General features: G+C 38.1%; 2 protein-coding genes across 2 annotated transcripts; one reads left to right on the top strand and one right to left on the bottom strand.

Moving 5' to 3' along the window:
- Positions 1-44,795: 44,795 nt before the first annotated feature.
- Positions 44,796-61,867, bottom strand: rassf9 (Ras association domain family member 9). Its single transcript, XM_079255156.1, has 2 exons — positions 61,796-61,867; positions 44,796-46,934 (listed from the first exon to the last, which is right to left on the bottom strand). Exons 1-2 carry the CDS (start codon positions 61,840-61,842, stop codon positions 45,668-45,670), a joined length of 1,314 nt encoding a protein of 437 aa, XP_079111282.1. The 5' UTR covers positions 61,843-61,867; the 3' UTR covers positions 44,796-45,667.
- Positions 61,868-64,442: 2,575 nt separating this feature from the next.
- On the top strand, positions 64,443-68,817 carry nts (neurotensin; the record flags this gene model as incomplete). The annotated part of the gene is made up of 4 exons (XM_079248930.1): positions 64,443-64,503; positions 65,159-65,220; positions 67,346-67,549; positions 68,674-68,817. 4 exons carry the CDS (start codon positions 64,443-64,445, stop codon positions 68,815-68,817), a joined length of 471 nt encoding a protein of 156 aa, XP_079105056.1.
- Positions 68,818-72,089: the final 3,272 nt, after the last annotated feature.

Raw genomic sequence — 72,089 nt, 5'->3', positions numbered from 1 at the left:
GTCCTCTCCACCCCAACCAGTCGAGGCAGATGGCTGCCCTCCCTGAGTCGGCTTCTGATGGAGGTTTTCTTCCTGTTAAGGAGTTTTTTCCTTCCCACTGTCACCTCGTGCATGGTCAGGATGGGGATTGGATCGAAGTCATGATTTGATGCAATCAGTTGGTTTCTATTATGGCCTAAAATGATGTGTATGTAAAGTGCCCTGTGACAACATTGTTGTGAAGGGGCGCTATACAAATAAAGCTGAATTGAATTGAATGGAATTGAAATGAGCCTAAAAAAAATTTGTATGTGTATGGCGTTGAACAGCAGATGCTAGCATGCTAACTGAGTAAAATAATATAAATAAGATATGTAGTTCAGCTGTTGAATGTGTGCTAAAAATGTTGTTGCTTAAAAAAATTAGGGAAAACTCTTGCTAACTTAAATCTCCACATTGGCATTTATGCATCATCATTATGGGTTTAAATAGACCACATAATCACTATACCCATTCATGAACAGCATGAAACAGTTACATTTTCCAGATTTCCAACATTCAAGCAGTACAGAAACTTACTGTAACGAGTTATTATATCAAGTAAAAGATTTAGACAATTGATGATGGCTGTGTAAACTGATTTTTTATGGTGTGACTTATTTGACTGAGTCACTGTGGAATCTTTTTATTTCTTCTTCTGAACTCTAGCAGAATATTGCTTTCATGCATGTGGCTACAATGTACAGCAAAAAAGGTTTAGATGAATCATCAATGTAAGTTTCTCGGATCAGCGATTCCTTTGTGATGCATCTTCAGCTCAGATGAATAAAGTGGGAGCAAAACATTTCTGAGCATTCAAAAAGTATAAAATGAACATGAAGCAAAATGATGTGCTGAAGATGACATCTAAATGGGCACTCAAAAGTTAGGAAGTAAAATAATGTAATTATGGAGTGGTTTGGTGATGGATTTGTTTGTTAAGTTATTCATTCATTTTACATTCCAGTTAGTCCAGTTAAGATCTCAGCAATCATCAGGTGAGAGGCAGGTTGCACCCTGGACAGGTTGCCTGTGATTTGGCAACTCTTTGGGACACGCACTTGTCGTTCGAAATTAAATAATCCACATTTATGACTTGTCAGACTGTTTCTATGGTTCTTTAGCAAGATGCAGAACCTTAATCCTAAATCAAATCAAATCAAATCAAATCAAATCAAATCAAATCAAACTTTATTTACAGAGCACCTTAAAGTGCTTAACATTAAAAACAGTATGAAATGAAATGAGCTGTTGCTTGTTTCATCATCTTTACCAGAAAGGAACTGGTCGCATGACCCCGCTACGTCAGGTCCAGGAACACATATATGCAAAAAAGGGTTTGTTACACTTTTGCAATATACTTCAACATCAAAACATCTGAAAAAACACATGAGAGTGTAAAAGCCTTTTCGAGATATTTGAAACGTTTCTTAAAATGTAAGTGTTTCCATTAGCATTTTTTCATTGTGATATTTAGCTTTTGCATAATTCTAGGTGTATTGGAAACATAGCTATGTCTCAGAGTGCTGTGCTAACTCCAACCATACGCATCTAAAAAACTAATACACATTTTATATCAGAGTGCATTCACATCATGACAATCTAAGGGACTCGGTTCGATTAGGCAGGGGATCGCAAAAAAACAAAACAAAACAAAAATAAACAAAACTAAACTGAAAAACAAAAGTCATCAGGGACCATGGTGATGTGAATCATTCGCATAGCTGTAAAAGTCAATGCCGTGCTTTATGATAACATCCCAATGAGGCAGCATTTACAGATTAACAAATATTGAGCCTAAACATGTAAGGAGTATGGAGCAGCAAAACAATTAGGCTACTGACTCAGTACACAGGTCTGTATAATATTATTGGTTTTTCTAACACAGACATTACAGGATGTTCCATTGTCAAGCTTTTCATGTAATGCAGCTGTGCTCTGGATGGACTCTTCTGACAACAAACAAATACAATTGTTTATTTGTACTCAGTGAGCTGGCCTGCACTTGTTGGCACAGATAAAGGCAGGGGTGCGCAATGCCATTGCTTCGGAAAATTTAGAGCTGGCTCCTGAACTGGTTTTCTATTCCTGTCCCTACTTTCAGACAGGTGTCTTGAGCCTGTTCCTCCAGGAGAAGGCCTTAAAGAATACCAATACCGAGGGGAGGAATTACATCTTTTGTAAATTCAGAGTTGCTTTCAGAGGAACTGAAGGAGGTAGGAAAAGAAGCAGCAAAAACACAGACAGATTGATGACTTTTTGTGGAGGACAGGACCAATACCTGTGGGAGGAGCAACCTTAAGTATATTGTGCAACAATGTGAACACTCCCTGCAGCTCTGTAGTGTCAGAGTATCACCACATCAGTCCATATGTTTGCTTACATCTATGTTATGATAATGAACTCTGTGTTTACAAGAGGAAGGTTGTATTTCATGTCACACAACAATTACCAACATTCTTTATGTATCTAACAAGGGCTCCTCATTTGCAACTTATGGCCTGTATCAGCTTTCTCTCTTGTTAGAGGACAAATGTTGAGATCAGATTTCTTTCGGCACTGGTGGTTATTTTTTTATATTACTATTGACGCTTTATGCGTGATGTGTAATCTTAAACCGGATGTCCACCTTAAACAAGATGACCCAGTACATAACATTACAATGTTATTCAGTAACAAGGAGACTGGTGACCTATACATTACAACAAATCACATTTTGAGGCAACGTCCCACTCCCCAAATAATAATTTGAAAATGACTGCAGTCTGCTCATGCTGAAGATTAATTTGAACTTGTCAACTGCTATGTCAGCACTTTGATTCAATATAAGTTGTCAACATAGCAAATGACAGACATGACAGGTATGCATGACAGGTATGACATACTGCTTGTAACTTATTACACTATAGTAGAAAAAATATTGCTTAGAGTTCAGTTTTATTCAAAAGTCCAAGTTATTTCATTTTGTAATCTTTATCTGCCTTTGACGTTGGAATGATCAAGTGTTTTGCCAACATCCTTGTTATAGATTTGAAGGTGTAGAGAATAAGTCATCTTCTGTACCACTGGTGTGAGACGCACTACAGTGAGTGATAACATGGTAAGTGGTGGAGTTCATGTTAGTTTGACAAATTCACAAATTATAGAAATATGAACAAAAGTCTTATGACTTTGACTTCATATGCCTGACAGGATTAGTTTTAAAACATTAGTGCCACAATATGGTGACTTTGTCCAGCTCAGAGTTGGTAAAAAAAAAAAAAAAAGGTTAATGACTTTAAATTACAAAAGAGTGAAAATACAGGACAAACTTTAATTATATGTATAATAAAAGCATGTAGCATTTCTTTGGCATAAGGTCCATAGGGTCAAATTTCCCTTTGTGCCATGAGATAGTTGAGTAGGGCATAACACAGTTTTTTAAAAATCTCTTCACTCATTTAAAATGAGCTTTTCCGCCAAATGTTTCTAGGGAATTAATAACTATAATTAAGCTAACATAGCAACACTCTAATGCTCAACATATTTAATTTAAAGGAACTCGTAGATTGGCTGTTATTTTTTCTTTATAGCCCCGCAACTGAAATTTGGCAAAATTCCCTACTCTGGCACCCCTTGATAACAGTTAATTTGCAATTCGTCTTGCATCCTGTGTCTTGCCTAAAATCTCTAACAAGTAAAAGTCAGTCCGATATTGGTGCTTGTCTTCACTCTTGCCGCATCCCTTTCTCTCTTTCTTTTCATCACTTCCTCAGTTAATGTTGATATCCTAGTGTGTAACGAGGTGCTGTAAAGCAAAATCGTCCAGGCTGGAATTCAAAGTTATGAAATTCACTTTCTGAAGCTTGGGACGCTGTAGGGCAGCAATGACTCCAGGAATGTACATAATTTAGTCAGGAGCACAGAGTTTAAAAGTAAAAAAGTTATGTAAGTATTGCTTTAAGGGTAACTTTCGACATTTAAACATTTAAGAAGTTCAGAGCATCTCTTGATCTGATATGTTATCCAACACAAAAATATTACAAACAAATCCAACGTAAAAGGAAAATTATATACATAAAAGATAGTCTGTGTGGAAAGAGGGAATACTGGTCACTATGGAGTTACATTTATGATTAGCAATAATTGGCCCTCTCCTGTGTTATTGTAAAACATACTTGGGGTGGTGGGTTTGGCTTGGGTCAGATTAGGCTGCAGTTCAGGAAGCAGTGGCAGGTGAGACAGACCGGCACAGCTATACTGCATGTGTGATCTGTCCTTGTCTGCAGTATTGTGTTGAAGCCCAGGGAGAAGAAAACCGAGATGAGAACAGACAGCAAGGTTTGGCTGTCCTGTTCATACAAACCAACCAATTTATTGGTCAAATTGGAACTGTGTGTGTGTGTGTGTGTTGTTGTTCCGCTGGGAAGAACCTTAAAAGTGGCGACACCGCTACAGTATTCTCACTGTTTGCTATTATAAATTTCCCATTTCTCATTTGATTTTCTGTCTCTTTCTCTCTGCTGAAGGTGATGTATTTGAAATGAACATTTTCAGTATGATAAATTCTCACTTAAAATGTCTCTGTTCACATGCATTATTCCTTGTCAGGCTTGCAGGGCCTCAGCTGCAGCACTGGTCTCAGAGGGCCCTCTTCTGCAAAAAGAAAAACCGCCCATTAAGATTCAGCAGGAGTTTCAGGAGACAACCTGTCAGCTCTTCCAATAACATTCAAGCATTATTGATCTATTAGCAATGCAGTAGTTTAATGCATTTCTGTGAAATAAGCATGTAAATGGAAATGATGCGTGATTAATTAATGTCTTAATATGGCAAAGACAGTGATAACCTCTTCAGTTTAATATTCCTTTCCCGATTTCATCTGTTAGTTTGATAACATAAGTGGGTTAATTGTAACAAGAAAAACAAATTTCCAAAGTCAAAATTGTCTTAATCTGTATGTAAAGTAAACAAGACATTTTAAACATGTTTAATTACCTCCTAATGAAAGTCAATGTGTCTTGTGACACATTCTCTCTTTTTTTTTCTTTAGAAAGAGTAGTTTCCGAAGTTTATGAAAGCAAAATTTGTTTTATTTTATCAGCTTTTTCTGTTGGATTAAAAAATAATTTGAGTGAGGTGCTGAGATGGATTTTTTAAGGGCTTACTAGCTGCAATAACATGAAAACAAGCAAGGACATTTTGGCTCCTTTACATATGTCTAGATACAAGCAAAACAGCTTCATGGCTAAATATTTGAAATGTAAGGTTTGATTGGATTTGAGAAGATGTTTGCATAATGCAAATGTTGTCTGAGAAATTACTTTAGCAATGATTGTTTGAATAATACAGGTAGTTGATGGGCATTTCTGGCTGAATAATAACAGTATAATTCCATTAAAATTCTATAGCAAAGAAGGAGAAAGAGAAAATAATTTCTGAATAGATATAGTGAAATTAGTCTGTAATTTCATTACTGACCACTAATCTAACATGATTTCTTCTGCTTTTCTGTCTGTTAAAGAAATGTAACTAATTAAAGTATTGCTTTAAGTTTGTGCAGCATTTAGGAAGACTTTCTAATTTCTCTGGAAGCGGTATTAGCAAAATAGCAGACGAGGAAATTTTAAATAGTTTATCAATGTTTGCTAATGTTGTAAACACGGCCTGTTGCAGTAGTTTGTTAGGTCCATACTAATCATTGAAAGATGAAGACAGATTGACTGGAATTAACCACAATTAGCTGTTGTCATTGTGAAATAAAGTTCTATTGATGGTCTTGGCACACTCAAGACAGACAGATGGTTTATGAAGTAAGACGTATTTTTTAAACATTTTTAAACAAAGTAAAACTTTGACAAATTTAAAGCTACTTTTGGAACAACAGAGAGATGATACTCCTGGTTTCATGAATTATATAGTTATATTAAGTTTTACAGTAATGGTGACATGTTGTCCAGTTCATGAATAATGGATAAAATAGGGAAATGAATCATTGTCCAAATTCCACTTGTTGCTCTACAAGTTAGATATAAATATATTTGAAATATTTAACATAGCAGACAACAGCTATTTGCTATATAATAATGGAGTATGTTACTGATTTCTGGCAGCTACTGCTCTGTGTCTTTTGTAATATAAGATGACAGATTTGTGGCTGTTAGTCCACATGCACCTGCATGTTAATACATCAGGCTCATGAATTCTACCAAGGAGAGCAACCCAAAGATTGAGTTTCAGTTGCAGGGATAAAATCTTCATTTAAGAAATGTAAATTCATAATTTACCTTCATCTGTGATGTTGGTATTGACTCTCTTGCCCACTAAAGGAATAAGTTTGCAACTTTATGTTGACACTATAAATTGTGCATAAAAAGACAGACGGAGTCACTGTGACTGTAAGAGCTGAATTTAAGCTCAGCGGGCAGTTCCCATGTCACCATCTTGGCAGCATGAAGCACATTGTCTCTTCAAATACAAATATGGGTAAAGAGGTGAACATGAGAGAGGGGCTGTGAGCATGGGGGCGGATGATTGTCATCTATCAAACTCTGACCTGCCTGTAGCTAAGAGCTAACCAAGCTAACAGAGGCTAACTAGCTAATGGAGGTAGGTGTCTCCACATATCGTTGCGTTTTCTACCTACATCAAAATACAGGAGATTTACAGAAATAAGTACCAATCCAGGAAAGGAGCAGGCAAGATGGGTAAAAAAACGGGAGTTTCCCGCCCAAAATGGGATACCAACTATGGAGGGGGGCTAAAGCTAAGGTGTGCCGTTAGCCATCTAAAAACCAGTGTTGTGCTACCTTCTGCCTTCTTGCCACTGAATATTGGATAGCATTAAACTTTGAGCTAAAGGATAGGTATGTGCAGCAGTCGATACACTATTATGCGACTCCAAGATAAGGTTAATGCACCAGAGAGCTCAGTAGACAGGCTCACTGCTTACCTTGCAAAAGGTCAGACGTATTCACTGTCTCCTTTTTGAAATCTCATTCAAACCCCAGGTACCCCCACAGGTTCGATGCAACTTGGCACTGTGGCTACGGCTTGGCTTATGTAAGCTGTAGAAATAGATTTAGCTGCCACAAAAGTAAGCAGGCCCAAGGGAGAATGTGTGGGTTGGAATACTTGAACATGCTCCCACCACATCCAGTGCTTCTTGTCACTTTTTAAGCAATGAACTTTGTCGCCAAAGGGAGTGATGAATAGGCTTTTTTAAAACCCCACTAAATGCTCTCACACCCTAGAAGAGAGTATAAAAGAAAAAAAAAAATAGATGTGCTGAATGGGTCAGCAGTACGTACAAGGACAGGTTGTCCTTGCCATCAAAACAAGTGTCCATGTGCACCTAACCCCAACGTTCCATTACAGCGGAGATCTTAACCACTAACTGCAACTGGAAATGAATATATACATTTTTCTTATCTGAAACTGCAGTTGAGATAACAAAGTAAGGTACAAATTTAGCCAGGAAAGACGTTTGAGTTAAATACTTGAAAGGCTTTTGAGGTCTGTGGAATGTGAGCTATGCTGAAACCTGCAGTGTGTGTGTTACCAGAAACCAAGAGAGAGGTGAGAGATTAGATGTCTGTTTGGAGTGTTTCCAGAAGTGACATTTAAATGGCATGCACAGAATGTGTTAGTCAAAGCTTCAGAAAGCTTTTAATGAGAAGTTTTGGTTTTGTGGGTGTAAAAAAGAAATCCTTTTCATTTAGCTGTACGTGTGAAATACTGAAAATGTCCACACACACGTGATGCCAACGTTAAATATTAGATTACTTTAAAAGTGCTGAGTAATAGTTTGTTCTTCCTGATTTTACTTGTTAATAATATCAGAGAAGCCTCAGTCATGTTTTAAACTCTTGATTTGTTAATATACTACTGACTGTGTGACATAAATACTTCCTCAGGCAGTGATGTGTGGTCCATGGATGGCTCTGGAAGGGAAGAGACCTTACAGAGCTTAGTTTGCTGTCACTGACAGAAGCCTTTATTTGTGAAGATTTATAGTTGCGCTTTGTTTGGGATAACTATCACTGTGGACATCTGTCACTGTCCCAAGCACAAAGTCAGACAGGAATATCTAAATCTTAAAATTCAAAGCCTGTGATCCTACAGCTCAGTTGCTTGAGTCAAATGTATTTCCACTTTTCTTGAAAACCATTATTTCAGTCTTTATCTTTAACCCTGTAATGACTAATCTATCACATTTGATACATAACGTTTTTAAGATCTATTTCATCACCAAATGTATTACTTTGCTGTTATACAATCTGATGCATGTTTTTTTGCACCCTGGCGGATATACTTTGCACTGCTGAAAGAAAATATGACACCACCATTGTTTTCCAAACAAATGTATCTTTAGCTTTACCTGGCATTAAAATTAACACAGAATTTTGTTAAACAAAGTCAAGGAACGAAGTCAAACAAATAATTTTTAGCAATTTTATACATGCTGTTACCACAAGAATCCTTGTTTTCTGCCCCTTTTCCCTCTTTCACGTAATGATATGATCCTAGTGTGTCCTCGCATGTAATTGGCTACATGGTGCGTCTATTTAAAAGAGCCCAGCTCCTTCTTCAGTGTGAGTTGACTCCTCTAAATTAAATCACATAATTTTGAACTCATGTGTGAACAGCACAGAGCTAATAATGTCCTACTGGAGATTTCATAATATATAGTAATCAAATCCATCTTTTATAAATATGTTTGGGATCTTTATGAAGAATCCAGTTGCAATTGTATTTACACCTGTAGTTATAAAAAAGGCTTTGGATTTGGGCAACTATCACATTTCCTCAGGTTGACAAAATGTGGGAAAGTTATAAATGAAACTATACTGTCTTACATAGAATTTAAACCTTTGGACAATAAAAACATGCTACCGTACCAGTCTCTGTCTCTACTTGTTTTCCTCAGTCTAATAGCTTCGATCATTTAGCTTATAATAACCTCACAGAGCTCAGATGCAGACACAGATTTATTCTGTTCTCTTTCAGCCTGGAACAAACACGCTAAAGTATTTGCACAGAAAAAAAAAGAAGTACAGTGTGAATATAGCCGCTATTGCACAACTGCTTTAGTGGCTCACTTTCACATCACTCTGTGACAGATTTATGGACCTCCTCTTTAAAGCACATGGATATTATTCAGGAGGAGCTATTGAAACATGATGGCAAGGAGGGTTAAAGTGGTTTATGTAGTTTATATCTCTTCTCAGAATCCTCTGGCTGACCTCATTGTTTGCACCACATCTCAGTTGAATCTTAAAGACTCCAGGCTTGAGTCAGTAATCCCACAACACAGGCAGAGGAATTCAGAGACTGTAAAACCTGCTAGTGTTGATGTTGGAAACAACCAGTTGTTGAAGATAATAAACACTAAGATGAGTTTATTTTCAAAGCTCAATAACACTAAAGCTGCAGTTATTCTTGATGAAATACATTATTATTTCAAGTAGAGTAGATTACGGTAATGCCCTGCTCTCTGGTCTTCCCAAAAAGAGTATTTCACTCCAAAATCTAACGTAACCAAGTAAACTCACCAGTGGCTATGCCTACATAGTCTGTGGGATTGTTGCTGTGGAGATAGCACTGGTTGAGGTGGTTGGGGGGGTATTGCACTGCAGCCCCAGCTGTGGGCTACAGCTTGCCCTGATAAGTTCCTGTGGTGACACCTTTGGTCCTTACAGATTCTATGCTGGTGTTTAAAATCCTCCATTCTCCACTACAGGAATTTATGAGGAAAATTTATGAAGAAAAAGCTGTGACTGTCTTGTGCTATTTAGACAGTCAGTATATTCATACCGTGCCTTGCAAACTCTGACCACCATCCCTACTGATATTTGTGAGCTGCCTACACCTTAATCGTTTACAAAACTTCTCATATCCTTGCTCTTGGGGAATTAAAAGTGTTGACATTATCCAAGATATTTCATATATATACACACATACACATTACACATACACACACACACACATATATACATATATATATATATATATATATATACATCTTTGAAATGACAGAATAAATGTGACACAGACCCCTGCAGCAAAGATAGAACAATGATGGAACAAAGATAGAACAACTGTGCACTAACACCTTTTTAGCCATGGCGCATGCTGAAAATCACAACGTAATCACTCAAAGTGTTTCCTCTCCTGCCTTTCTACTTAGCAAATAATTAAATAAATGAGCAGAAATGATTTGCATAACGCACATCTGTGCACTTTAATGAACCTAATATCTGTCAAAACACACGACTTGATTGCTGCTGTAACTTACTCGCAGCCCTATGAGCACTGACACACACCTGGTAGCCGAAACCAGCAGATCTTTTACTGGTGCTCACAGTGAACTGGGACTAAGCCAGAAAAACAGCATAGGTTGGGAAAAATCACTAGAACTAAGTGTCTCTTAAATTGTTTTTGATCATTTGGTCTCCTTCAGTTAAATACATAAAATGCACATTTTATGTTTCTTACACTTTGTGATTGCCTCAGCATAACGGATCTAAAACACCATCAAGGCAAAAGAAAAAACTATTTACAAACACAAATATGATTAAATACAAGGTAGGCCCTGAGCATGCTTCATTACAAGTTTATACTGACACACTGAATATGAGGGACCTCTTTAAAAGCTTCTTTTAAGTGTCAGAGGGTTTTAAGGTGAATTATTGCCTAAAGTGAGCTGTGCACACAGCCACAAGAGAGACGCTCTGCCTGCAGCTAGGTTGTTTAACCTGCAATAAGCTGCCAGGAACAATTATAGCTTTAACAGAATGGTTGTGTGGTGATAAGAATGAAAGATGTTTATATATATATATATTTAAAAAAAAAAAAAAAATTAAAATCAGCATTTATAAGACAACATTTAAACCCCTCCACCCCCTGTGTGATACCTACAACAGCATACTTTCTGTTTCTTCTCATTATTGTGAGTGGAATTTGGTCTTAGGCTTATATTCAAAAGTTCAGAAAATGGAAGAAAAGCATCATAAGGAAAATTAATAGTCTTCCCTTTAACTGCTGTTGATTAGATCAACTGATCTTAATGAGTTAATTGCTTTGAATTTTTGTCACATTTACAGAGATAAATTCAACGCTGCTTTAAAATCGTAGCTCAAGATTTTCTACCATAAACTTTCAGTATAAGCACCTTAAAGTTGTATACATTTTAACATTTCCATAATCAAAAATGTATAAAGTCTACGATTCAACAAGCCTCAAATGAGCAGAAAAACATCTTCAAAATAACTCTGTTTAGAAAAGAAAGAAAGGAAAGAGAAGTCCCTGCACCTCACCCTTTCAGTGATTTACTGCATGAACAGCCTCAGGTTATCAACGACAAAAAGGTGCGGCCATGTGAACCTGAAGCTAGCAGTGAAGTTTGGATGAACGCCTGTGTTAATTAAAAACTGCATTTAATTTTGGACTGAGTCAGCTTTCCAAAGCAGTGTTTTTATTTAAAATATTTATAGCTGCTAAAGGGTTGTGAAGCTCTGTAATATGCAGAGGCCAAAAACACAAAGAAAGGAAAATTATTTGTACACTGGGGGAAAGTGTGTTTGCTTGTTTTTTAGTTGTCAAAAGTTCAGCATTTGTTCTAAGAACAGAGCTATACAGTTACAACAGTTAGGAAATGCATGTTATTACACAGCCACTTGTGCTGAATGTTCGCAGTGTTAGCGTTTGAGTTGCTGCCTTATTCAGCAACAAATTACAGACTTTCAGAGTGACCGCAAATGTGTGTACATTGATTGGAATTGGTGAAAGCTGACAAGGCGCCTGCCACTCAGGAGTCAGGTAAACTTTTTAAGAATTAAAAGCTGCTGTGAAGAAAGAGAAACAGGGAAACATTTTATTGTTGGAAAAACCGATTTGTTCATCTCCCTACAGGCAAATCACAAACTTTGAATATGTCTCAGCTTGAACACCTGCAGTCTACTTGGACCAATTCCCACCTGATGCACAAGACAAATGCAGCAGCAACACACACAAAGCTGTTCATGTGCTTCACAGGGAATTCCACACGTTCACCCAACATATTTTTTGCTTTTTCAGAGTTTATCATTTTGTAGATAATGTAGCAGAACAAAAGATGAAGCCAAACTAGTTTTGTCACGATGATGCTGAGTTAATCCCACCACTTAATATCAATTTACTCGAAGGAGAACTGCACACACTTTCTCAGGTTGCTAATAAGCTGGAAGTAATAAGCTCCTGGATACCGTTTTAGTGTGCCAGTCGTGCGTTATGAAGACACACTGCATCAAGCTTTTCTTATCCTTGAGTAGCACAGAGTCATCGCCGTTGTGAACTACTCTCACAGAGACAATTTCACAACTGAGATTGCACAGATGACTAATTAGAAAGCTGAGATGTGTATTAAAGCATGAGCAGATATATTGTGAAAAACAAAACTAAAAAAAGTGATCTTAGCACCTCTCAGCAGTGGGGATGTTCAGCAGTCACATGATGATGAAATCCCAGATGCCAAGATTTCTGCGGCATACAAGTCAAAATTGCTGCTCAAAATAACACGTGCAGCACAGATTTATTGTTATTTATGGTCCATTTAGAAGTGTCTCCAAAGCTTTTGATTGTATCACATGATGTTCATCAGCAGGCAAAATTTTTCTTCTTCTTGTAACACTTTGTGTGCAATCTAGAATTTGTGGATGGGGCTGAATGATGGTTTGTAGGAGATTTACTGAGACTAATTGCATAAATGGAAGGCAAACGTGTTAGAGACTCCATATTTACATGAGGGTTTTACTCATTTCATATTTTACAGCATGGCGAGTTTGGAGAGGAAGCACAAAAGGAAATTTGACCCCGGAATTGGAGGTGTTGGTTGATGAAACGAACAAACACCGAAATGACCCACAGCAAAGAAATCTGACTGCCAAACAAAAGAAATGCTTCATGTTAATGTTAATGTTGCGAACAGTGGGTGAGGTAAAAAGACATTAAAAAGCAGTTGGGGATCCCAGCTGCAATGATGCAAACTAAGTGCAGACTTGTAAGTAGTTTTATCATTGCATGACTCCTCCTCCTGGCTCCAAATCCATTCTTAGTTGCTCCAGCAGCTCCAAAAAGCTGGATAAGCAAAACGTTTTGACAATTATTTCCTTGTTCAGCCTCAAAATATTCGGGCAAGGGTGGAAAAATGCATTCTCTGCATCTTCTGGCCTTGTATTTGTTAGTTATAGATAAAATTACAGTTTTGGATTCTGTGAGATTTTATGATTTCAATAGAAGTGGAGTTTGTCACTGAATGATGAACAGGAGGATCCATAATTTCCATTTTTGTATTTTACATTGACCTTGTTTACCTGCTTTCAAAAAAACCTTTTTGGTGTCTAACAGCATTTGCTGGTCACAGAAAGGGTTTTAATGCACTTTTTGCAGACATTCTGGCCTGTCTGAATTCCACAAAACCAAATGTTACAACAAATAATGTTGGTTTTTAATTCCTTCATCCCCAGTAGTTTTGAGTAGTACATGTGATGCTAAAGAACACACAGAGTCAGAAATTGTCCAACACAGTCCACGAAAACTGGTCAAATGGGATGTAATGTCAGCAGGAAGCTGGGAACTGGCGCAGCAACACAGGAGACTGCACAGAAGGACCTGGCACGACCAGAAGAGAAGCTGCAAGTGCTTCAATTGCAAGAGAAGAGCAACTATGTCATAGTGGATTTCATCTCCAGAAGCGACAACAGACGGTGGCAACAGCAAACAAGCCGGGATTAGAAAGCACAAAACAAAAGCAGGCAGAATGCAGTGATCAAGGCAGCAGCAGTGGAGTGGTGGAAAGCATCTAGGGAGGAAGTGTGTAGAATAAATAGACCACCCAGATTGGATGGGTTTGATATGTAGCATGAACGTTTGTGGCAGATCACATGGAGTGCAGTACAATAGCTCAAGTTATCTGCCTAAACTAGATGTTGGGTTATTTAACAAATGCTCAGGTAGTTGCTTTTCAGTTGGTGCCAGTTACTTTTCCCGCCTTTTGTGCCCCTGTTTTGGCTCTTTGAAGAGATATTGCTGCCATCATATTTTTATTAGGGTAAGGGTAAAATGCCACGGTTTCAAGATCTCAAATGTTCCAGCCTGCTATGACTACCCTCACAGTATGTTCCAGCTGCAATCTCATCATCCTCTGTAATCACTTTAGTTTCATGCACTCGTTTGTAGCCTCTCCATTTCCTGCAGGCTCTGCAGTAGCAGATAATAGTGTCAAATTAGTGAGATAAAATATAATAAGACAGATTACCATGTTAATCAGGTTAAAATGTGCACATAAAAGAAGTGCAAAAAGTTGAGCAAACAAACATCTCTTCAGTTAGATAACAGCATATCTAAACAAAAAATAACTGAAAGTGTATGAAAGGATTAAACTTAACAGTGGTGACTCAAATCTTGCACAAGCTAACAGATCACTAAAAACGTAGATGCTAAAACTACTGGTAATCCCTTTCATAGAGCTGCCGACAGAGGCCAAACTTTCCCTTTACCTGGCAAGCAACTTTTAAAGTGTTCAGTCTAAACATTGCTACAAAATGCTAGAAATCCATTCATTCCTGTTGTGTGAGACTGGTATTTCTGAGTGGAGTGTGTAAAACAAGACCTCTGTCTTTTTATGCGCGATAGAGTTTCTCACCTCTTGCTGGCCTTCAAAAGGATTAGGAGAACCAGTAGGTGGGTACTTATTTGGCCTTCTCCCCATGGAGCCAATTCTCACTCTCTCAAGACATGTGACCACTCCAAAGCCTCAGGCTGAAATACAATCTTGAGTTAGGCAAAGTAAATCGCATGGGCTCCCTGAGAAACAAAACACCCAGGTACTGTGTGGTAGGGAGGGCACGGAGGGGGGGGACGCTCACGAGATAAAGGGAAAGGTAAGGACGGTAATGGATATGTGCAAGGTTTTGACAGTTTCAGTATTGAAATAATATGTGGCCTGTTTCACACTCACCTTGGAAAAGAAAACAAGGACTGTATACTCACAGATCCAAAGGAATGTGTTTGCTATCAAAGAAGTAAAAAAAAATTAAGAAAGGAATAAAAAAGAAATGTTTAATGCTTGTAGTTTTAGTCATGTAATAGGATTTATAATTTCCCTTAACATTTTTTTGAGTGGAAGTTACAAAAGCACATTTAGAGGCCCAGACTAAGTCATTATTGTACAGAATTGTTTTGCCAAGCTTTACTTGTGTCTGTTTACTTTGACCAATCTCTGTTGGATGGGTGTTCCAGTCCTGTCGCCAGACAGAAATGCAGCTAAATACCAAAAATGAATATATTCTCACCCTGCGATGGACTGGCGGGCTGTCCAGGGTGTACCCTGCCTTTTGCCCAAAGATAGCGAAATAGGCTCCAGCTTCCCTGCGACCCTTCATTGGACTAAGTGGTTAGAAAAATGAATGAATGAATATAATCTCATGCTCTGACTCAGAAATAGAAATAAAAATACTAATAATCTACGTTGGAAATATAAAGTGAAGTCACATTCACTGTGTATGAATCACTTCTGACTCTCAGCTGCAGCCCTCACCTGAGCTCTGGTGCTCTGCTCAGTGTCTGACGCCATATAAAGAAAACTTTTAAAAGTGTTACATTTGTCTCACAAAAATTATAAGCGGACTATATAAGAAAAAAAAAATATGTTCAGGCACTTCCTCCAGTTTATTCTGAAGATTAAAATTTGACTTCCTACTCTCTGCTGCTGTAGTTTATGTGGTGATGAATGGGCAAAATTCAGTAGAAACACTATTGAGTTCTGCCCGTTCATTACATGATTTATTGAGATTTAAAATGATATTTTTACCATATTGGGGAAAATATCAAAATGAATAAAAATAAAAGATCGATCTTTCTTTTTTTCCACAATTTCTTTGATTATTTTTATGTTTCCATCAGTTGTTTTGCGGTATGACTACCTTAGAAAGGGAAGCAGGTGAAGCTTGTGTGCACATGTAGATTTCAATGCATGCTGGGCTACTGACCCAATGGCCCAAATGACTCAAACACTCTATTTATTTTGCTGAGTTACTCAGTTAAATGCAGTTTAGTAAAAATAACCCAGTTTTCTATCAACAGAACAGTATTTTCTTCAGAACATAACCAATATGTTTGCACATTTTTCCCCTTAGTGGGAGTTTTACAGACATGACAGCTTGCTACAGTTGTGGGGCTCTAATAAAGGGAGCATTACCACACAGCTCATCTCCCCCCCCCAGACTCTAAATAATGCAGGTGCCTTCATGAAATAAATACTCTCTTCTCTGTTGTCTCACTAACTGACTGAACTGCAGATGTGCGCACATATGCATAAGCAAACTATGGCTGATCATACTTATAAAAGAAAGGTTCTGTCATTTGGATCAGCAACAGTTGTGTTTCTTAATACAATGCTGTATGTAAATAAGTGTTAATAGGTCTGAACAGCTCAGATGGAGAAATAAAACCAGGAGAAACAGGCAATCAACTTGAGTAATACACAATAACAAACCATTATAGTGTAGCACACTTCTTTTACTAACCCCCCTATTATATTATACTCTGCCACCCTTAAAATTGTGCTATACTTTTTATGGTTTAGCAAACAACAAAACAGCACAAGGTAACAGCAAGCAAGGCTAAACTTGAGATGCAAGCGATAAGTAAGAACAAAGTGAGCTATCCCACAGTGTCAAAACAAAACCCCCATTTTACCCCTATAGATGATGTGGCCTTGAAACAGATACCAGACAATTCTCAGCCTTCATGAGATTAGGAACAGAGACCTCTTTAGACAAAACTATCACCCAACCTGCTTTGGCACCAGGTGAAGCCTGAAGGTATCTGGCTGATGTGATTCTTTGGATTTTTTTTTTAATATTTGGAGGAACAACCCTGCATACCAGAGAGAGAGAGAGAGAGAGAGAGAGAGAGAAAATTGGAGAGAGAGATTTGGATGTGGATGAGTCTACAATACTTCCAAAGCAGGCACAGCAAAGAGAGCGCACATTTTTCACCCTTGTGTGAACATTTTTAGGATGAATGAGAAAACAATTATTCATTCATTTTCCCAACTGCTCAATCCAATTTGGGGTCGTGGGGAAGCTGGAGCCCATCCCAGCAGCCCTCAGGCAAAAGGCAAGGCACACCCCAGACAACTCGCCAGTCCATTGCAGGGCCATATGGAGACAGACAACCACTCACACTGTGGGGTGATTTAGAGTAACCAATCAATCTAACATGCATGTCGGAGAGAACCCACGCATACACAGGCAAAACATGCAGAAAGGCCAGTGACCAAACTTTGCCCTAGCCAAGGATCAAACCAGCGGCCTACTTGCTGTAAGGCCACAGTGCTAACCACTATTCCACCGTGCAGTAAAAAGCAATCATCAAAACATATAATTTATCAAGGATTGCCACCTTAGAGCTGTTAGAGGAACTTAGGATGACTTTGGAACCAGGAGGAGGAGTCACATAATACCTGCAATGACAGTCACAAATCTGCTCTTTTTAGCATATGAGTCATTCCAGCATACAGCAGCTGCCACAGCTGGAGCTGGGCTCTCCCAGTCCTGCTTTTCAGATGTGCTGTCCAGGTTCTACATGCCACCGCCAGATGGCCGATTGCAGGTTTCCACGCACTCTGCAGTCATCAAATAAGATTCAGTAAGTTTACTGTAGTCCAAAAAATCTTATTTTTTTTCCAGCAACTGTATTTTTCCAGTTTAATAAGGGCAGATGATGCTACCCAGTGCAAACGTCAATATCTTCCCTATCCTGTGTGACAATTTGTGATTAAAGCTTTCATCACAAATCCTATTTTTAAAAATATTGAAATTTTGATCACAGGCAAGAGAAACAGGCTGTATTTCCATTTCTTTGAGAGAATATATGCAGGCATCTGTCAACAACTATGGATATGAATGTATTGATGGCATGCTGTTTGTGATGTTTTGAGAAATGAAAGCTGTGTCATGATGGGGTGTAGAATAGTAAGCAGTGTGTAGACACCCTGAAGAACCAGTTTGTCCAAAAAATACCTTTAAGATGTTTCATTTTGCGCTTAACAATCCATATTTTGAGGGTTTATAGACACATTTTCATTTCAAACCACTCTGACTGCACAAATCTGGTTTGATATTTTCTGTAACAAACATAAAAACAACATCAGGCTTAATATAAATTTGTGCAGACTAGTTAGTTGGAAAACAAACAAAACAATCAGAAGATGAAGGCAGGTCTGTAAATTTATGACTAGGTAAGTCAGTGTGGTTACATGTACAGCTATGCCAAACTACGTTGACCATTTAACTGGACCGCCATCGTCCCGGTATACATGGGTGGGGTGCTAATAACTGAAAACTATGAGAAAACATTTAAGACTTTGTAACACTTCTGTTTTGTGGGAGTCCGTCCAATGTGTAAGCATTGCTGAATTCACGGCACAGACGTCTATAACTTACTTCACTGCAAAAAATCCAACTTGTATTGGTTGGCCTGAAACAGTCATTTAAGTAGGTAAAACTTGAAAATATGTATTAATGGCATTTAAAGCAATAATGTTTGTAATCCCAACAAAACAAGCAAGTTGTTTGCCCCAAAACAATTAGGTGAGTTGTTAAAAATGATAACTTTAAGTTGGAGTTCAATACAAGGGACAACAGTTCTGCTAACTTTAATTTCTTTGTTGTAAAATGCAGGAAAACCAACTTTTTGAGTTTGCACTTTTCACTTGAAGTCTCACTTGGCTGTGCTGCCTCGAGCTGGACTCCACGCAGGTAAGTTTTTACTTAAATTAAGTTTAAATGGTATGGGAATTGTTGATTAGTGTTGTGTAGTATGTTGTAGATTTATAGAGGAGGCAACCTACACATTTTCAACATTTAAACACAAACAGCTTTTCACTCAGCAGCGATTAGCAGAACTGCTGCATGAGTTAGCCGCTAGCTTATCTGGGCTGATACCGTTCAAACCGGACAAGACATGTTAGCTTCTGCTGGTTAGTACCGTTCAAACAGGACAAGACATGTTAGCTTCTGCTGGTTAGTACTGTTCAAACAGGACAAGACATGTTAGCTTCTGCTGGTTAGTACTGTTCAAACAGGACAAGACATGTTAGCTTCTGCTGGTTAGTACTGTTCAAACAGGACAAGACATGTTAGCTTTTTCTGGTTAGTATTCTGTTAATTCATGCTCACCTACTAGCTGCAGCTAAAGGAGTAGCCATTAGGGTATTAATGCTAACACATTAGCTGATATTTCATGTATTAAGTATCAGGACAACATGGAGCAGTTTGTGTAACACTTTTTTGTAATAACATTTACATCATGCCGCGTTCAATGAAACACTTCATGCTACTACTATTTACATATTAAAATGATAAGATGTAAGCCATGTCAGAGTTGATAAAATTATTACAGTGTAATGGTAGGAAAGGCCAATCTACCTATTTAAAATATTGTGTTGGTCAAAATATAGGCCAGCCCTGAATTTACTACATTGCTTTTGATTAAAAAAAAGGTTTAAATATTTGTATTATGACCCACTGTGGGTTCCCAGGCTTGGATATATTGTCCTTCTGTTTAAAAGCATTGAAATGCATTTAATTGACTGCCCTGTTTTATACTGAGTGCTGACTTTCTTAACCTAAACTGATGTTGGGTTTAGGTATATTATTATTAAATAATAAATAATAAATGTTATTTTAATTCATGTTTACTGCAGCAAAATGTATTAAAAATAAAAACACTGAATGTGTACTCTTTTCAGCTCAAGGGTCTAGTCTAGTCTGTGCATTGTCATTAAATTTATAAAATGTTTTGTGTAACGTATAACATTTCAGCTGACTGCCTTACTAATTCCTAGCAAATTGTCATCTTTGTTTTTCAGATTGAAATGAATGCAGTTCAAGTTCTGCAAGTTTACCAACGCCATGGAAGCTGTTCAGCTGAAACATTATCGGCCACATCACAGAGGTTCAACATGGCTTTGCAAACACAGGGACTGCTGCACTTTCAGAACCATCAGGGCTTTGAAATCACATCTTTCACAATTGCATAGGACTGTCCAACTGTCCTTTTTTTATGAGCACAAGTTGTCTTTCATTTTTCTTATATTGATAAAAGCACAAGCTGTTTTTTTTTTTTAATTTGTATTTTTATTTGATTCAATGCTGCTAGTTTAAATAAAACTAAGGTTTTGAGGATGTATGTTGCATCTGTAATTATTTATGCATTTGGTTAGAAGTGACTGAAATTAAATGATGAAGTTATGTTACATTAGCAGTGTGCAATTTTAAATTACTCTTAAATTATTCTGCTATACTAACTTAATCAAATTCAAGGGGATTTTGCGAAAGTTATTACAGTGCAAAATGATAAATTATTACAACTTATTAAAGAGTTAGAGCAAGTAAGGATTAAAAGTTATAACCATGTACATTTTTAAATGAGTACAACTTGTGGAACAGTTACCAGAACTAAAGATGAAAAGTTATTACAAAATAAAATTATAATTTACTGGAACTTACAAGTGAGTTGTAAAAAAATCCTAATTTAGAGTTGAGCAAACTCAAAAGCAAAACTTAAAATATTTAGTTTAGCTGTTCAACTTAAAATTTTATCTAAGTTCATAATTTTAAGTTCACCCAACTTTTTCTTTTTTACAGTGTAATGTCAGAAAATGTTGCAGTTATAAAATCAGGATTTTATTAGACTAGATCAACAGTGTTGAAAATAGTTTACGTGACTCCGGTTCTTATTTTATTTTCACATGTTTAATTTCTGGAAGATGAAGAAAAAGACAAAAAATGGGAACAAGAGCATCTTTTGGTGGGATTTAGTTGTAAATATTTAACTTATGAGCCTAGTTGAGTGTAAAAGCACAGAGGCAGAATTGTAAGAGGCAGAATTGAAAGGAGAAAAGGAGGAAGTACTTAACTTTAAAACTACAGTCTGAAGTTGGAATGAGAAGAATTTATGGTACTAAGAAAATCCAGACACATTACCACAATAGAATAAACAAAACATGACTGAATGACCTGTCTGACTGACAACGGTTGAGATTACTACACTCACAAAGACAAACTTGTGTAGGATAGACAACGTTGAGCAAAAGGATACATTACATACATTAGGGGGGGAAGTGATTCAAATGTGCCAGGATTTTAATCTGTTGTGTTTGCTGTGGTTGAGTTTAAGATTGAAGAAATGATTCAATGAAGAAGAAATTATTCAGAAGATTCATGATTCAGTGAAGAAATTATTCAAATGTGCCAGGATTTTAATCTGTTGTTGTGTTTGCTGTGGTTCCATTTAAGAGCAGAGTAATCCCAGCATCCAATCCAATTTCACAGAAACTGTGATAGCATTATTTGTTTACATGATGTAAAATTCCTCATACTGATTAATATTAAACCCTAAACATATATTTCATGCCTACAACTATGAAAACTGTAAATTGCTTTTGGATGGGTTTCATGAATAACAGATTTCTGTGTAACAACCCCCTCCCACCACTTTCTATCTTTCCGAGCATTTTTTGAACATGTTGCAGTTGTATAAAAGAAATGTTGTAGAGTAAGACTGTTGCTGCATGCGAAGGTGTCCTTACAAACTAAGAAACCCTACATTTCCATCAGGCTGCATATCTGTTTGAGCTGTGTAAAGAAAATAAAAAGATTAATTTATGAAAAAAAAAAGCGTTGTGTGAGTTTGAGTATGAACCATCTTTGTTGTTATTTTTGTGTCTGTGTTGTTCAACACTCCTAATTTTTACAAACTTTAAAGAAACATGTTTCATGGTGATGAATGCAGGTAAAAGGAGAGCTCCTGCCTGTGTTGTTCAACACTCCTAATTTTTACAAACTTTAAAGAAACATGTTTCATGGTGATGAATGCAGGTAAAAGGAGAGCTCCCTGACGCAGCAGTAGTAGGGTTTCTGTGAGGGTGTATAACTCTCTTTTCATACTTCTACACTTTTTACAAACTCAAAAAAAGATATAACAACCAGGAGGTAAGGGAAGAATATCAACAAAAAAAAACCAAAAAAAAAAAACCAACACGATTTCTTATGAATGATTTGGGAGAGAAATATGTGTCATTTTCATTGAGTTAACCTCATTTAACTAATCTGAAGGCGGCATAGAAGCTTTAAACTTTTCTTGAGCTAAATCCTAGCACATTAGCCCACTTAGAGTACATGCAGAGGTTTCCAGCAATACAATGGGAATGTGATTTTGTTGTGTGGGAGTAGTTCCTTGTGTGGGCACACAGTCTTCAGTACATTAGGTGAGTGAAGCTGGGGCTGTGCTGAAAGATAAGCAAGGAATTTTAAAAGGATCTGTAGTGGTTACTTGCATTTCCACTGGAAAAAAATATTCTAATACTACACAACTAAATTTAAAGCTGTCTCATCTGCTTTAACGGCTGTTGAATAATAATTCTATATGAAATACACAGTTTATTATCTCATTCAATGGATATCAAGCCCTAAATCTACATTTATCCCCCTTAAAGACTTATGCTAACAGAATTTCGAGTTGACTTTCAGTAGCTGAATTTGCCTGTAGCCTCTCAGGTTGTGGTGACTGGCAGTTTTGTCAACAAAACATGTATGGTTAAAATACTTGGAAAGAAATTTCAGAAAAGAGTATTGTTATATTTTAGACCCTTTCCGTCAAATGAACCCAAAGCTACATTTATGTTTGTAGTTTCTAAAATGGGTTTGCAAAGTCTGTATTAAATCACAGAAATCTGTCAAGGCAGTGAAGAATGTTGTAAAAAATGTCTTTTTAATTTGGGGCCAGCTTTTGGGTGTTGGTTAGCTACCATGCAAGAACAATGAAGGGTGTTTCCTGTTGGAAATAAAGCACCAGTGTTACCAGCTTCCTGTGATTACTGTGGGAGTGTGTCTGCAGCATTTGTGTGTTTGTGTGTATTAAAAGCATCTGGCATATTCCATGTTTCTCACTTAAATGATTGGAGTGTATGAGCAGAAAGATTAGACGCTGGACATTCCCTGCATGCAGATGCTTCCACAGAAGAGCTAGTGGGGGTCATGAACCTACCGACTCGCTCCCGCTTTAGTACGTAAAACAACAGGTGCTCCCTCTGTCTGCCCTGACATCATATCCTAAAGAGCTGCTGCAACAGAGTGCATTCCAGCCAAAGAAAGCAGAGCAAAAACAATGTGAGTGTAAAAGGTGAGAGCACATGGTGCCTGACTGCCTCAAAAACACTTTGATTTTGCAGGAGAGCAGCCAATACTGGAGGATGCGTGTGGCTCTTGTCAGAAGGTGTCACATTTTATAAAAGCAACACAACCAAATTTCTTGATAACATTTTATTTATGCTTTGAACAGACAGTATGAATCTCAAATGGCCTCACTTTCTGCCTTTTTTTACTTTTAGAAAATATCTGTGAAATGTCAATGCAAACACACTTGGGCTACTAAATCTAAGAAAAGTGCTATATTTGAAACTCATTCAATAATTTTCTATTTTGCTTGGTCCAGTTCATATTCATATATATATATATATATATATATATATATATATATATATACATATATATATATATATATATATATATATATTTATATATATATATATATATATTTCTGACAACCAAAATTGTTTTAATATGATGACGAAATCCACATGCAAATGTGTGCTGCTATTGTGAAAAGGATTAGGTTGGGTTTAAAACTTTTATTAGCTCAGTATGCAAAGGTTAAGTAATGGTCAAAAACTCAGGACTCTACAGTGCATGTTGTTTTATCATCCACCTTATTACATTTGGTTGGACGGTTACTCTTCTTTTACACATGAAAAATCGTGCAGTGTTACAAGTGAGTTAAAGATTCATAAATGGAGAAAACTGAAAATGTTTTGTTTTCCTCTTACCTCCTGTTTCTTCTCTGAGCTCTCTCCAGTCAGTAAAAGTCAGATGGGGATTCTTGTCTAAACTTTCTCTCTCTTTTTTCTCGCCCTTAAATAATGCCCTCTTGCAGTTCTTTTCTGAATCAACCATGGTGCATGTTCAAAACAGTCAGTGTGCTGATATCTGGTTGTCAGTCAGTGACATGGTTCTTTAAAGAAAGAGGCAACTGTAAAGTGATGCTACGAGATGAAAAAAAAAAGCAAAAAAATGAAGCGTGCCATGCACTTACAGTGCAAGGAAAGTTAAATAGTGTTGTTTTCTGAAGCTTATGAATAATTACATTTAAATTTAGTTGATGATTTTCTCTAAACATTGACACAATTCTTATGTAAATATGCATCAGCTTCAATATGGTCTAGCAGTGCCCACATAAAAAAAAAAGACTACTTTTAGACGTTTAACAAATATTTATGAAAACTTTGTGTAAAAATTGAGTCATTCTACTGAGTAAAGTCTGTCAGAGAGTGTTAGAATAAGGATTTCAGTTGATGATTTGCTCCACATCTCACGTAACTTATCTCTCCGTAATAGTCGGGTTTTAAGGACATACAAGGAACTTTTTCAGGTAAAATTAATCCTTTAATGCTGTCTTACAAAATCTGGTACTTATCTTCTGCCCCCTGTTGGATACCTTTTGCACTACAATAATTTTCACATTTCGCAATTAATGGTAAATATATACCCCCCCCCCCCCCCCCCCCCCCCCCCCACACACACACACACACACACACACACACACACTCCAACCCTTCTTCTTTTTTCTTTTTCACACTTAGCTGAAGAGGAAGACTAAGACATCAGTCTTTCACTTAAAAATATAATTTTCTCCCTATTTGTTTTTCGGGTTTGGCTTTAAAGGGTTATGCAGTTTTGTCACGAAGCAACTGTCCATTACGTCAAATATTGTAAAGAAAGAAAAAGAAATAAGAATTTAAAGAAAACAATTGTGTCGCACATTTAGGTTTTGCTGTTTGGGCACATTTGTACTTTTATTAAGATTTGATCGGGTAAAAATTTATTTAATCACACAAATGTTTGTTGGCATTTAATGATGTATCTGACTTCTGTTTTTCAGATACCTGTGAAAGAAAAGGATTGATGATATTTAAATGGCAGATATTGTGTGTAAGGGTGCAGAATGTGGTTAATGGTAAAATAGTCTCTTTAACTCACCTGGCTGGTGCCCTCTCCTGGGTGTTCAGACAAATGTGTTATGATGTGGTGGTTTCTGTTTTGATGTGGTGGTTTCATTCAGTGCCTTAGTTTCTAGTTTCCTGTTTTATTTTGTAGTTTTTCCTGTTTAGTTCTCTTGGTTCTTGTTTTGCTTCATTGATTTTCTGTTCATTGGTTTCACCTGGGTTCATTTGTTTCACCTGTTTCTCGTTTTGTTCCAGTGTATTTATACCCCTCTGTTTCAGTTGTGTTTGTGGGATCATTTTGTTCCCCGTTGTTGCCCTATGTTGTTGTACCTTGTAGTTGTTCCCTGAGTGCCTTGTTTGGATTAGAATAAACCTTCTAGAATCTACATCCCTGTTTCGTTCGTCTCTGCGTTTGGGTCCACTGCCACCATGACAAAATGTTTCTCAAAGGGCCTGAACCATAGACTGTATATAAAAAGATGAACGGAGCCTCCGTGATGTGACCCATGGGCTTCTGAAGAGCTGAATTGAAGCAAGGTGGGCGGTTCCTATCATCGCCATCTTGGCAGAGGCATGCGTGTCATCTCGCCCAGAAAATACAAATATGGGCAAAGATGTAGAGCTGAGAGGGGGGCTGTGATGATGGATGATTGACATTGAGTGAACTCCAAGCTGCCTGTAGCTAAGAGCTTACAGAGCTAACCCATATATAACAGGATATAATAGGAGCTAACCAGCTAACGGAAGTAAGCGGGCTAAAGCTAAGTCACATTGTTATCTGGCTAAAAAACGCGGTTGTTCTACGTTCTTCTTACTTGAAGCGGGAGATCGGGTACCTGTCAATCAAAAGAACACGTCCCCAAATATGCCGAATTTTGAGATTAAATTACTTTTAAAATGGCACAGTGGCCAGGAAGGTAAACCTGACCTATTAAACTAAAAATGGGTTTTTGAACCAGGCTGTAAACATGTTTATTTCTGCTTTGAAGTTGGCCTTTTTAACATGGGAGTCTATGGGGATTCTCTTTGTTTTGTACCCAGCCCCTAGCGGATAAGGGGGAACCTACAGTTTTATGCACTTCCGCATAGGCTTCACTTTTAACCACCCCAGGTTTCCACTTGGCCTCAATGCTCTATAAAGGTTCTGGGAGAGGCCATGAGACAGATGGGTGAGGCTAAACTAATGGCACTTTGGTTTTAGGTTGGGGAAATGGTTTTAGGTTTAGTTGTGTGTATTTATGTGATTTTTTTTAAAATCTATATTTATGTAGGTAGTTTTTATATTTATAAAAACAATTTAAGCAGTTATTTTTCAAATGTATTAGAATGTAGTGGTTTTTTTTTTTTGTTATGCGAAGCACCTATGTTAGATGGAAGATGGTTTGGCCCAATCATCAGCAGAGGATATAAAATGGGGCAATTTGGCTCATTGGCAAGCCCTATTGGTGGAGGCTAAGCTGCTCCACAACAGTTTGGTGTTAGCCCTCGGGTCTATTCATTACAAACGTCTTTATTTGTTCCAGAGTAAGTGAGTCTTTTGAGTGGATTTACTGATTCCAGCCGCTTATAGGTAAGTATTCTTCACAAAGTTATGTTTTCATCCTGTTGTTTTCCAATACACTGTTGGTTGAGACAACTTTTCACTTCTAAGGCTTTGCACTGACACACAGAGTAAGACATTATCTCCTTTTGACAATTGGCTGATATTATTTCTCTCATCTTTGGAATTGTTTGTCCAACTGACACTTGTAGGCTAATTTACTCGAAATAAATAGGTAATAAACTGCTCACAAAGGACACCAACTCATCTTTACAAACACATTAATTTCATAAAATGTTTGTGGGGAAGGAAGCTTTTGAATTATATGTGTGAAAGAGCTAAAGAGCCATGAGTGGAGTAATTGCTGTTTACTGTCAGCAGCCATAATTTTTCATGGTGCAATCAACTTCTGTGATGCTACATGTAAGCAGCCAACGTGTTTGTTTACTGTCTGCAGGGGTTTCTCGTCTCCACTGTGAAATGGCTTGAGCAAAGTGATAATTAAGATGGGAGGTTTTGACAAGTGATAGAGAAGAGAGTTGGTGACGTCACTGGTCCGTCAGGGGCCAGTGTTTACGACATACCACAGCTCCCTGGAGACAGTTAATGTGTTGGTCAAAGCTAATGGAAACAGTGATGACTTCAATGATACTAGAAGGGAAGAAAAAGGAACATTCCTGCAGATTCCAGGAAGGCAGGGATTAGTTATTAAAAGTGCTGACTATAAAGGTCATGACACTTATTTAACACAATTATGACAATAATTTCTTAATGTGCCCATGTGGAATAAGTTATTTTTAGCTGATTTGCCTTGTTAACTTTTTTTCCAGTCACTTGAGTATCTTACGCAAGTACACATGGATGAAATTCAGATTTCATGTAGACCAGAGAGTAGCATAAGAACCACTTTATCTACGTAGACTTCTATGACAGAAAACCTTAACATGCTAATGCTAGCATTCAAACCAAAGTCTTGCAGCACAACAATCATATTCTACCACAGCATTAGTAATCATATTCTAATCTTTCCAACTCCTTAATCTTTGCCATTTTAATGCCTACTTCTCCTGTTTCCCATCACCTCCATGTCATTTTGTAGTTGTGCTTCTCTGTTGTTCAGTTAATTTAAAAAAAACAGTCAATTTATTCTATCTTTTTTTTTTTTTTTTTTTTTTTTTAGAAAAAAACTTATTTGCGATAAATAGCAAGAAAAAAAGCAAAATAAATAGAGGCTCAATAGCTACTTTTTTAGTTTAGCTCTGACTTGAATTTTCTTTTTTAAAATTTATTTATTCCTTGATGTCTTTATTCATTGAATTTTTATCTTTTATATATCACTGACACATGTACATTTTATGTTTTTACATATTACTTTGGTTTAATATTTTATTTTACAGATTTGTAGGTTAATTTTTATTTTGTCATTTTATCTTTTGTTTTTTTCCTATTCTATCTCTAACTTTATTTCCAGTGGTTTCCTCATAGGGATCCTTTGTATCGGGGGCTGTGCCTGTTTTATTGGCAGGGGTCGTTGAGTAGCGTATTTGCAGCTATTTTTTTTTTTTTTTTTGGCTGTGGTGTGGTCCCTGGCCTGGACGTTTCCTGTGACTGTCTCTGGAAATCATTCCTGGGGCAGTTCCCGATATGGATGGATCCCCAGGTATCATTTCCTCAAAGTAGTGTCAAGCCAGATGCAGAGAGAATCTTGAAGGTAGTATTTTATTTTGGTATAAGGGTCAGGGGGAAGGCGTTATTCTGCTCGTAAGTTTGAAATTGTTTTTATGTTGTGAACTATTTGAAATGAGTCTGCATGGCAAGCGCTATGTACATAAAGTTTTATTCAATTTTGATTTGAAACTGTTACTAATATTTTCCTTCAGTGGAAAATAAAAGTAATTTTCTTCCATGACATTTGTTGAACAACAAGTCACAGTCAAGACGGATTTAATTTTATTGCTGGTTTTTCCAACACCATCGGTGCAAAAGACTGTACACAGACAAACTCCCAACACAAACAAACCATATAAAATCCTACGGATGACTCAATATGTTGTGTTTTTACTTTAATTGTTAAACTTAAAATGTTTTGCACTCTAGCAATTGTTTTTCTGACATTTAATTCACTGCTGATTAAAGTTAAAGATCTTTACCTGAACCTGTTTTGGTTGCACAGCAATGACAGCTAAGTCTGAGGTGTAGAAATGTTTATAACATGTGTATAATAACTAATGAGCCAGCAGGTTTTGTGAAATACAAAAGATGCTACATTCTGTTAAAGTACAAAAATGAAATGACATTGAAGTCATCGCTGATAAGGCATATTAATAGAAGCTGTTCAACACCTGCCAGTGCCCAGGACCAACCTACAACTACATAGTTGGTAACATCAAAACCCATACCTACAAAGGTAAACCAAACAGACAAAGCTGTGTCTAATTTTGGGGTAAAGACATTAGCGCCTTTATTATTGTAAGAGGCAAGTTGGTGCAAGGATAAATTATTGTCAGAGGTACATATGGGAGGGTCATGGCAAACTGCTGTTCTCTACAATGTGACAGTTGCAAAGGGGTGCACTGACTGTAAGGAGTGACTGAAGACCCAGAAGTTCAGCCACACAGAGGATCTGTGTTCAAAAACCAGTTTGAGAAAATAAGGATGAGGCCAAGGAGCAGAGGATCAATCCAGGGATATGAGCAGCTGTGAGTGCAGGTTCTGGAGACAAGGTCAGGAGGGAGGCATGAGGTCAAGACTATGCTGTAGAAGCAGTACTTAACCACGATGCGCAAGGCTCAGGGGGTTCAGAGACAAGGCAAGGGTCTGTGTCCAGAAAAGATAAGAGATGTCCGTCATGGGCAAGGCAGGGAGAGGAATCAAGGGACGTGAAGAGGTGGTTTGGCAACAGAAGACACTTTGTGGCCCGCTGGACGACAACAAGAAGACATTGGTCTGATGATAATCAGGCAGAAGGGAAGAGACTGTAGATTGTTTAAGTAGGCTGTGAGTCATGACCAAACAGGCAGAAGACCAGGTGAACTGAATGAGACTGATGAGCACAACAGAGTCAATTAGGAAGCCCCAGGTGGACTGAGTTCCAACGGATGAGTGCCGGCAGATCAGGGAAGAAAAACGTGACACTGACATGGCAGAAGAGAAAACAGAAGCTTTTGTTCAGAAACTTAAGACTTTGTTGAAAGATGACACAGTAATCACAGACATGGTGACAGAAGATTATCAGAAAATTTGTTATTTGACAATTACATGCCAGCAAAAAAACAAACAGAAAAAAAAGAAAAGAAATTGCACTGCCTCCAGCACTACATGCAACACCTGCATCCAACTGGACTCGCAGGAGTCTGACAAGCACTTATCTATGATGTCCCCTTATGTCTGATTTCTTGCTGGTGCTATTCTCACTCAGATGTAGGTATCTTTGGAAAAAAAGCATCTGCTAAATGACTATAGAATAGAATAGAATAGAACAGCAATGAATTAAACACAGACAATTTCAATGATGCTTTGGAAGAGGCAAAGACAGGAGAAAATTTCAGATTGGAGATACTGAAACTACCAGTGACAAAAGTTTGTCCCTGAAGCCTCCACTCAGCAAAATTGTATGAGTGGTCACTCGGTGCATTGACGTGGGCATAAGGGGAAAATTAGATAGGTATTCTTGACTGAAGAATTTGAGCTTGAGTAGCTGTTTGTCTCTGTGTTGGCCCTGTGATAGACTGGTGACCTGTACAGAGTGTACTTTGCCTTTCACCCATTGCTGGGATAGGCTCCAGCTTCCCCATGACACAGAATTGGACTAAAAGATATGGATGGATGTTTTCAACTGGTAGGAGATCAACAAGCCATCTTTCCCAAAACTAGCTAAATTTGCCAGCTCAGGAGAATGCATCCTGGCTGGTAGCAGCAGCAGTGAAACGGTGCTCAGTGCTGCTGGATGCTTCGTCCATGAGTGCAGGACCACGCTGAAGGGGGTTCAATCATTTTCCTCCATAAAAACATGTTGTCAGACCTGGTAAGTAATGATTTTTCAAATTATAACTTAATATTAATTTAGTCAAAAGCATGATATAGACAGAGTATATAGACTAATGTTAGCATTATTTTATTAAATTTCAGACAACCATTAACAGTCTCACTGAGGCCAGATTGTGAAGGCGTGGCGAAGGAAATCCACTATCTTAGTTTTGTTATTGCCAAATAACTGTCTTAAGTTTTATCTTTCAAAGTTGTTCTTTTTTTTTCTTGACTTAATTTTTTGTTTAAAAGACTATATTTTATTGGTGCATGTTCAGTTTTTCTTTGGCTGAGATCGTACAATATTAGAAGAGGACTTCTTGTATTGGCTTGTCCCTAGTCATGAATAAATTATGTGAAAAAAATGTATGAATTACTAATTCCTAACAAAAGGCAAAAGAGCTGTGAATGTGTGTGTAGGTGTGTGTGTGTCTGTGTGAGTGTGTGCGCATGGGTGTTTGTTTGAATAATGTTTAGTTGTAAACAGTTCGGGCTTTTTAAAAGCTGTCATTAAAATCATGGGATCAGATGAATTCTGTTGGGTTTGGCCTTTGTTAGGCTGAACTTTCAGGGCCCCGTTAGAACTACTGCTCATTGACAGGAACTAATGTAACATCTTAAAAAAAAAAAAAAAAGGCCAAAGGTGTGCGGTAGGAAATGCCTGGCTGACCCAGGTTATCACAACTATTTGGGACTTTCCACTGTTTCATTTCCTCCATAACCAAATACAGTAGCTATGGTAAATCCCTTTCAACAATGTCCCTTTAAATATTTCAATCACGAGAGCTGAAAACAAGCCAGCAAGAGCCACTTTTTCATTCCTACTCAGGAATGGAAAAGTAAAAGTTCATCAGCATAATTATATTCATCAGATATTGTTTGGGAAAACCATTATTTGAGTTGATGAAACTCCAATCATAGCACATTGTTATGTTAATTTATATGGATCCTGTGCTGTAAAAATGTGAAAGCAACCCTATATTTGAGACTGATTCTTTTTTTTTTTTTTTTTTAAAAGAGAACATTAGGATAAGATCAAGAATCAACGTTTCATTGTGGATTTATGACAGGATTATTCATAAAATCAGATTAAATTTTGACTCAGCTATGTTTACATATCTGACATCTATATCCTGTTCAGTTCTACTCAGATCTCCTGATTGCCTTTGAGACATTTCTAAATTAGCTTAATGAGGCCATGATGTGCAGGACAGATAAAGACAGCTCTGTTAGTGACGCTGGGGTGTGGCTCAAACATGTGATGGGTAATCTGATTCATGCCATTATGAAGGCATAATGTAAAATGTCACGATAAGGTCAATGTGAAGGTTAACCATCCATTTTTCCCTGCACAGTAACTGCAGTTATATTTAATTGTTTTTTCTTTCTCAATAACCTTTAGAGACCATCATCCCACTCAAAATGAAGCAATCTTTTTTTTTTTTTTTTTTTTTTAAAAGTTTCCCATCAGTGCTGCAGCAGGTTAAACATATTCTCCTGTCAGTCACTCGACAGCCACAAGAGTAATATCCAGAATTTCTATGTACAACACAAGCCTTAAGATACATGACATGCCTTGTATGTTTACAGTCATCGCTGGTGAAGTATTTTAAATCTGAAGAACTTAAGAGACAGAGAATCAAAACCCCACAGGTTTTTATAAATAAATGCTACTCACCTTTTTTGTTGGGCGCAAAATTAATGAGATTAGTTATAAATTTTCATGTGGATTCCATTTTTCCTGCTGTGGATCTTCCCGGTTTAGTCTGAGCCAGATCACGCTGTGACATTTAAGAACTCAAGGTTGTTTTAACCACTCAAAGAGAGTGTGTTATCGCAGGAGGGAAGCAGTGGATCTCTTTTCCACAATAGCTTTCTTTTGCTTTGAACTGAAACTCATGACTGCTGTCTTGTGTTCTGCGGGAAAGTTTTCTATAGTCAAACAGTAAAAGTCTATTTGAGAAGGTTGTTCTGTAGTTTCCTGTCTCTGTTATAAACTCTGATTTACAATGCTTCTTTCCAGAACACATACAGACACTCTGTGAATGCTGACCTTTCTGTGCACAAACACACAATTTACCTCACTTCCTGCACACTCTGCGACCAGCCAGTCTCACCCTTTGTGTCACACTGCCATGCTATGGGTGCAGTATGATTTTATGCTGATAAAATTTGTATTTTAAGGTAAAATACCTTAGCAGAAAAAAATGAGGAAACTTGTGTTTGGTTGATTTTTTTATTTTTTTATTTTTTATTTTACAAATATATAACTGGAAAGTGTATTTATTGTCCTTTTAAACAATGAATAGCAAGTGTGTGATGAGCAGCAGAGTTGAGCATGTGGATTGTCTCTGGAGATAATTTCCTTTATAGCAAACAAATCTTGATGGCATAGATTCAAGAAGATTTCACATTCCTTAGAGAAACTGCTTCATGTAGACATAACAGCATCACACAGTTGCTGAAGATTTATTGGCTGAACATCAATGATGACAATTTCCCCTTCCAACATATCCCCTTGATGCTCTGCTGGATTAAACTCCAGTGGGTTACTGTGGAGCCTGTTGGAGTACAGTAAATACATTTTCATGTTCAAGAAACCAGACGGAGACGATTTGAGCTTTGTAACTTGGTGCATAATTCTGCTGAAAGTAGACATGGACATGGTCAGCAGTCATATCCAGGTGGCCTATGGTGTTCAAGTTCCACACCATAACACCATCAACCTGAACTGTTGCCACAAAGGAGGAAAGAGCCATGTTTACATGTTGTTTATGTTCTGCTCTATCATAACAATCTGAATACCTTGTTTTAGTTCCTGTTGCCTTTCTATCATCACCAACCAGTCAGTCCATTCCCCTCTGATATTGAGACATTTTCATCCAGACAACTGCTGGTTATAATAACTAAACAACAACTAAACAGATACACTAAGTTGATCTCAGATGAAGCACTGTTGTTTGATTACTTCACATAAGCTGAAGCCCTGATCATGATCTTGGCTGTCTTTAAGTTAAACCACATAATACTTATCAGCTGAGATCATTTGAACCCTGACTATTTAAGCACTGTGTGAAAGTAAACATTTCACTGAACTCCAGTTTTTAAAACTAATGAAAATCTGTGTATTGTTACCTGGGTAAAACCAGCAAAACAATATGTTTAAATGATAAATGATCACTTCTCTTGTCACTTCTCTCTGTCATTTATTGCTTTTTTTCACAGCGTGTATAAATGTCCACACAATAACAAGCCATGAAAAGAAGGAAAAAATGTCGCTGTTTGTAAATACTATTCAGCTCATCTTATGTTTGACATGATGCAGAAACCACTGTCCTGAAAACCCTCTGTGACAGGAAACATCACAGGAAGCCACTGCCCAAGTGTACATGGGAGCGACTGGAACAAGACCCCAACCCACCAGTTCAGGTCAGGACCTGCTCCAACTTACATCCAGGGACAAACAAATGTTTCATATCTTTGCTGTAAATTCCTGTCAAGATAAAGAAAACAAAACCAAAACAAAACTGACCTTTGCTTTAAAAATGACTACACTGTGTTATGAACTAAAATAAAGATGGACTTTAATGGGTTTATTTTCATTTTCAAGTAATTTGCTGTTGAAAGTACTGTCTCCAGGTTTTCCTCAAGAGAAGAAAAGGCTGAAGAATCTTTGACAAAAGGAAATGTCGTTAAATAAGAAGCAGAGACATTTCTTAATGAGTACACCGAAATGAACAACCCGCCTGGGAGCTTTGTGTGCTTTCAGTTACCATGACAATCAGTAACAAAAGAGGCAGCTGCAGTAGGTTGTGAGGAAATTATGCATTTCTTTTTTCTGTTTGTGCAACACTTTTGCCATTTAGATGCATGTGTGAGTGTGTGAACTATACATACTGTGTACATATGTGAGGGTGGGTTTGCAACAATAACCAACCCCCTTCAGGAAGTAAGCCACACAGCATAATCTCAAAGACTGGGTTCTTCAAAGAGCTAGCTCTGAAGGGGAAGTGTGTCTAGATTAGTGCTGTCATGTAGCATCCACATGGCACAGGAAATAAAGGAGCCTCTTGCCCACCATCAAAGGCGCAGCAGATCCAACATGGTGCATTGGTCGTCAGTCGTCTGCAACTTCAAACCGTTTTCCCAGTTAAACTAATTCTTCAAAGTCTCCCTTCTCTGGAAAGATGCAGATCCAGGAGGTCAAAAGAGGAGTTGTATGGTTGTGTAGTTAATGGGAGAATGGATACCTCTGCAGAGACTATTTTACTCCAGTTGACTTTTGTTTTGCTCGAGGCGACATGTCTGAATTGTTTTCTTAGTTTCTGCTCGCTAAATATATAACACAATAGGGGCAAGTACACACTAAAGAAAAAAATATATTTGTTTTAGTAATGACTGAGTCACAGGTTTGCTGAAAAATGGCCTATTCATCCTAAAAAGGGTAGAGCATTAATGTTTCATCCATTCAATTTATTTGAACCCTTTAATATTCTGTCCAAATGTTCCTGCTTTGGTTTACAGGTCTGATTCAATAAAAATTACATAAACCTAACAGATAATAAGTCCCAAGTCACCTTTTTTTTTTTTTTTAGCCAGACCTAACATTGCCAAAATGATTAAACCTACTGGGGTCAACATTGGTTATTTATAATATGTGACCCTGAGACACTGATTCACAGCCCATAATAAATCAGTTTCCCAATGAAGAGTCAAATGTTGTAAAAGGACAGAATTAAAGGCTCACAAACCTTTAAAACACAAGATGTTGTGTGTCTTCGCTTTTTCTTGAGGTTTTTTTTTCCCTGTCAAAAACATATTTTTTTCTCTCTACTGTCAACCACCACCCAGCAACAAATTCCTTAGGTTGTGATTTATGTCTTTATGAACTGGTTATATATAAACTTCATTATGATTAAAACTAATGTTGCTCAAATTATGGATTTATTTTAATTAGATTATATTTGTCTTACAGTCTGTAGGACTGCATTGGATTGGACCATAAGTGAAAAAGAGCCTTGAGATGGCTTTATCTTACATAAACTTGGTAAAAAATGTGAAAAAAAAGTGTTTAGTGGATTATTTTCTCCCTTTCATGTATTATACATAGCTGGAAATCTGATTAGTCACTTTTACAACATGGCATAGCTAGCAGGAATAATTTTTTCTGTGGCATGAGCAACACAACTAAATATGCAAGCAGAGCCCCCCACAATAATCTACAGCTGGCATCCCTCTTGTTTTGAGAATGTTTCCAGGTGAGCGTCAGTCATAGATGTGCGAGTGGCATCTGACAGACACCTGATTGACAGAAAGACATATTGGAATGGGATTCTGGAGCCAGCAGTAATCCCATATATCCAGGATCTAGAATATAATTCCATTCTGCAGGATGACATGCCCACCCCTGCAGAGCCAGGATCCTCACAATAACCAACACAATGACCACACTAGTTAACCTTCAACAACTCCTGGTTGAAGACTGGGATTCCCCAGTTTAATGTGACCTGGCTGTTGACCAGCATGAGGAGAATCTGCTTTATGCTACTGAGGTCCCTGACAAGGTCAAATTAATACTGTAAAAAAAATTATGATTTTTCTTTTTTTTTTTTTAAACTTCAATCTACATGTTACATGGACACAGTGAACTCTTTCTGCTCCTTATGTAGTCCTGGTTCCTTCCTTTGCTTCGTATGAAGCTGAAAACCTCTTTCTTGTCTCCACCTGACTAAGTCTAAGTGGCCAAGTGTCTCCACCTTCTTGTAATGAGAGGCTGTGTAATGGAAGAGCGAGCATCATCAGAGAACACCTGTAGAAAAGCAAACAGCCCCCACCAGGACGGCAGCTCTAATAAAGAGGAAAATTAACAGCCATGCCAAAACATAATGTGTTTATGTGCAGTGGAAGGATTAACCAGTGAGCATTTGAAGTGTGTTGCTGTGGATAGCAAACTGAATCTGCTGACACTTTAAACTTGTGCAATAAGCAACAACACCATCCAGATTTAGTTTTTTCAACCAACAGACACTTACACGTGCACACACTGTAACGCTTGCTCACCCTGTTTGCTCTCTTGTTGCTACCTGGCAGGGACAGTTTATTGCTTCTTGGGATTTTTTATCAGGTGATTCATACTTCTTGGATGGGATGGCACTCCAAAACTGCTTTGGTTGAGGCAATAAAGCCCAAAGACCTTGAAGAGCTTTGACAAGTCCCAACTCATATGACCTTAAACTATTCATGAGATCAGTGCATGAACATCATCCACTGAAGGAATATCATTGCAGTTTGCCTTCTTCTGAACTCAGACAGATTCTCAGTTAGTCTGCTGTGAGAAAAGAGAAGTTGAACCTCTTGATGCAAACCGGTGGAACAACTCATGTTTATCTTATTGCATAATCAAACTGAATCTACTCTCAAGAGTGACGTGAGAACCAAACGCACAGCAGAGTTCTGGCACATGCACAAGATTATAGTTATCCTGAAAAACATGACGTGTCCAGACAACAACAAAAAGAAAATGGATGCATTTTCATGCTTGACAGACCATCTCGCTGCTTTGGAAGTCGCTGAGCATCCAGTTTAAAAAACGTTCACGCCATTCACAGCAATTTGAAGCGGTAGTGAACTCATCCTCCGCAAACATTTGCGTGAATATCCATCCATCCATCCATCCATCTTCTGCCGCTTATCCGGGGTCGGGTCGCGGGGGCAGCAGCCTAAGCAGGGAAGCCCAGACTTCCCTCTCCGCAGCCACATTTGCCAACTCTGCGGGGGGGATCCTGAGGCGTTCCCAGGCCAGCCGAGAGATGTAATCCCTCCAGCGTGTCCTGGGTCTTCCCCGGGGTCTCCTCCCAGAGGGACGTGCCTGGAACACCTCACCAGGGAGGCGTCCAGGAGGCATCCTGACCAGATGCCCGAGCCACCTCAACTGGTTCCTCTCGATGCGAAGGAGCAGCGGCTCTACTCTGAGCCCCTCCCGGATGACTGAGCTCCTCACCCTATCTATAAGGGAGAGCCCGGCCACCCTGCGGAGGAAACTCATTTCAGCCGCCTGTATACAAGATCTCGTTCTTTCGGTCACGACCCACAACTCATGACCATAGGTGAGGGTAGGAACGTAGATCGACTGATAAATCGAGAGCTTCGCCTTCTGGCTCAGCTCCTTCTTCACCACGACAGACCGGCGCAGAGCCGGCATTACTGCAGACGCCGCACCGATCCGTCTGTCGATCTCACGCTCCATCCTTCCCTCACTCGTGAACAAGACCCCGAGATATTTAAACTCCTCCACTTGAGGCAGGACCTGACTCCCGACCCGGAGAGGGCAATCCACCCTATTCCGGCTGAGGACCATGGTCTCAGATTTTGAGGTGCTGATTCCCATCCCAGCCGCTTCACACTCGGCCGCGAATCGCTCAAGCGAGAGCTGGAGATCACGACCAGATGAAGCCAACAGGACCACGTCATCCGCAAAAAGCAGGGACCCAATCCTGAGGCCACCAAGTCGGATCCCCTCAACACCTCGGCTGCGCCTAGAAATTCTGTCCATATAAGTTATGAACAGAATCGGTGATAAAGGGCAGCCTTGGTGGAGACCAACCCTCACCGGAAACGAATCCGACTTACTACCGGCAATGCGGACCAAGCTCTGACACCTGTCGTACAGGGACCGGACAGCTCGTACAAGGGGGTCCGGTACCCCATACTCCCGGAGTACCCCCCACAGGAGCCCCGGGGGACACGGTCGAATGCCTTCTCCAGGTCCACAAAGCACATGTAGACTGGTTGGGCAAACTCCCATGCCCCCCCCCAGGACCCCAGAGAGGGTATAGAGCTGGTGAATATCTGAAATGTTTTTCATTTACAGTGTCACTGCAGTGTAAGAGGATGTGACTGGCAGATTAGCAGAAAATAGTCAGCTTTTATAACCTCATAACCATTTCTGAATACACCGGATCTTGAAAATAGCTTTTTAAAACTTCCAAATATGAGGTTTGAAAATGAAGGAGCCATTTAATTAAGCTGTAAATACACTTGTTGCTCTATTTGTGTAAACAAGCCAGCCAAGGCTTTTGATAATCAATGTGTTTAACTGTAAATTCTATACAGATTTGCTGCTATATAAGTTAATCTTACTTATTTCTTTGATGTTTAGTTTTTATCTAGACCAGATCCAATCCAAGCTATTTGGGGCTAAAAGCAAATTTGGTTAGACATTACTGAGTTAGCAAATTCAGATTTGTGGTCTGTCAGCAATCAGCACTTTTTAATATTTAAGTGATTTAAGTGATGGTGGTTGTACTGAACCTTTATACTGTTTTATGAGTTACAGAAATTCACATCAGACAACATACATTTAGAAGCGAAGAGGTTAATCAGTTTGAAACTCAAAATCTGTAAAAAAGAAATAGTTTACCATAAATTTATTATTTATTATCATGTGATATGTCTGCTGGATGGTATCCACCTGGGGAAGCAGGCAGGTATGAAACTATAAATGACAGGGATTTGAGCAAATTTTAGTGACTATATAATGATGCTAAATATCAAAACAGTATGTAGAAAATGCAATCTTCCACTTTAAATTAGCTGAAGTATAGGAGCCACCTGTTTCTTGACTTTTGCTGTCAGTGAACCCTTTGTGCACTCCATGCATAAAACTATGTACACGTGCCGTACGACAGAAGCAGTAAACACATTAGGAAGTGGTAAAATGATTATTTATTTGTGTGACAGCCATGAAAGGTTCATAAGTAGTAAGAAAATAGTGGTTTGTTCGCTTATGCCTCGGGCCAGCTGTGGTCCAGACACAACATCTGTAGGATCAGACTAAATACTTATTACAAGTGCCGACAACTTGATAAAAAATAGAAGCAGGCGTTAATTACAAGCTTGTCTTGATATGAACTGATGGTGAAAGCTGCCCACAAATAAAATAAGCTATAGCCACAACACACTTTAAATAGACTGTAACAGCATGTCTTACTTATCTCACACTTATTTGCTGCTTGGAGAAATTCTTTAAGATGCGTATGATGTAAACTCTTGGCTATGACAGATGACGGTTTGGCAGACCAGAAACAGATTCTTAAAGAGTAACTGTGTTGTTGAAATTCTGATCAGAAGCAGAAAGAGTTTTCTGCAAAACCAAGACGTCTTCCCTTTTTGTTTCAATGCTGTTTTAAATAAAGTAATGATTTCATCGAAGGGCAAATGCTGTATTCTTACTCTTCGTGGTATTTACTAGAAAGACACACATTTACAAGACTCTGAGAGCTGAAGAGTTATAATGGTCTGTCCCAACTTAAGAGCAGGCTTTAACAACCTGCCAAGGACTGGAAATTTACACCCTGAGCTTTGTTGAACTTCTTTTGGTGCCTCAGCAACGACTGGTGTGAGAAAAAGCACAGGCGAGCACTCGGTGCCTTTAAAAAGGGACACCAAGTCATTTCGCTGGGAGAGACAGGTGTCTCAACATGTCTTAGCAACAATGAGGTAAAACAAATTTGTGCTTCAGGCTTCTCAGAGCATTTTTTCCCATATACAAAAAACATTTTTTTTCCTGATTTACTTTTCACTTTTCCCTCATCCTCTCCTGCTTTTGCCCACCCTTTAGGGAACAGCTTGCAGGCTGGGCTGGTACATTACTTTACAGGGTTATGCAGCACATGTTGAGGGAAGCACTCTGCAGGGACTAAAGGAGATGAGGCGGTTGACAATATGCATGGATGTGAGCACAGCTGCAGAGGAGCTGCAGCCACTTACTGTAGCAGTGGATTTATTGGTCACTTGTGAATGAAGATGAGGTTCTAAAGATATACAGAAAGGAGTGCCTTCAACTTAAGTGAACATGATTAAAATTCTTGAAAATGAATAAAGATTACTAAACATTATTAAGAAAAATAAGTTAAATGGCTACAATCATTAGCACAGTTTTATTGCCTTTAAATCAGACTCACATGTTCCATTTTCAGTGTTCACATGAACTGAATTAACTATTGACAATTACTGCAGAAAAAGGACTGACTGTTTTGTGGGGACAACCAAATTTTCCAAGAGCATCACAACATGCATGATCATCATCATTTTATTATGTAATTAAGACTTTTTGAACAGTTGAGATAATGCGGAGGTTGTGCTATGAATGAATTCAATGAGTCTGAGAAGGTTGGTGAGGACCATGGAGAATAGTGTGAAGCCATCTGTGGTGGTTTAAGTATGAAACACACTCTAACACACTGTACCAAGCTAAAATCTATGGCGTAATCCCAAGGAAGACTATCAAAATAGAGACACACATTGGCTGGACAGTATTTGTAAAAACCTGGCTAAAGTACTGGAATAATGTGAACAAAAAACAAAGCCAACATGGAAAAGTATACCCTACCTACCTACAGAAAAACATGGAAGGGGTTGGAATCAGAAATTAGGTGATTTTTGAGAAGTTTGAGCTTGCATATAACCTTGAAATGACAGAATAATTCATCAGTAAATGATAAGATCCATCAAAAACAATAAATCACAGGCATGGCACCTCTCAGTTTCCATAGACAATACATGAAAATAAAGTCAGAGAACAAAGGAGACCAGATTATAAACAAACGCACTGATGACAGGCAAGGCGAAGGTGTGTTAATCAGCTGTGGATGACTAAGTGTAACAGAAGCCGGAAGTGAAGAACAGAGAACACAAGGGAATAAACTACAAATCAATCAGGAAGCAATAAATACAGAAAACTTACTCTGAATGTAAAAACAGCCAAAACTGAAATCCAAAGAACAGACTACAAACAATAATATATAGAAATCTAGCAACTAAACATCATCAATCCATCTATTCATCCATTCATCTTCCACCCATGTCAGGTTGTCAGGCACAACAGCAAAGCACAAAAGCCCAGATTTCCATTTTCCAAGAAACTCCAAACAGAACACTTTGTTCTCAGACTGCAGGTTTACTTGTGGTTCCTAGAAGTTGCTTTCCCACTACACCCCCCTTTTTAAAAAAAAAAAAAAAAAAAGAGAAGAAAAAAAGTTCATTGAAAAACATTTAGTTTGTTGGAAATTTTTCAAATTTTACTTTTATTTTGCAACAAACTGTGATGGAAATGGAAGCAGAGAGCAGATAGAAGGCAGAACCTTTGGCTCTCAGGCTCATCTCTTATAGAACCAGCTCCCAGTTTGAGTTTGGGAGGCTTACTCTCTCTTTACCTGTAACATCAGGTCTAACACCTTCCTTTTTAATAAACCTTATGGTTGAGGGTGGTCTCGCCATACTCTCAGTTGCAGCCTTTGACTGCTGAGTGGCATACCATGATCCTTTTCACCCCGCTGCTCCTTTTCTTCCACATAGAAGCCGACAGTATTTCTCCTCGCTCAGCAGGTCTTCCTGGCTAAAAGCTCTAAAAGCTCTGGTCTCTCTTTCCCTCCGATCCAATCGGTCGAGGCAGATGACAGTCCTCCCTGAGCCAGGTTTTCCTGATAAAAGGGAGTGTTTTTCTTTCCAATGTCACCTCGTGCACGCTCAAGTTGGGGGATGGGATCGAAGCCAAAATTCGTTGCGATCTGTTGGTTTTCTTTAACAAGGTTATTTATTCTGAATCGGCCAGAATGAAAGTGTTTGTAACGTACACAGTGAAGGCAATCTTTGTCAAGTAAGGCTACACAAATAAAGCTGCATTTAACAGAATATGTTTTAAAACTAATCTTTTAAACTTTAAACTGCTTTTTAGCACAATCACTAAGTCTAGCTTAGCACTGAACTGTTTATTTAGTCTTTTATTGGTTATTTATTGTTTATTTTATTGTTGTTTTATGTTTTGTTTTTTCTAATTTTATGGTTTTAGATTGTATTTTCATTGAACAGTAGGACTTTGATTAGCTCTTGGTAAATGAAAGCACTTTGTAAATAGTTTTTATTCATCTTTTGATCTGATGTCCGATAGGAGAGGAATGAAGCTGCCTCTTTTAACGTTAAAATGTATATTTTCATGATATCCATGTTTGCTGTTGTCTGAAAGTGATGTTGGAACTTGGCGGTAAACTCTAAAGCCTGCACTGTCCTGTGGTAGATAAAAACAGCATACGGATGTGTAGAAGTATGGGAACAGGGAAGTTTGAAAGGGACATGCCTATCTACGTGTAAATATGAAACTTTGTCTTTCTGAAACTGAGGGTGGTGATTTGCATATTCAAAGCAGAAATCCTCAGCTATACCGTTAATGGCTGATTTTGCCTTGCTATAACTTGTAACAGAAGAGGAAAAAACAAAACAAAACACAACAACAAAATAAAAACAAAACACCATTTTTAGACATTTAGATAAAACATTTTTAGCAGAGGACAAAAACAAGAGAAAAATGACCAACTTTGTCTCCATGTAAAGACCATTGCTTGTTTTGCTGCTGGTTGAATAAAGCACTTGGTTGCACAGCATCATCCTTTGAGCAGCTCAACTTATGACTGATTAGCTTTGGAAAACAAATTCCAGGGAACGTTTTGTTTTCCAGCTCGGTGCATGTTGGTGAGACGGATCGTACGAGAAATTCAGGAATAATCCCTCATTCTATCAACAGGCATGGGGCACCAGCGTGAGATTATTGGCATTGTAAGCTCTTTTTCATGCTTGGTTATTAAGTAGTTCGAGGCAGTGAATGAGGAGGTGACCTGGGGGGAGGGGAGGGGGAGGGGGGTAAGTAATTAGTGTGTGAAATAGATATCCTCTGCTTTTTCACTCACTTGGCCCACTTTGCCTCAAGTACAAAGTGTTACTCTTTCAGCGGTACCTTGACATGAAGAGGGCGCTTGCTGTTGTTTGTGCGTTCCTGGCAACCATCACATCTGATTATACAGTGGAGGGACTGACGGGGGCTCTTAGCGAGACTTGTCATTTCTTGCTGGTGACTCAGCATTTTGTCGCTACCATAAATTTCGGCCTTGTTTTTGTCAAACTAGTGTGTTTTTTTTTTCCTTTGAACTTTTAGGACCAAACGACACCAAGAAACCTCAACAATGCTTTGTTTTTTGTTTTTAAGAGTATTAGTCTTTATTATGAAAGTTAGCATGTGGTACAGCGATGCTTTTGCAGGGGACTGATTCTCTGTAAAATATTTTCAGAGTAACACAAATGCATGATAAATAAATATATTTTGAAGACGCTTTGTCAAATTGTTTTTAAAAGTTGTGCACATCATATTTACAGTTCTTATAGCAGTATGTATTTACAATGTGATCAGGAGGATTGTTTCACAAATAGGCTGTTTTTAACAAATTCTACATCCAAATTGTTCGGCTATTTGTTTTAATATAAAACATTATAAAGAAATCTAAGTGCACAATCAGTTGCAGAACTTCGAGGAAAAACAAAACGCATACATTCACCTTAAACTCATGGCACTGTGACAAGGGGCAAACGTTTTGCTTGATGGAACTTTGTGCATAAAATTTCAATTGTTCTGTTAGTTTTAAAAACTACTTTAGTCTTCAGAAGGAGAAATTTAGCTGGCATAAAGACCCATATCATTCAATGTAGACAAATTTATTTCTGATGTAAAGTCAGCGCAGAAGTAAAATTTGGTTGAGCTCAAATAATAAGATTTGCTGCTGAACTAAAACAAACAAGAATTTTTTTTTTTTTTTTTTTTTTTTTTTTTTTAAAGTAAGCATTTGACACTGCGGTGAAAAAAACAGACTAAAAATACATTAAAATCCTGTATATGATGGTTAACGTTAAGGAAACAAAAATATTTTTAAAAAAACACAGCAACATTAAAGTTCTTTTGTGCTGGAAAAGACATTTGTGAACAACAAAAACATGAAAGTAACAAAACCATCTATACACTTTGACCTGAAAGAAAATTCTACATTTGTTCTGTGCGTTCTCCTGCAACTTGTTTTGGTTTGCTGTTAAATCCTGAAACAACACAGGAAGAAGGATCCAGTAGTTCAAAAATAAAAAACGACGGATGTAAATGAGAGGTGGAAGGGTCAGAATAGAAGGATTGGTGGTCCTCTTAGGCACTATATTTCCAACTCCCAGCAGCAGAAACTGTCTGCAGACCGGATGCTGCGCCATAGAAATACTGTCCAACGAGGTAACAGGAAATGCTTCCATAATGCATGAGGAAGTTGAGCATCTTTGTGTTATTTTTAGCTATATTGTATGTGTGTGGTCTACACGTGGCAAAGTAAACAGCAGGACTCTTCAGGTGCTCAGGAATGGTGTCAGTTATAAATAATTAAAAACCTATATGTCGTTTTTTAAAGGATTAACTTTATATTTAACGACAGTTCTGACTGAATGACAGGTAGAGGAGACTCCAGCCAACAGATGTGTACCAGTTTCAGCTCCTGTTGCACGTCAAAAATCTGGCACTTTTTAAAGTGAGTTTAAAGAAAATGTAAAAAGTAAAAAACAATACTGTTGAGAACAAACCATTTGAGTCACTTTACATCAACTTGTATGTAACATTAGCTTACCGTCTTAGCTTGTTGGTATGTAAAGGGGATCAATCCAAAGCAATTGAGCAGTAATAACAACACCAGGATGCTGAAAGTTACCTGTGTTCACCAGACTGATTACAATGATGGCAAACCAGCAACATAAAACAATCAAGCAGACGTCTGACTGGCGATTTTGTTTTCTTCTTAAACTGATACATTTGCCTGCCTGCTGTCAGAATTCCCTTATTAGTCAGTGCTTCAGTGGTCCACAACCTTGCCCGCAACTAGGTGTTTGTAATGCCTGTTAGTGTATTGCAGCACTGACCTTTCAGATACACACAGATATGATTTAACAGCACATGGATGTTGGATTAAAAGTGTTTATAATAAGTGACTTTCAGAGATGACCTAGCTCAATTTGTACAAGAAAATACGCAAAATCAATAAATATATCTGATAAAAAAATAACTAAACTTGAACAAAGGCATAATGATGTGAAAGGCACTGCCGGTGAAACAGTACATCACAGGATAAACTGACTCACAGGAGTCTTTAAACATCTGTGTCCAGTGGGGGAGGGAAGTCCAAACAAGGTGACAGTGAGTCCTGACTGTGTGTGGAGCTAATCCCGGTGTCTGAGTCTGTGTCTGTAACATCTAGAGGGGACAGACCATGTTTGAGTTTCACGGTTTGTGTTATGCTGCACTGAGCCTCAGCTTTCAGATGGACATGTATCGGCTTCTTTTCCTCTATGGTGTCCATGATTTGCAGCGAGTTCAGCTGTGCAGCCAGCTGCCAGCACTCCTGGTCCTTGGCAACCAGCGTACTGTCATAGTACATAAGCTGCCTGTCTATTTCTGCAACTTGGTTTTGAAGCGTTACTCCACTGAATATGCTGCTCTTCAGTTCATCTTGAAGCCTTGCAAGTTCAGCGTTATAGAGTGCTTCTTCAGTATCAGAGGGGAACCAGGGAGCAGCTGCAGCTCCTGTCTGCTCACTGTCCTCATCTTGGTCCAGGAGGCCGTTAGCCCTCTGCAGCTCCATGTCGATGTCCTGGGAAAGCTGGAGGATAAGATCCTTGTGGTGCTGAACCTGCATCTCTAGCTGTGCAATCCCATCGCTGGTGTACAAGAATTCCTGCAGCTGATCATCGCTGTGTGCGGTCACATTTGGATCACAAGCCTGAGCCAGCGAACCCTCAGACTCGGTGTCCTTCTGCTCCTCCAGCTCAAACCGATCGATCTCCGAATCCAGCTCCTTCATCCTCTGGATCTGCTCTCTGATTGTGTGGTCCTGGTTGAGGATAAGCTGCACCATCCGATCAATTTCTTCAGTGCCCGGGGAGCTCCTGCTCTCCTTGTGAATTTTCTCAAGCTTCCGGAAAGCTTTCTTCACCATACGCTTTTGCCTCTCCACTGGCATAGGCTGGGCATACTGAGTGTGACCATGCTCCCATCGCTTCGGCTTGGCCCCTTTGGACTTTGCCCCCTTTTTGGTGGGTTGAGCCACAAAATCACTGGTTTTCACTAGAATGAACTGTATAAAGGGTCTCTGGTCACCCCAAGCATACCAGAGTCTGAGGATTCGGGTGAGAGGGGGCAAGGCTCTTTCAAATCCTCTCCACCTCTCCACAAGACAAAAGTCTTTTGGTTCCCCATGCAGGAGCCGCTTGCTCTCAGGGATAGACTTGTGATCCTCCAGTAATGCCTGAATCATATCTGCACATGTTGTGTGCTTTGTTACTCCACAGACAACCTTCTCTTCATTGCAGACAGTAATTTGAATCTCCTTTCCTACCACGGGCTCTGCATCTTTTGTCCTGGATGAGAGACAAAAAAAAACAAGGCTTACAATTGTGGCTATAGAAAGACATTTGTAAGTCTCAACCTCTTTACATCCTTTTCCCTGTAATAGAGCTTCACAATAGTTTAAATCGTGTACATTATTACTGTCTGGCAGCAACCTATTCAATGCTCTACAATGAAACGAACAATGAAACTAACATTGTACAACATGGTAGGTTGGCAATTTAAATCCTGCCCCCTAAGTCAATTTGTGGTTGTATCATTTGGGCAAGTCTCCTTGCCCGTGTCGGCTTTGCTGGGGATGTTTTGACGATGGTCAATTAGGCCTTTGGCGTGCATTGGCTGCTGCATTCACATCAGTAAACCCCATGGCACCTTTAGCTACATATGTAGTTTATCATCCCTAAGTATGAATACTGAGTGGGTGAATAATGGATTAGATGTAAGCGCTTTATGGGCCTTGAAAAATGCTATATAAGGTCTCATCCATTGTCATTATTAAAAGGCTTTAAGTTGATTTGGAAATCATTAGCTGCACCACACACTATGTTTTTAATGATTGACTCATTGTGTGTTTTCAGTTTAGAGCAATGTTGTTGCACCAATAATCATTAAATCTATGCACTGGTGTAGACTGATTTATTGTTACAAGCATACAGCAAACAAACAGGCTTCCTTATTAGAATACAGCATAAAAAAAATCAAAGAATAGATCTTTGGGATATTTTAACTAAACTGTTGACTCGGCAACAATGAATGACATCTGTGCGCAGCTGATCCAGCACATTTCAGGCTGTTATTGACTGTTGGGCCGATTCCCACGAATGGAAATTTCCTTGATTAAACACTTTGACAGAGGAACAATTTCTGACTCTACTGAAGCCCTGAAGTTACAGTACATCAGGTGTCACCATGAAAAGCCTTTGGGACATGTAGGGTAATGAATACTGTTGAGCATTTAAAGTTAATGAAATGAATATCAAGATAAAACAGTGTTTGTGTATTCATGTTGTGGCATCTGACTAGCCTGCAGAAGTGGACTAATCAGAAGTGTCTTGGGGTTTTTGGACTTTCAATCTGCACGCTCTCATCTTTTCTGAAGTTTAATTATCAATATATAAACAAAAAAACAACACAGAACAGAATTCGACATGTTTCAAGAAACTCAGAATCTAAAATATTAAATAGAAAATCTGAGCTACATGAAGTCCAGACTGTTCCAAGGTTAGATTTGCCCATGGAAACTGGATTAAACTCCAGCTTACATGAATAAATTCTGATGTTTCTCTGAAACAACACTTCCTAAAAATCAGTTCAGAATTAAGCTGGAGAGAAAGAAAAACAAAAAGGAGAGATGACACAAAACAAACCCTTGGCTGAACCTGAACCCTCAACAATGACATCACAATGCTTTTACCTGCTAACCCCCAAAAGTAGCCATAACGTTTAGGCACAATGAGTAATTTCATATTAACTATTCCTTAAAATGACTAATAAACTCTCTTGCATTAACAATTAAAGAGTTGCATCTTTGAGTACAACACACATACACAGATATGCTTGTGCATTTAATGCATTTACTTCTTAAAATTCTGTTTTCGTGACTAGATTTCACTTTAGTGTTCCGTTAGGTCGATGAGCAGAAAACTACATTCACTCATTTTTTGCTCTCTGGCTTGATTCTATTAGACTGTTACTCATCATCTTACTCATCAGAGATGATTCCTTAACGGTTCTGAGCTATTTAACCCCAAGGCCTTCATTAACTTTTTATCTGGACCGTAAAACTTGTTCAAAAATTGACCATTGATGGGTTGTAGATATCTTTTTTTTTACATGCCTAATGAAGCGCCGGTAATATCCAGGACCTAATATCCAGTCATTAAATGATAGGAACCGGCAATGTGGACAGCCACAAGTAATTAAATATGGAGATAACACTGCCAGACATTTCAATTTATTTTTAGGAGAAAGGGTGATGGATCATGTTATTGTTTATATCAAAGATAACATGCTTAAATATTCTTCAATTCATGTGATTTATTGAGTTAACTCTAATGTACTACAGAAGACTGCCAAGGTTCTGTCTCAGTGAATTACTCATGTTTAAAGGTGAAGCTTACACTCAAAGCAGAATTAAGTGTCATATAACATTCCTGCAATTATGGTGCCAAAAGAAACCAAAGAAAGATTATCTATATGATATCACCAAGAGACTAAAACCTCAACTGCTTCTCTAATCCTGAACCAAAGGCCGATTTTGTGGGTTGAAGGAATGTTGGACTGTGGTTTTGGAGGCCAAAAGGCATTATTTCATAAATCTGTTAACAGCAATAAATCAAACAATAATGTAGAGGCCTGAATAATGTCAAGTTCCACTTACAATAAGTTCACAGTTTTAGTTTGAAATAATAAAACCAGATGACATCACTCATGCAGTTCAAATGCTGCCCATCAGGAGACTTGTTGACATTACGACACAAATGGTTGAAGCCACAAAGCCAAAAAGGATATCACTGATGTCTCCTAGGTGGGATTCTCTGTTTCTCATACACCTTTTTCTTTTAACTGTTTACCTTTTTAAAATTGTTTCCTTTAAATTGTTAAGCAGCCAGTGTGATTCAAACCAAATGCTGCAGCTGCTCTCATACTGGTTATCAAATATTTAAAATCATTCCTCTGTTTGGTGTGTAGCAGCAGCTTCAGATAGAAACTTTACACCATGTAGCTGCGGTCTATCTATTGTGATAATCTTGCCAGACATCAGCTCATATTAACCAGTGATCATTTGGGGAAAGAGACACGACTAAAATACAAAAATACATGCTTAGAAGATTATATAAACATAACTTCCACCTTTCACCAACCCTAAGACTTTACTGGTTTGAACTGGAATTTCTAAAAGGAAAAAACTTAAAATTGGTATTATCTCAGTTTGTGTCTCTTACAGTCACACCACTGTGTTTTGGTTCCCACATGGCATAAAAACACACAACTGGAGCATTGTGTACTATGTTGTTGAATGAGGTGCCTGGAATGTGATACAGTGTTGGTTAATGGTTATTCAAAGCCTTTGAGAGAAGCAGGGCAAAGCAAATACCTGAACCATGCGTAGGCTACACAAATTCAACACGCCTGTAGCATTTCTCTACAACAGGCATGACACTTAAAGCTAAAAGCATTTGAACTGCACCTACCATAAGTGCAACAAAAGTCACAGTCGGTGCATGTACAGTACAGCCACACCTGTGAAGCATAACACAATCTGACACAACAGCTCTGCATTGCCTCAAGACCATATTTGGTAAACAGTCAGGAATTCAACAAGAATTTAACTCTGGTGAATCAGCCTTGCTGTGTAAGGCAGTAAATAAAAAGCAGGGTAGCCATACCAGATATGAAGCACAAACATTTCCAACAAACCTAAACATGTGACAAACATGTTTTTATGGTAATGCATGAGCATAAAGATGTATAAACATACTAGAGACAATTGTGTGTTTAAATGGGTGACCCAAGCCTTCAGCTGTACAGGAAGAGGGTACAGCAAAGCAGGGAAACACCTGTGTTTGTCCTGGGACACAATCACCAGCTCTCAGGCAACATCCTGCCGCCACAGTTTAACGGACAGAGGGAGGAAGGAGAATAATGGATTCCATATCGGTCACTCTTGCTCAGTTATCAGCTCCAGTCTAATTGTTAAGAAAATGTTATCAAATGTGTTTGTGGTTGTTTGCTACGTACAAGTGTAACATGAAACATGGCAGCATTTTGTAAATCAAAATATCAGTGATTTAAATAAGACAAAATATAAATAAAGACACTGCATTAATGCAAGACCACTGTTTTTTTTTTTTTTTTTTTTTTATCAGATGCTTCCCAAATTACCTAATCAAGACGGCTAAAAGTCTAACTAGAGTTGCTATGTGTGTAATAAAAAAAAGGGCGGTTCTGCTACTGTCAGCATTTAGGATATTATATCATTGATTTAAATGAGACAAGAAGAAGAAGAAAAAAAGAGAAAATTCATACATTTTCTTCCAGGATTTTTAAAATTCATAAAAAATTTTCCTGAAAACTTATTTTTTAACCTTCAAGTTATATTGTTAGAAGTTACTGTGAAACAATATAACATATAACAGTTGCCTTTTTATTTGCATGATTTTGTGTATGAAGCAAAGCTACCAAGGTTCAACAGGAACAGGCCAGTCATCAACACGTTCATGTCATTTTCATTTCCAGGTAACGACATGACCAACTATAAAAAAGATAAAATCATAAAGGCGTAACATTGGGGGTTTTTTTTCTTGCTTTTGCTTTTGTAATTGTAAGGGAATGCACTGATGTTTCACTTCATTTTCATGGAAACTTGAACATGTGTGGCTGTTTAAAAACTAAACAACTAAACAAACAATCATGAGAAAAACACATTTTGAGAAGACTGGGAGTCTTTCGTGACAAGACCTTCGTGCATCACCTTGCTGACTGTATCATTACGATTGCTTTTATAAGGGTTTTCACTGTTGATGTAAGTTGGGATCTGGCTCCAGACAAGACAAATGAGGGTGCCTTCATAGATAACAACTTTGGTTGCTAAAATAAAGATTAGGCCAACACAGATGTAATGAAATGAAATCCATTGGAATTACAAAGCAGTGTTGCAACCTAAAAAGAACATAAAAAACTCCTTGCCATGGTTAGGACAGAAGCAGCACAGGACACTTCTAAGCTCAACATGCCATGCTTGAATGAATTCAAGAAACCTGAGCACACTGGCTTGACCTCTGGTTAAACTTAGAAGCAGAGAGCCACAGGTAGACATCAGACACGTGGGAGGAAACCACTGCTTAATTATAGGAATTTTGTTGCAAGTTTCTGTGTAGAATGATTACGCTAAAGCTCCACATGTGTGTTGGCATGACCCCCTCAATTGGAACATTCATAATAACAGCCTCGTAACTCTCTTGTGTCATAAATTTGCCAGGTACAAGTTACCACGGAGGACAGCATGCTGGTGGTTTGAACAGGTCATCGTGAACAGAATAACAGCCTACAATTGTCTCAGCATTGTGTCTGTGATCAGTAGACACCAGCGGATGACTAAATCAAATATTAGAGAATAATATTAATATTGCAAACTCAAGCTCTAATAGTGTCTGGAAAAATGTTTTTAATTTAGAAACTGTATCAAAGAAAAGAAAAATCCTGGCCAAGTTTAAGTGTCATTTTATTTACTTTAACTAACAGCTCAATCTGCTCTCCAATCACGAGTCTACAACATATTACAGTGATTTTTACTTTTAAATTGTTTTTATACACACTCTTCATTATTAAGCTTTAATATCTGCCAGTAAACAAAGATGGGACAAATTAGTTGCATTTTCTGATCACAGAGCAGAAGTGGTCATTTTCTGCTCTGACTGCAGCTTGAAGCTGGATGCTGTGTGATGACTGAGCTTCTAGTCTGTTCTGCTGGACGGGGGAAGGAGCTACGCAGTAGCTGCTGCTAATGGAGAAGAATAACCCAGACGTGTCTTTCAACGTTACTCTCGACTCTACTATAGCACCAGAAAAGTATATATAAGAAAATATGGTGAAAATTAACACACAGTAATAAAGATTTTTCCATCCAGTGGTGATAAATTAATCGGTTTGATCTTAAATCCTGTTGTCAAAATACAATGTGACAATTAGGCTCTTGCAGATATGTATAACCTTTGATATCCAAGGATCAGATAGCTCTCAATCTATTGGTAATGCTTTGGGAAGTACATGCAATAAGTCCTAAAAATATCTCAGTGTTTGATTATGCAGGCAGACATGATATCAAGGTAAACGAATACGCAACCCCTAGTGGTTGTGACAGAGACTGTGTCATGTGTAAATTAATCTCTATTAGCCCAGGAATCACAAACTCGTGACCTCTAGGATCACTGTCCTGCAGGTTTTAGATGCCTTTCAGCTGGAACACAGACACTTTAAATAACACAGTTCTTCTCAACATCTTGTAAAGTTCTGCATAAGGCTTTGTATAAGCTATTCATTTGTTTCAAATATGTTTAAGTAGGAAAACATCTCATATTTGCTGAACACTAGCCCAAAAGGTCCAGAGTTGGCTGTTGCCTGTGTAAGAAAGTGCTGATTTCCTGCCTTGCTCCATTCTTCCATGGAGCCCACCTTTACAGAGGTAATCACAAGATGTAAAGTAAATAAAGAGAAAGCTCCATTTCTCAGCTTTTAGATCCTGTTGGTTATGATGAAAGTGTGGAAGAATCACAGTAATTACATGTATTATCACTTTCAGTCAATGGTGACATGGTCAGATTTAAAGGCTTCATGTAAGGACTTTCTGTAATAGAAAGCATGTGTTTTAAGTTTTAACTATGATGTTTTCAATCCTAACAAGTAATGTTTTTACTTTGACTAAACAAATTAAGGTTTTGTCAAAAAGACTGTGCCAATGGAAGTGAAAGTTATATACAGATATATTACCCATTTTAGCTCTAATTATCAATGATTTTTAAACCCTACTGTAGCCCAGTTACACAAGTATTGCATTTTTACGTTGTATATCAACCGTCCCACTAAGGTTCACGGTTCTAAGCAAGTACACTGTCTGTTTCCTCCTCATGATGACTTTGTGGCTCATTTAAGGAAACACTTGAGAATGACTTTGCACATATTCCCCTTCTACTTGCTGGGGACTAAGTTCAGAAGATGCCGCCATTAGTGTCATATTTAATGACCTAACAAACAACCGTCAAAACAGTTTTGACTGGAGGAATTGTTAAAATGCGTAGGGATTTAAAAGGTTGCATTTTACATAGAACTAATAATATGTGCTTTTTCAAGGACGTTACAAGAGACTCTGAAGACTGGAGACTGGAGAAGTTAAGGAAAGTAACAATAAAGAAAAAAAGTTGCAGGTTCACACTTCCATTAAACCACAGTCTCCCATAACAAATCTACCTTCACCTTTACAAGTGTATAATACAGGATCAAACACTCTCTGCATAAGCTTGTGCTGAGAACTTTTAAGTTAAAACTACTAGTATTTTATGTAAATATTACATAAAAATGTTTTACTTATTTGACAGTGCTGTGCTCTTATAGGAAAACAATAGTATTTAAAACAGGTCATTATCAGTCATTTAAAGTAAAACTTCATTTATATAGAAGTATTAAATATGTCAACTCACAAACAGCTTCACAAGAGCCAACAATGCATGAGACAAACTGAAATCATATAAAGCGCATTAAAAAAAAAAAAAAAGATTGAACAGAAGATACTGAACAGAAGACTGTTTTCTTTTGTTGTCAGCTTAGTGTGAGGCACCATCAGCTCTGGTCACTGGACCTAAGGAACATGCCAGGAAGATGTGGGTGCAGAAGCTTAAACCACACTTTGAAACAAACCAGAAGCCAATGTAGTTGCATAGAGACTGGGGTCACTGGTGAAAACTTGGAGGACTCGGTCAGAAGCCTGGCAGCAGCGTTTTGAGCAACTTGTGACCGTTTTAGGAATGATTTGCTAAAAAAAAAAAAAAAAAAAAAAAAAAAAAGGAATCATATTGATTAAAGAATCGTTCTGGTCTTTCCTTTAACATTGGACAGTTTTATCATTAACATGTAACTTGTCAGTATTTGGTACATGTTCACTTCCATGATCTCTGGCACCTCTTAATCTATAGTGTCAAATATTTTGTTTATGATTCTCACAAAATAGAGTTAAGGTTGACAGAGAAGCCATTAGTTTTAATGACATAATGATAGGTTGGAAAGGAAAACTAAGACATAAACAAACATACACTGATGATGAGACAAATGTTTGCCAAATGTCATCCGGCGAAGAGAAGACATTTTGGATAAATCTACAAATGTCATCCTCATGGCAGCACAACCAGAAAAGTACTGGGGTCAGAAACATTCATCCTCTGAGTTTTGTGGCTTTCAAAATTAAATTTCAAGGCAAGAGATCTTGTTATTGTGATGACATTTTGAAGTTGGAGCCTCTGATTAACAGAGTAAGATCGCAAAGTAACACAGTTAGAAAATATTACTGAATATCAGAAACTGCTTCCTATTGAACTAAAGCCTAAAGATTAGTTAAAGGACTGTAGTCTGATGGGACACAAAGAACGACAGTAGACCTTTGCATTGTACTCTGTAGTAGCCTAATGTTATTATTACCTCCACCAAGGAGGTTATGTTTTACCCGGCATTTATCTGTTTGTGTTCAAGATAACTCAAAAGTTATAGACAGCTTTTCATGAAATCTTCAGGATTTGTTGGAAATGTAAAAAAGGAAGAACTGATTTAATTTTGGTGGTGAGCTGGCTCACTGTTTGAATCCAGGAAGTTTAGAAAGGACTTGGCGGAGGTTTGCGCTCTCCGAGTGATTTTCTAGTTATTATGTCAATCTGTAAAATAACCATGCAAAATAATATTTCCACTGGCATAACCTGAACCGGCTGTTTTCAGACTGGGAGTCAGGACCCCCATTGGGACTGTAAGATAATTTGCAATTGTAAAAAAAAAAAAAAAAAAAAAAAAAAAAGGTCTACATTTGTCTAATAAATCTGGAATTTTGGGCTGTTAGAATGAAACCATTCAATAGATGTGAGAAATTAGCAGCTCAATTGTTCCGATTCTTATCACACACGCTATTGTTACATAATGTTTTTTAATTCAGAATTAATTGATCAGAATTAAATTATTTCAAATTAAATTTCTCTCCTTGTACTCTATGTATCTGGAAATAGTCATTCTGAATTATGGTTTACATGGAGGACCCATTAATTTGCCTTTACTCGCCCAAACCTAATTCTGCTTTAGAGCTGCGATTTGGGAAGGGTTCTGATTGGATGGGGGTGGACGTGTCTTCTTGAAAAAATAAACTCTACTTCCTGATTCTTTTTTTTTGGCAACAATATGGAAGACCAGATAATAAACCCTATTTTTGCTTCAAATTAATTGTAATATTCAAAAACATCAGCATACTACTTCACTGTTTTTAACAACTGAGGGAGAGAAGGAAGATGGCGTATCGGTGCCGTTGCACAATAGGACAAAGGAAACAGAACCACCGGAATTAACCGAAAGCTAAATAAACGTGTACATTTTATAAGAGTTAATTCATTTGGATTTAAAATGGCAATAAAACAGCCACTTACTTTGGAATTAAATCATTTTCATTTGGTGTTTATGTGGTCATTTTTCATCTCTTTAAAGCAAATTTACCTTTAATTCCAAATTAAAGAGGAATTAAAACCCCCATGCAAACGTAGCCTTTAACGTGGAAACAACAAAGTTAGTACATATGCCATATTAAAAAATCAGAATTTGGCATAATCTCTATGAAAGAAGCATATTTTTGGTATGTAGATTTAAAATAAAGCTCTTTTAAACCACTTTCCAGCCTTACATTTAGAGGATAATCACACTTCATTTTAAAATCACACAAAAAGGTTGAGAACCACTGGCCTAAACCAATCAAAACAGCTGTTTTTAAGCATACAGCTGTTTTAAACACACACACACACACACAAAAAGAAAAGCTTGACCTGGCATTTCTGTTGAAGAGAATAAAAAGCAACAAGGCCCACTGTTAAAGTTACAACAAAAAGGGCAAAAAAACTAAACTGATTTGTTGTCACAGTCCTGCACAGCGTTTATCAGACAGAAAAAGTGAAACATCTGCATGTTTTCTGTTTAATTTGTAAAAAGGAATGAAAAAAAACAAAACACGAAATACAAGAGAAAACCTCTCAGAGGGTGCTTCCTCTTGTTCTTATCTGTAAGAGGATGAGGGATTGTCGAGGAAATAACATCACCTTTCTATCTGGATATGTTTACCACTGGGATGACTCCTGATAGGCATCTGTGAGCAGAGACACAACACCCCTTTCCTTCTCTTCGTTTCCTCTGTGAATCAACCCACCCCAACCATTTCCTCCCCCAGCAGGTCGGTGAATCACTAAATTAGCTTTTGCTTTTCTTAAAAATGAATTACTCTTATGTCTCTATGCACAAACAGCATCTTTTGTTTACTGTTTGCTCCTGTCAGATGATTTAAACAAAACTAATTATTTCAGAAACTAATTGTCCCCGTGCAGAATCCTGTGATGTGATGTTTGTGGTTTAGCAGAAGGGTACCAAATTGCTTTGGCCACATATCTCACTAACTGGCGACCAATTTAAATTACGATGAGGAAATCTATGACATAAACATCGATCATCCTATTAAAACCTGTTTCTATCACAGAAGGAACCATTTATACCTATCAGTGATGTGTGTCTTTCAACAAAAGAACAGCCACAAGACGAAAAGTTTTCAAGTGGTGATGAAAGTAAAGAATGTAGGTAAATCTGTAGATACCCCGTCCACATAGAACTCATCAGCGTTATTCGTTTATTTTATTTTAATCATTTTTCTTACATGCTTGAAGGATGCAGTGTTTCTAAATGTATGTGCTCAATTGCCTGCATAATGATGTTCCAGCAGCTTGTCAGCAGTATATGTCATGTACACATGGACATTCAGAGTATTTTATATAAAGCTTGAATCTATTAAAATTGTGTATTTGCATGGTCCGCTTTTTTTTACACCAGTGAAATATGAGTGTGGGGGGAAATATCTCAAAATGGACTAAAATCATCTGTTTCAACTCACAACTAAATTTTCAGCACACAGATGTAACCATGTGGAAAAAGCAAAATGTCCAAACCAAATGTCCAAATACCAACCTGTTTTCAAACAAAACATTAATTATTGGGGTTTTGGGTTTTTTTTTTTTTACATAAATTTCAGACTTAATTTGTGCTTTTTAAACACACTATGTTACTTTCCAACCGTAAAAGTCAGCATAGGCGTCTTTAAGCCTTTTTTAATAGTACAATATCAAGCCTGATTTTCAAGTTGCACTAGATAGTTGGAAAGCCTAACAAACATGTCCTAGTATTCACTGACTGAATAGTTAGTGTGGTGAGACCTGTGTTAGCAACATATCATAAATGGTGAAAGAACACAGTGAAGAAACAGGATGCTGAAAAAAATGTGGTTAAATGTTGGAAACAAACAAAAAAAACCAAAACAAAGAAAAACGTGTCTTAGCCTTGTACAAAAATACACCACCCACTCCATGTCTGGAGTGTGGGTGAATGTCAACCTCGCCTGTATTTTCAATGTTTGTGCAGTGAGACGTCAAACAAAAGGGTTGTGATCTAGCTCCACCTCTGAAGCCATGCTGGTAAATCCAAAGGTTGACAAATAAATAAATAAATGAGTGCTGTTTTTCATAGAAAGCCCTCTATTACAAGTTGTGACACATTCTGTTTTTTAGTGTTTTTGGTGACTAACTGTATGTTTATAAGTAAATGTATGAAACAAACACCCTGCTAACAACAGTAGCTACATCTGCTGTCACCATGTTAACATAATAATAAATTATGTGGGACAGTCTAATGATTTTCACGAAGGATTTACACTCTGCTCAATTTCTCCCTCAGGTCTACGAATCGCCAAATTAATTTCGGGCTAAATTGCTCAAACCATCACACAAAACCACATATGGATAAGTATTATCCATCCATATGTGGATGGATTTTATATATATATATATATATATATATATATATATATATATATATATATATATATATATATATGTGTGTGTATATATATATATATGTATATATATATATATATATATATATATATATGTATATGTATATGTATATATATATATATATATATATATATATATATATATATATATATATATATGTATATGTATATATATATATGTATATGTATATATATATATGTGTGTGTATATATATATATATATGTATATATATATATATATATATATATGTATATGTATATGTATATATATATATATATATATATATATATATATATATATATATATATATATATATATATATATATGTATATGTATATATATATATGTATATGTATATATATATATGTATATGTATATATATATATATGTATATATATATATATATATGTATATATATATGTATATACGTATATATATATGTATATATATATATATATATATATATATATATATATATATATATATATATATATATATATATATATATATATATATATATATATATATATATATATATACACATATATACATAATGGAAATACGTAATGTACATATATACGTAATGGAAAACATTGATATCTGCAGACATTCCGATTTCAGATATCAGATCAGAGCCTTGAAAAAGCGCATAGGTGGATCTTCAACAGATTGAATTTAAATGCCAAGCACAGTTGTGAATGGTGGCTATCAGTGGCCAAGTTCTTCCAGACATAAACTTATTTTCACCTGTGAGTGGATCCAAATGGCCTCAGGTGCTGCTCTCAGCGTACAACATAACTTCTTCAATACTGTTTATAGGTTTTCTTTCTTCTTGACGTGCCTTTTAAGATGTCACTTATCCCAAACAGTACTCTAGCATCTGTCAACTGCAGCTTAAAAACTCAGAGGGTTCTTGCTTAACACATTATTTTGTCTCTCCAGAGACACCTTAGTAAAAGTGACAGTACCCATATGACATCTGCCATGCATGTGGACCTGTGGAGAATACATAAGTGGCTCATTGTAAGAGAATAAAAAGATAACAGTTATGTTAATAAAGTGATTAAATGCCAATAGAAACACAGCTTTTAATGATGTATTTAATTTTTCTGTCATTGACCTTTAATATTTTTACACGCTGCACCTTTAAGCTAAAGTTGGCATGAATTTGTTTAACTAAACGTTTAGTAAATGAACCCTCGAAGCCATTTGCAGATCTGGCAATAAAACCTGAAGGCCCATATACACCAAGCCAACAACTGGCAATTTGTTAATATCTTTCTCTTTTTGTATTCCCAGTGTGAGAGAGATCCATCACTGTCAGACCCGATCAATGTTTTTCAGCCAATTCAGCAAAAACACTCTGGTACACCAAGCTGACAGCGCTCTGTTACATGTGCTACACCAGTATCTGTCTCTCAAATGTTTTCAGTGTATGCACCCCCATGACCAGTTTTAAACAACACTGGCACCTTTTTCTGGACGATTTGACTGTGGAATTTGCATCCCATCCAGCCGACATAATGCTCACATTGAAAGGTTGTTCAACATAGCACTTTATCCAAAACCAGCAACACTTTCACAACAACATGGTCACGTGTAGGGAGGAAACTGACATCTAACTAGTACCTGTGACTAATGAGAGATCAACTCTATCTGACGTGACTGAAAAGGATAGAGTACATGCTGCTTCATGTTTACTTCTTATTTATCTATCTAATCACCCACTTGCCCTTTAGCATCACATAAAAAGCACCAACCAGCTACTTCTGCATGGAAAAGCCAAGTTTTTATGCAAAGACACTGAAAGTATGTCCTAGCTGGCAGCTGGAAGTTGTCTTTGTGGTGTGTTCTAATACTCAGGTACAAGACTCCTGGATGATGCATTGAGACCCTGAAGGAATGCCATTTATTCATATACTGCCAACTGGGATCATCACTAGGTTTAAGTTTCATGCTTGAGAAAGTTTTATTGTCTCAGAAGTAACTCAGAACCAACTCTGTGCTTGAATGCGAGTACGAACCAGTCTCGGTAATCAAACGTTCGACATATCTACACATCTAAACACTTGAGATAATTACAGGTGCCACAATTGTAATTACTGTGCAACACACACTCACACAAAAAGACATCCACTTCAGACAGCTTCAGTCTGACTGCTTGAAGTTTTATCAAAGATCCCACTCAGCTCTGTTTGATGTGAACATACACCCAGTCTGCTTATGGAACCACCGTCAAAGACTTTTTATATTAATTTAGCAAAATATATATATATATATAAAACGGAACGTAATCCAAACTTTTTTTCTTTTTTGCTGGGTTTGGTGGTAAATAAGAGTCTTACAAATTAGAACTAATGAAAATACTTCAACTTTCTTGATCCTGCTCTTGTGAGCAGGAATCCTGTAAGGAATTGGATTGTGACCTAGTTACACTGAAAGGAAACTCTGTTTACCAACTCTGTACAACAAAAGGCTGCAGTCAACAAACCAAACAGAATTTCTGCAGCAACAACAGGAGGCAGGTGGTGGTCAAGTAAACCGCCCCCCCCCCCCCCCCCCCCCCCTCTTTTCAGGAGCTGGATCCCAGCTGAAGCCAGAAACACATCAAAAGACCAAGTCAGGCACTTAAGGAAATTGCTACAGCAAATTATGTCAGTTTTGATGATAAGATCTCTCTCAAAGTGAGGCACGAATGTTATGTGACTCCCCTGGTGCAGATGAAAAAATAAATGAACACCTTTGTTGATACACTGCAGTTTATGAGGACCACCACTGAAGGCCACACTGAGAGTGGGTGTCAAATTGGATCATATGAATATGCTCGACCGCTTCCAAATACACACTGACTTGCAAAATTCACCAATCTAGAGTCGTCACATATTTTCACACCTAATATTCCTTCGGAACAAACAAACAAAAGAAAAGTAATTCCTATGTGCTGAGCTGATGTTCCAAACCCTGAGACAAAAGCAAGTCATGTTCAACATCCTCTTGGATGCTTGAGTTGTCTAGGAATGTACTTCTGAAAACTTATACTGATCATCATTCCACCACTGCCTGAATAACTTCATCCACCCTGTTGCTTGTGCTCCCAACTCCAGCGCGCGCTGCGCTGTGCTGTGCGTAATTTGTCCCAATCGCGAACATCTCCGCCCCGCAGTTCGCTCTCCAACACTCCGAACTCTGTTCAAGTACAACACCCTCAACAGGTTTCTTGAAACCTTAGACTCATCTAATCGAATTACCTGTTTTTCAGCCGAGCTTTCAGGAAGTTTTTTCCAAACGGAGCCATGACTCGGGAGCGCAAGAAAGACCGTTCCAACGACCCAAGGAAAGAAAGACAGAAAAGAAAAAGACGTGTTATACTAGTCCCGGCATGGCAGGGCGTCGGACACTAAACTGGAGCTTTCACCAAAGTTTAACAGCGTCCCGACAGCAACTCTGTCCGACCCATCCGAAAGCAGAGGGAGGTGTTTCCTGAGTCAAACTGGAGAAACTCTGCCCCCTTCCACCTGCAGGAACTCCCGCTGGCTGAGGGGGGAAGAGAGCAGCCGGTAAATTAATAAATTAAAATAAAATAAAATAAAACAGGGTTAAATATGAGGAGATGTGGGGTGTGAGAATTAAAAAAACAGGAGAGAAAACAAGATCTAAACATCCTGTCATGTGCACAAATAGCCTAATTAGATAAAATGGACCATTTCTAAATATACAGGTCACGTGGTAATGGAAGCCCTGCAGCTCTGCACGCTGATATTTATCACCATGTCGTGCAAACTTACTTAAACAAGCAACAACAAGCTACAATGAATTTCACAAATGTTTACAGTGACCCTACAGAGCACTCAGGTGGAAATGTGTCCTGTTGGGGACTGTAAACTCTCCCTCTCTGCTGGATTCAAATGACAAAGATGTAATACAGATATATGAAGAATGCAGCCTGTTTTAGCGCAGTTTAAAGGTTTTTCCATGCTTGAACTGTTATTGTTCCAACTGAGCTATTTACTAAAATGAGTCAGCTGCTGTTTATGAAAAGGCTAGCTGGAGCTGATGATCTGCAGCAATTATGCACTTCTTAATGCAGTGGCAAGCCTACCAAAGCCATTCCAAATTGAATAAACTCATAATTTATTTACATCAGAGCGTAAACATCATATCAGATGTTTAAACAGACCATTTCGTGGAAAATATCAGTTCATTTTGAATTTGATGACAGCAACACATGAGAAAAAACGGAACAAAGGTAGTAAAAGGTTTCTTGGGACAAATCATACACAGCTGAAGGAGTGTTTAATAATGAATTAGGATATGCAGCAACAGGGCAGTAATATAAAATGAGCATTTCAGAGATGCAAAGTCTTACAGATGTAAAGATAGACATGTTCACCAACCTGTGACTTGTGTGCATCTAAAGAGTATCATGCAATTTCAGAAAAATGTTCCTCAAGATAAAATTAGCAGACTTTGAACATCCTATCATCTACAATGTGCAATTTCATAAAAGTGACTCAGATAATTAGAAGGAATCTCTGTGTGCATGGGACAAGGCCAAAGGTCAAAACAGGATGCTTATGATATTCAGGCTCCCAGGCAGCACTGCTATAAAAAAGGCTCTATTCTCTACTGGAAATCAATGTAAAGGCTCAGAAACACTTCTAGAAATCACACAGTTCATTGTGAAAAATGGGTTAAAGCTCTATTATGCAAAGCCGTGTGTGAACACGATCCAGAAACACTAACTTCCTCTTGGGGCATAAACTGTTTTAAACTGGTCTAAACTACTCTGTAGAAAAAAAAAATCTCTTTGGAAAGCCTGGATGCCTTCTACTGCAGAAGGAGGAGAGGGGGGTATCAAACTTGTTACTTTCTGAAATTTTTCAGACACACTTTATTATCCCTGAGTTTTGCATCTGATGGTCTTTTATAATAAAACAAACAAACAAAAAAACTGCTGATGTAACTTTAAAAAAAGTTAGAAAAAAAAAACTTAGGAAGCAAACCAAAGTATAATGTAAGAGAATTTCAATTTTATCAAATATTGTTGAAACTGAAATAAGTCTGACGTTTACAGTTCCTGTGCGTGGTGGTCATGTAACGTGTTCCAGTTCAGTTTGACGTTTTCTTAGAAAAGACAGCGACCAGAAAGTTGATCCAGTTTTAGACCGATACGGTTTAATATGTCAGAATAAAGGTTTAATATTGATTAAATTCTATTCATCTCTTTAAATTACGTCTTTAGTTTGCCAGCCAAGCCAATAACCTGTTGAACTGATTCCAAAACAATATTTAGCACAAATAAAGGCAAGCTTCCTCTTTTTTCTTGATACGTGACACAGAGCCTGAGACTGATTTGTGCATCCTCCCACATCACCGTTAGTACCCTTCACTGAGAGACAAGTGCAAGTAAAACCTCTGACTGAGTGCATTCGTTAAGGGAGAAAAGCCAAATCTGCCAAACTCTGACGCAAACTAAACCTTCCGCCTTGTGATGCCAAAGTGACGTCTCATGAGACGGTGACTGGATGGAGAAGATGATATGGAGAGGGATGAGTGAAAGGAGGGGGGTGGTGTCAGTGGGTGGGAAGGTGGGGGGATGGAGATGGGGAAGATGAGAGGAGCTAGGAAGGTGTGGGGGTTAAGAGACTGATCCTCTGACATCACATTGGCTCTTATATACAGAGGGAATGGACCCAACTGCACTTCATACCCATCCAGGAACTGCAAAAGCGTTTTTGGATCTTGAAGAGAAGAGCAGAAGGAAGAAGAAGAAGCAGCAGCATCACTGTAAATCCCTGAACCTTCAACACATGGACTAAATTCCTCCTCGGGTCCTTTTCAGCGTGGAACCCCCTTTTTATGTGACTCTTTTTATTAGATTGTTTTCTTATCAAGATGCAAGTGCAGCTGGCATGTATGCTTCTTCTGTGTTTCACATGTGGCACACTTTGTACAGGTAAGCAACAGGATTCTACCCATGCAAGCTGCATCTTCTGATGGCTTCATTTATAACAACTGCAGAGTGGGAGTGGGGGGGCGACAACAGGGATTCTGTGCCGTTTGCCAACTTGTTCTGTGCAACAGGTGCATCCTTTGTCTTTTATTTTATAGAAATTACTCAAAATGAGAGTTTGCATTTTAAAGATTCCTTGACATTATTTTAAAGCATCTTGACAAAAGTGAACGGGTCAGTCTTGTTTTGGTCTATCAGACTGAAAAACGTTTGCTAAAAGTTTATTTAGAAAGATTATTTGGAAACCGCAAAAATGAAGTAAAGCATCTCTGACTGATCCTATCTAACAATTATCATTTATAGATCGATTGTGTTTGGCTGCAGAGAGCGCCTGAGCCTGCTTTAAGATTCAAGTTGGCAACCATCTAATAAAAAAGTCGGCTTAAATTATCCCCAATAAAACCCAGTAACCATGAACTTAATATGCAAGCTCGTTTGGGAGAATATAAAAACCCCTGATGATCAACAGGCAGCGCTAGATTTATAAAATCATTACATCTTAAAGTTGTTTCATTTAAAATGTTCATTTAACTGTATTTCACTTCAGGTTCTGATGGTTGCTTCTCCTGTTTATTTATTTTTGTTTTGTTGTCTCCAGATGTTGAGCAGGAGCAGCGGGCGCTAGCGGAGGAGCTTCTCAGCAGTCTCCTCACTTCTAAGGTAGGAGATTTTTTTGCTTCATCCTTCTTGATACTTTGCTGACCCCACTTCTACTCACGCTCTCTTAAATACACGCACACGCACACACACACACACACACACACACACACACACACACACACACACACACACACACACACACACACACACACACTCAGACTCTCCAGGTGTTCTTTCATAAAATGTGGATCCTCTTTTGCAGCCACCTTAAATAATGAATCTAATCAGAGGTTGTTTTGTTTGCACTGAAGTTTGATTTTAAGTTGAATGAATGAAGTGGAGTGAACCTCTTTATGTTTTCAGCTAAAATGTGCAGAAAACCCCCCAAAACAAATCGAATCGCTCCATTTGCTGCAGATACGAGCAAGTCCTCTGACAGGAGAGGATAGAAAAGAGGCTGACGGAAACAACTTACTTGTAACTTTGAGATTTTTTTTAGCTGATGTTTGATAGAGGACATGCAAAGCTGAGGGATGAAGTCAGGGAAAGTGGACCTGGAGGCACACAGTGACGGACAGCCGAGCATAATGGGATTCAGATGGAGGTGACAGCAGCGTAACGACGCATCTTCCCTCTTTGTCTGCCTGATAAATAACCAGGGTGCTCGCATGGAGACGTGACGGTGACAAATCAGCCGTGTGATTCACTGCTTCTGATGCTCGGAGGTGGTTCAGGGGTGATGATTGTGATTATAACTTGCTGGATGACTGATGGAGTGCTCGAGAGACTGGGAAGACAAGTATTATAGCGGAAGCTGTCAATCTCCATTTGAACAATGTACACGATTCATTTAGACTGCATGACCTGCTTATCCACTTCACTTCGTCTCTCATTGGGCAGAGAAGGTAGATTGTTATTTGTTTAGTTCTTTTTTAAAAATTAGTTTTATTGTATTTATATTTTTTCAATATTGAGGTTTCATCTTCTTTTGTGGCTGGTTTTGAGATGACCCCTATTATTACCAGTTTGCATTGTTGGGCTGTTGGAGTTTAAGCTGCAAGTTTATACGACTTGTTCAGATATTTGAAAATGAGGGGAAACATTTCAGCATCAAGAATCAGATTTAGCCACATAATCACTAACGTGACCTCACTTGGTCCAAGTCATCCATTTATTCTGCACGTATGTATGAACCACTGACATTTTTTATTGTTTGTTTATGTTTATTTCGAAGAAGCAACAGCTTTTCTGAGTTTAAAACAGAAAACAACTAAAAAACCTGTTTCTGTATTTAAACCGTCTTTAAAATATCGGAAACCCCATCCTGCTCATAAACAAAGAGATCAAACTCAGTTTTAGAAGTTTCGTGCCCAAAAAGAGAGAATGTAAGTGAACTAAAATGTCTTTAATTTAAGAAAAATAATTATTATTGAATTTCTTCTTTCCATGCATTTAAGCATTCCTCTCTCAACACATGATTGGATGTTAATAAGCTGTCCTAACATGTTGCTTGAATTTTATTACCTCTGTTGCTTGCTGAACCAAAAAAGACAGAAATGCTGCAATTAAAGACAAAACAACAACAACAACGAAAAGATATTCTTCCTTTTAGCTTGCCTGACTTAAGATTTGTTTTGCACATTAAGAAAATACAATTTTCTTAATGTGCAAATGTCTTTTGCTATGTTTTCTGCTCATTTTGTATTATTTTTTAACAAAAGAAAAAACAAACTATATTAGTTTTTATTCCCTGTTTTTGAAAGCAAATGGTTACAGTAACTAACAGAGAGCCTTGTGAGTCTATTCTTCCTCTGCAGCAGCACAATGGCGTCTCAGCAACACAAAAATGAATAGTTTCATTCAGTTTGTGGACACTGTGGACACTGTGTGAACTGAGCAAATGACACACTCATTATGAAATTATCTTCTACCAAGTGCAATTCCTATAAGAAAGCAGGCGACATGGTCACCAATTTTAGCAGGAATGTTGGCTTAGATTGCATTAAGCTGTGTTCTTGACTGTGTGAACAACTTTTTTAAAATTTTTATCCAAAAGCCAAACCTGCTAAATCAGCAGTTTAATGTGACAAACTTAAAGAGGGAAGAGTTTCACTTGAACCTCTTCTTATTTAATCTTATTCTTCTTCCTCACCTCCCACTCCCTTTCTTTCTGTTTTACCTTCAGATTAAACAAAATAAGCAGAGTGCCCCCTACTGGCATGTGTCCCTGACCAACCTGTGCAGGCAGGTGGGAGGCCTGCGGCAGGGGGCGTGGAGCAGCGAGGAGGAGGAGGAGGAGAGCGAGCTGAAGGAGGGGAGCCTTCAGCTGCTGGAGGAGCTTTACAGCCTGAAGTACATCTGTCGTGCTCTGCAGAGCCGGGAGGAGAAGGTGAAAAATGCACACACACATAGACACAATGATATAAAAAAAAAAGTCATGTAGTTCATGAAAAATATTTTTATGTTGTATGTTTTACACTTTAGTACCTGAAGGAAAGATGCATCTTTGCATCTTTAAAGTAATGATAATTGTTTTTTTGGACAACCTCTCTCTCACTGACAGCATGTGGCGGGCATTGATGTGCATCTTAAACACTAAACGGCTGATGTGTACTAATGTTAGACTAAAACTTGATTAAAAATAAATTAAACTAAAGTAAATGAAAGTGTTAGCATGACTTAGTTCCAACTGATGTTTTTTCCTCAGAGTTTTCAACGATAAAAAGATCTCAAAAAGATCATTTAAAATTGAACAGATGTGCTGGATTTAAACATGATGTGACACATTAAATTCTTCTCTAAAGATGAAGTAAAAAAAAAAAAAAAAACCCTTTAGATTAGGTTATCAACTCATTAGCATGCAGAGGAGGTTGTGTTTAAAGTTGGTACTTTAACCAAGCTTTTTACCCAGCATTATCATTGCAAGGCTGCAAAATAAGTAACATATCCACATCTGTCTTATTTTTCATAGGACTTGACCTGTTTCATAAATGTGTGTGAAATATTGCAACATTTAAATTTATCATTTAAATAAATCATTCATTTCTTTAATCAGTCGTATGTGGCATATGCAGATTTAAATTAGCCAAAAAAAAAAAAATCAGTAAAACCACTAACAGCATGTTTCAGCTCATATAAAATCCCTTAAACACATGCCCTCTACAGCACTGACACACTCCCATACACACACAAATGCCCACACTTAACCTAAATCTCACTGAGGCATACACTTCACAGGCACACACAGCCCATGTCCCCCTTCCTGTTGCAAACACACCTCATTAAGCCTCCCACCATCCTCCTCATGCCTTCCTCCTCCTCCTCCATCATCTTCCTATTTCCAGTCTTCATGTCCTGTCTGCAGACTGTAGCACCTGTCTTTGCTGCGCACGGCAGCGCAGAGCAGGCGCTCGTCTTTAATCACAGCTACCCATTACCCCGCTGCCAAGCAACAAAACATGTGTCTGCCTGCCACTCACCCACAACCATGTCCCTCCCTCTGCCCCTTCACAGCTACTCCAAGACTCTGCAGAGTATTCAGAGGAGAACAACGATGCTCCACTGAAACGAAAATCCCCCTACATACTGAAGAGACAAGCCGGACACAGCACCAAGTCACGACGGCCGTACATCTTAAAGCGAAGTTCGGTTTACTGACATCCCAGAGAAAAGAAGATGTTTTAATGGACCAGACTATATACTTTATGTGGTGATGAGTGATTTTTTTTCTTCTTCTTTTGTGTCCTTGTAGCTGCAGTGTTTCTTTTCCTGTTGTTTTTATCCAACCAGACCCTTTGATTGTATGTCCAGCATTGAGGCCTGTCTTTATTCTGCTGTGGCTGAGAATAAAATCCTAAGCATCATGCAAACTGTGCATCTCTGAGAAACTGTATTTTCTTTTTCTCTTCCCCGCACAGTGACTCTGTTCTGTTTCAAGATATGATTAAAGGATTCATTAAACAAAACTAATGTGATGTGGCACCTTGTTTTCAACTTTAATGCATCCAAACATGAAGAGAACACTAATAAATCATGTTGGAATCTGTCACCAAAGGACCAAAACAGAAACTATTAGAACAAAAGCAAATTTATCCCCTTGGTTTGGGAAAGGTTTTGTTTAATGGAAAAGTAGAAAACTTTCAAATAAAGCTGATGTTTTTTCATAAATTCTTGTTACAATGACATGTTGCTGTCTGAATGCGAAAATCCAAATGTAATGAGAGATACACAATGCATACTCTGTTTCTGCTCTCTGGGCAGACTGGTTGGAGATGATAGAAAGGCAACTGGAACTGACACTAATTTCAACTAGGGTGAGCAGAATATCTCTGAATGTGATCAGCCTGAAGCAGACAGACTTCAGCAGACATTCAGTAGACACTGCTCATCAAAACTGGACTCCAGAAGGTAGAAAACATTGTTTGATAAGTCTTAATGTTGGTACTTTTTCCACTTATCCAGTGTCTGGTTACAGCGAAGCCCAGACTGCCCTCTCCCCAGGCACATTTGCTCTTTAGGGGGCATTCCTCGGCATTCCCAGGCCAGCCGAGAGATATAATCCTTCCAGCGTGTCCTGAGTCTTCCATGGGGTCTCCTCCTGCAGGGACTATCCCGGAACACCTCACCAGGAGGCATCCAGATGTCCGAGCCGCCTCAACTGACTCCTCTTGATGTGGGGAGCAGCGGTTCTACTGAGTCCCTCCCGGATGACCGAGCTTCTCATCCTGTCTATAAGAGAGAACCTGGCCGCCCTGCAGAGGGAATCCATTTCAGCCGCCTGAATGATATTGTTGGTACAGTTTATGCCATTTCCAATGACTCCTGTTTATTAATGCTCATATTCATCTTTGCTTTTCTGTAAAGAATCTTCCAATTAAAATTCAGTCATTCCAGCCACATTCAGTCTCAAGTAAGAAGCTGTCAAGATTCCTCTCATTGATTTTAGATAAATAAATGAATGTACAATAACTGAATATGCAGGGATGTAGGAATGACAAAGCCATTATGAAACATTTTTATAGAACATAAATTAGGCTGAAATTCCATTTGCATAAGTTTTTAAAGAGTTTAATAAGGATTTAATAACAGGTGAAAACTCCTACAGATAACAAATCTGTCTTTTAAATGGTCCATGGAAAATAACTAAACCTTGGACAAAAATCATAAAATCCAGTTTAAGAGAGCAAAATACTGCCAGATGATTGATGTGTGACAAAAACTTTCAGTAATATCAGCAGTTTTAGCACCACGCAAACTCCAGCGCAGAAAGGACCAGACCAGAGAACTGCGCTGGATCAGACCAGAGAACTGCGCTGGATCAGACCAGAGAACTGCGCTGGATCAGACCAGAGAACTGCGCTGGAGTAAATGAATGTCTCGCCATTTATAAATATAAATCTCATCCCTGATTCAGAAACTGCTTTTTCAGACTTGACTTTTTAACTAAACATCCAAAAGACCTAAAAGACGTACACAGAGTACACGGTAACATTGCTATATTGATATTCACTGGACGAAAAAACACCTCTCCTTCAACACAAGCACCCCTCCGGCTTGATATGGTAGTACTGGTATTCTTTCAATACAATGCATTAATGCTGTTGGGACTGAATGTCTTACATGCATTGTACCTGCTCTTGGTAACCCTCAGACCTCACTCTGATCTGATTCTATGCAAATATGTCTCTGGCAGAAGAAGATTACAAAGTTAATTTCAAATCTAACTTTTTCAGCTCCTTGTGCATCAGAAGAGAAAATGATGTTCACCTCCTCTGTATCGAGGTGGCAGCTGACAATTGAGAGAAAGACAGCTTTGACATAATGGGGGATTTTAGGTTGAGCCCTTTAACATTGAAGCTTTAAGGTTCTGAATGAATTCATGTAAATTTAAAGCACGAAAGAAAAAAAAAAACACTTAAAGCGTACTTCAAACTCAATAGGGTGAGAGGATAAAATCATCTGCAGTCCTTCATTTTCAAGCTTTTAATCCACTTGCAGTAGATATTTATCCTCTGATTTTAATCACAATGTCTCTGCAGCTAAACACGGAGATGGTTTTATTTCAGAGGATGCGATAGTTCAAAGGTCAGACTTTGCAGCATGAGAGAGCCTTCGGTTTTCATTCTCCTCACATCAGTAACAGGAAACAGTGCATGTGCTCATCGCTGGCAGTGGATGGCGGTGTTGCTCAACTAGTCTGAAGGCCTGAATCACACTCATATAATACAAGTTTCCCTACTGGCAAATGAAGAGCTTCTAAAAGAAAAAAAAGACAACAAAGCAGGTACAAGGACTCAAAGGAAGAGGAGGGCTCTGAAATGAGGACATCTTTAATCTAGTGTGAATCACAAAATTAACAACTAATTCTTGATAACTTTGTAACAATAGGATTGTCGTCCTTTAGACACCATGACACAACCATTGCCTAACTTTTCCTGCTGCTTAATCATTTCATAGACAGCAAATATAATACAACCATTCATTTGAGTGATTTACTTTGTATTTTACTTAGACCATAGTTATGTCAAGGTTCTGGTTTTTAACCTTCATGGAGTTAGATAAATCTTCTGGCATTACCTCATTGGCTGACGGGTATTGTTGTAGCAGAGAGCCATAAGGAGAATTTTGGCTCATCTTTTGGGACTGCTGAATGTGGGGAGCTGATTTGGCTGAGGGCGTGTGTCGGGGCATCTTCGGGGTGCGCACTGGGACCACATTCACCACACGTTGGGCGTGTGCTGGGTGTGCGCTCAAGGGGCACATTTTGGATGCATTTGATGCATGTATAGAAACTGTAAAAGTGATAAAGGTATCAAAAGATATCAGAAGATATCTTTTGCAGCCAATAACAAAATGTAATTTTTTTTGTTGAAATATTTTGAAATATGCAGGGAGTATTGTATGTGTGTAGTTACCTGAGTTTATATTTA

This window comes from Telmatherina bonti (genome assembly GCF_933228915.1).
Source record: "Telmatherina bonti genome assembly, chromosome: 2".
In the NCBI taxonomy this organism is placed as follows: domain Eukaryota; kingdom Metazoa; phylum Chordata; class Actinopteri; order Atheriniformes; family Telmatherinidae; genus Telmatherina; species Telmatherina bonti.
This window is presented reverse-complemented; position numbering and strand designations above follow the sequence as displayed.

Bases quoted from the DNA above. Each gene is read 5' to 3' on its own strand.
- rassf9 (XM_079255156.1), bottom strand. From the start codon at position 61,842: ATGGCTCCGTTTGGAAAAAACTTCCTGAAAGCTCGGCTGAAAAACAG. The intron at 46,935-61,795 runs GTAATTCGATTA...TCTCTCATCCAG, and splicing joins AAAGCTCGGCTGAAAAACAG to GACAAAAGATGCAGAGCCCG.